This window comes from Eschrichtius robustus, chromosome X, assembly GCF_028021215.1.
Source record: "Eschrichtius robustus isolate mEscRob2 chromosome X, mEscRob2.pri, whole genome shotgun sequence".
Taxonomy (NCBI): domain Eukaryota; kingdom Metazoa; phylum Chordata; class Mammalia; order Artiodactyla; family Eschrichtiidae; genus Eschrichtius; species Eschrichtius robustus.
In genome coordinates this window covers 132737293-132808526 of record NC_090845.1, presented here as the reverse complement: position 1 = coordinate 132808526, position 71234 = coordinate 132737293, and the positions used below count along the sequence as shown (strand labels likewise).

Sequence of the window (71234 nt, the reverse complement as noted above, 5' to 3'; positions counted from 1 at the left end):
TTGACCATGGTCAATTTTTGTAAGTAGAAAATACAGGATTCAAATCTAAATCTGTTTGACTCTAAAGCCTGTCTTCTTAAGATCTTAAGACCTCTGCAAGACTGGCCTAAGCAAACATTGACCTTGCCAGTGACCGCCACATCAAATGCTTGGGGCAATACCTTCTATAGGATGAGGGCATCTGGCTGGTGTTTCTGGGAAGAGGAGGCACTGGAAGAGTGGAAAGATAGTCTGGATCTTATTAGTGTGGGCAGGTGCACTCCAGGGCTCAACATAGCTGCTCTATTCCTGTATCTTGCCAGGTTAGTCCTGCCCTGGATGATGTGGTATTTCATCGAGTATGCCCTTTGCCTCTGTAATTAGATGCCCTTCATCTCCAAGCAAAAATAATAGGTTGGCCTTCTGTTTGCTTAGTTACTCAGCTCTGAAAAGCCATCTCACTTGAGCTAACTTTTAAATCACTTACAGGAAAATAGTCCTGCTGCTAACACCTACATTCTGGACTGACTTGGGTATGACAGTGGACAAGTCTCTCTGGGCCTCATTTTTCTCATTTGTAAAAGATAGTTCTGTTGGGTTTCATTCCATCTATGCTCCATCAGTTGAGGAGGATAGATTCAACCAATGAACAAAAAATTATTGAGGACCTCCTTTTGTACCAGGTATACTGAGACACAAATCATACAGTGGTGAATAAGACATAAATGATCTTGGCCCTCATGGGGTTTAACATCTTTGGTGGGGAGGTGGCCATGTAGCAAGTGCATTATCACACATTGTGATCAAAGCATGAGGGCTAAAAGACCATGGTGTCTAACTCTGCCTAGGGGATTATATAAGGTTGCCTTCCTCACCTTTCCCTTTCCTTGAATAACTTCTACACATCACTCACTCATTCATTCATTCATTCACTCCCCAAACATTTCCTAGTGCCTGCTGAGTATCAGACACTGGACATACAGTGAAGGTCAAGGGAGACAATGTCTTGGCCCTGTGGAGCTTACACTCAAGTGGAAGAGATGCACAAAAAGCAAGTAAACAATCACACATACAGAGAGAATTCAGAGAGTGATAAGTGCCCTAAGGAAGAAAACTCGGGGCAACGTGTTTATAGCCCTGTAGCTGCATTAGGTTGACCAGTTCAGAGAAGGCCTCTACGAGGAAATAACATTTGAGTTGAAAGCGATTAACTAGGAGTCAGTCACATAATGATCTGAGAGGTAGAGCTTTTCAAGCAAATGAAAAAGTAAATACTAAAGCTCTAAAGAGAGACTGAGCTTGGTCTATTTAAGGAAGAGGAGGAAAGAAATCCCATGGGGTTGGCATATGGGGAATGAGGCAAGAGTAGTACCAGATGAGGTTGGAGTAGTAGGTAGAGCCAGGTAACTTGGAGCCTTGGAGGTTGATAAGAAGGGTGAGTTTTATTCTCTGCAATAGGTAGCCATAGGAGATTTTAGCAGGATAGAGAGCTAATTTGCATTTTAAAATCACTCAATATCAGATATGTAGTTTGCAAATGTTTTCTCCCATCTGTAGTTGCCTTCTCATTTTGTTGATTGTTTCCCTTGTGGTGCAGCAGCTTTTTAGTTTGATGTAGTCCCACTTGTCTATTTTTGCTTTTGCTGCCTTGTTTTTGATGTCATATCCAAGAAATCATTCCCAAGGCCAATATCAAGAAGGTTTTTCCCTATGTTTTCTTCTAAGAGTTTTACACTTTCATGTCTTTAATCCATGGTGAGATGATTTTTGCATATGATGTAAGATTAGGGTCCAATTTCATTATTTGTGTGTGGAAATCCATCTGTCCCAGTAGCATTTCCCCATTGTGTATTTTTGGCATGCTTGTCAAAAACCACTTGACCATATATGTGAGGTTTTATTTCTGGGCTCTCTGTTCTATTCCATTGATCTATATACCTGTTTTTGTGCCAGTACCACACTGTTTTGATTACAGTAGGTTTGTAATATATTTTGAAATCAGGAAGCGTGATGCCTCCAGCTTTGTTCTTCTTGCTCAGAATTCCTTTGGCTATTCGGGGTCTTTTGTGGCTGTATATGAATTTTATGAATTTTTTTCTATTTCTATACAAAATGCCATTGAGGTTTTGGTAAAGACTGCATTGAGTCTGTAAATCACTGTGTGTAGTATGGATATTTTAACAACATTAATTCTTCCAATGAATAAATATGGGACATCTTTCCATTTATTTGTGTCTTTTAAAATTCTTCCATCAATGTTTTGTAGTATGGGGTGTACAAGTCTTTCACCTCTTTGTTTAAGCTTATTCCTAAGTATTTTATTCTTTTTGTTGTTAATGTAAATGGGATTGCTTTGTTGATTTCCTCTTTTGATAGATCATTGCCAGTGTATAGAAACAAAACTGATTTTTGTACTTTGACTTTGTATCATGCAGCTTTCCTGAATTCATTTATTCTCCAAAGAAAACATTAAAATGCCCAACGGGTACATGAAAAGGTGCTCAGCATCACTAATCATCAGGGAAATCAAAACCACAATGAGATATCACCTCACACTTACTAAAAGGTCCATTATCAAAAAAACAAAAGTTAAATAAGTGCTGGTAGGGATGGGATGTAGAGAAACAAGTATTGATGAAGATGTGCACTGTTAGTGAGAATACGAGTTGGTGCAGCCACTGTAGAAAACAGCATGGAGATCACTCACAAAACTAAAACTAGAACTGCCATGTGATCCAGAAATCTCACTTCTGGGTATATATCCAAAGGAATTAAATCAGGGTCTTGAAGAGATACCTGCACTCCCACATAGATTGCAGCATTGTTCACAATAGCCAAGACGTGGAGCAACCTCAATGTCCACTGACAGATGAATGGATAAAGAAAATGTGGTGTATATAAATATATACACAATGGGATATTATTCAATCCCCAAAAAAGGAGAGAAATCTTGTCTTCTGCAACAACATGGATGAACCTGGAGGACATTACACTAAGTGAAATGAGCCAGACACAGAAGGACAAATACTACGTGATATGACTTATATGAGGAAGAAAATAGTCAAACTCATAGAAGCAGAGAGTAGAATGATGGTTTCCAGGGGCTCAGGGAAGTGGAAAACAGGGAGTTATTAGTCAAAAGATACTAAGTTTCAGTTAAACAGGACGAATAAGCCCTAGAGGCCTACTGTACAGCATGGTGCCTGTAGCTTATAATACTGTACTGTATACCTAATAATTTGCTAAGAAAGTAGATCTTATTTTAAGTGTTCTTATCAAAATAGGTAAGTAGGTGGGTGGTAGATAGATAGATAGATAGATAGATAGATAGATAGATAGATAGGGCAAGGGGAAACTTTTGGAGGTGACGGATGTGTTTGTGGTATAGATTGTGGTGGTGGTTTCACACTGTATACTTAACTCCAAAATCATTAAATTGTATATATTGAATACGTACAGTTTTCTGTACGTCAATTATACTTCAATAAAGTGGTTACAAAATCACTCTAGCTGCTGAGCAAAGAACAGATTGGGAGGCAAGCCAAGAGTGTATTAGTCTGCTCAGGCTGCTGTAACAATATACAATAGACTGAGTGGCTTAAACAGAAGATTTATTCCTCACAGTTCTGGAGATTGAAAGTCTGATATCAGGGTGCCAGCATGGTTGGGTTATTGGTGAAGGCCCTCTTCCTGGTTTTGCATATGGCAATCTTCTTTCTGTGCCCACATATGGTGGAGACCAGAGAGAGAGGAAGCAAGCTCTGTCATGTCTCTTCTTATAAAAGCACTAATCCCATCATGAGGCTCCACCCTCATGACCTAATCACCTCCCAAAGGCCCCACCTCCTAATGCCATCACATTTGGGATAAAGGCTTCAACAAAAGAATTTTGGGAGGATACAAACATGCAGTCCATAACACAGGCAGACCAGTTACAGAGGGGGAGGTGACAGTGGCTTTAACAAGGATGCTCTGTGATAGGCTGGGAACACTCAGAAGTCTTCTGCCAGGCCTGCTGCTACACGTCTGTGCATGTAGAGAGTGAGATACCTGCTGTGACAGTCCCTCTCCTTCCCCAAGTGTTAAAGAAGTCCACCTGAAAGCAAGAAGATAAGTGGAATGGGGAGTCAAGAGACAGAGATACCTCCACCCACAGGCACACTAGCCTTGGTTCCTGATTCCCCTGAAGATCCCCAGGATGTCTGCCTATTTCTGCCTTACCAATGCCATTTCAATGTCATGGTGCTAGAAATGCACCAACTGGGCAACTTCTTCCCACGATCTCCTCCAGGCAGAAAGGCCTGAGGCCCCCCTTATCATGCTTTCTGACTACAGTCTGGAAGAGCCTAGCCTGGGAGATTGGCAGCCAGTGCCCACACAGGCAGGACCTTTGTGTGCAAAGCACAGGGCTGAATGCTGCACCTCCCACCTCTTATTGCTTGCCACCTCCAGTCTGTGCAGGGGCTCTGACTTGCCCCACCAGGAAGACAGGAAAGAGGCCCAGGGAGAGTCTGGGCCATGCCCAAGGCCACATTCAGAGGAGGAGGCCAAGCTAGGATCTGAATCCAGCTTTCCAGACTCCTAACCCCATGCTTTTTTCCACCCCACAGTGCTGCCAGGCCTTTCCAAGAGAGAAACCAAGAGTCAGAGAATGGCTTTGAAGCAGGAAACCACAATTCCCTTGCCAAGCCCACATTCCCAGCAGAACAAACCCCTTTCATTCTCCTGCCACCTCAGCAATAGAAACCTCCCCGCCATGTCCTTCTCTTCCTGCCTTCAGGCTCAGATTTCACTTCACCTCACAGCATAGGACAGAAAGACAGCCAGAGTTAGGCAGAGGAAAGGAATTAGACAGAATTAGGTGAACACCAGAGATGGTGTGAGGGGGAACACGGGATGCAAGGATGGTGAGGGGAGGTGAGATTTACGAGGGAGGCCAGAATGAATGCCGATTATCCAGGACCATTGGCAACCTGGTGGATCAGGAGGGGCCAGACCTGATTAAACATTGGAAGATATAGCTCTGCTTTCAGCGGATGCTTCAGATCTATCAGCTTCCAGCCCCCTGCAGACCCAGGGTGCTCCTGCCCAGCACCTTCAGGCCTCTGAACTGACTGTGAAAGCCCAACTGGTATTGGTCACCACCTTTGTAGTGATCCTCTGCTTACCTTGTTGTGGGGCCTTGGGTAAGATCCTTCCTATTCCTGGGCCCAAATCCTCCCATCTGTAAAATGAAAAGCTGGCCTAAATTACTCCTGACTGAGAACCTTCCAACAATGTTGCCCCATGAACTTTGAGATGGGAGGGTGCTGGACTGGATACATGGTTGATGTGTAGCAAAAGCAGAAGCTGGGAAGGAGTGGGCTTGAGACAGGGACCTGGCCTGCAGGAAATAAGGCATGGAAACAGCCTCCACTATGAAAAAGACCATGGTGAAGGGCTCTGTGCTCACACAGCAGACCCAGAGCCAAGTGGGCCTATGATTAGGAGGTGGGGAGTATAGCCCACGAAGCAAGGCTGGCAGACAGGGACATTAGATTTTCCCAGACGTGCAATAGTCTCTGACAGAGAAAATGCTCTGCCAAGGCTTGAGCTGGAACCTGGATTGAGAGGCTAGAAAGGCTGAGGAGCACAGGGTTGGGGGAGAGAAAAGAGGAATGAGGCAGCCACCATAAAAGATGAATTTTCAGAAAAGAGCCAACATGTTTAAAGAGGGTATTTAATAAATGTTCCTTTATGATATATAATAGCTCCCTGGCCTCTCCTTGAAGTCTTCAGTGAAATGCCATATTAACTGTCAATGTATTTTTGCTTTTGGATTTATCCCTTTCGATGTCTGAGCAATATGCTGAGACAGCCCTCCAGAAAGGCCTGGTGCCAGATCAGGTGTCACCTAAGGAAGCCCCAGCACCTTTGAGTTGCATATAGAAAAGTTTTGCTAGTATGGCCTGTCTGATGGCCCACCAGCTACTCACCCACCCCTATCTCCATATCCTCCATCCTGGGGCAACCAAGCCACAGAAGCCCCTCTGCTCAGGAAGGGTGAGTAACCTCAAGGAAGAATCGAAGAAGGAGCAAGGCCTCAAGGTTGATTTCATGGTGCAGTCACTTGAAAGGCACACCCTGAGTCTCAGAGATCTGGGGAATCACATATAGGGTCTAAGTTGGACTCGCAAGCTCATTGGTACCATTGAAATGGACTGAAATGTGTCTCCCCCAAAAGTCATATGTTGAATCCATAACCCCACAATGTGATGGTATTTGTAGATGAGGTCTTTGGAAAAAAATTAGGTTTAGATGAGGTCCTGAGGGTGGGGCCCTCATGATGGCATTAGTGCCCTTGCAAGGAGACACACCAGAGAGTGCTCATGCCCTTCCCTCCTCCTCCTCCTCCTCTCATTCTTCTTCCTCTCTCCTTCTCTCTCTCTCTCTCTCTTTCTCTCTCTCCCCCATGTGAGGACATAGCGAAAAGCTGGTCAGTTGGTCATCTACAAGCCAGGAAGAGAGTCTTCACCAGAAGGCGACCATACTGGCACCTTAATATCAGACTTCTACCTTCCAGAACTGTGAGAAATAAATATCTGTTGTTTAAGTCACACAGTCTATGGGATTTTGTTATGGCAGTCCCAACTAAGACACCATTCCTGACAGAAAACCAGAGCTTTTCTCTTCACATACATGTTCATCAGCATCCTATGGGCTAGGTATGAAAGGAAGTGTTAACCCCATTCTACAGGGCAGGAAACTGAGGCCCAGAAAGCAACCTCACTTGGCCAAGGTCACAAGATGACTAAGTTTGGGGGCTGAGATTCAAACTGAGTACTTTTGAGTCCAAGTCCAATTATCTTAGTCCCAATTTCTCAAAGTGTGGCCCAAGGACAATATGTTTCAGACTGCCCTGCTGAGCTTCTTGAGCAAGCATAACCAGGGGGCCCCAATCCCAGGCTTACTAAGTCACAGTATCTGAGCATAAGCCCATGAATCTACAGTTTAACCAGCTGCCCTGTGATGTTTAGACTTCCTAGCATTAGAGAAGACTGTATCAGTTTACTCAGGCTGCTGAAACAGAATCCCACAGATGGGGGGCTTAAACAACAGAAATGCATTGTCTCCTAGTTCTGGAGGCTGGAAAAGTCCAAGATCAAGGTGTGGGCACTTGGTTGCTCCTGAGGGTTGAGAGGGCAGGTTCTGTTCCAGGCCTCTCTCCTTGGGCTTGTAGATGGCCCAGTGTCCTCTCATGGTCTTCCCTCTGTATATGTCTGTATTAATGTCCTCTTCTCATAAAGATACAAGTCCTATTGGATTAAGGCTTACCTTAATGAACCCATTTTAATTTTATCACCTCTTTTAAGACTCTATCTTCAAATATAGTCACATTCTGAGACACTGGGGATAAAGACTTTGACATATGAATCTTAGGGATACACAATTCAGCCCATAACAGAAGCACTGACTGAAAATATGATTCCTAAGCCCGTTCCTTAGTGAAAAACAAGTAATTTCTCTTTCTCTCCCTCTTCCTCCCACCTTCTATCCCTCTAAAAACAGTAGCATGTTGTTTTAGAGCACTGACTGCAGGAAGCCCTGCTTCCTGTTTCCATATCTCCCAGCCCACCTGAGGCCTCTGAGGACCCTCAGGAAGCTGAGGATGGTGGGTGTGTGCATGGGTGACGTGTGGCATGTGGCTGCTGAAGAAAGGCTCCGACCGTCAGGTGTGCAGGTTGGCTCTGTCTGCATGTCTCCAGGGGCCACAATTAACCCAGAACCAAATGGAAGACATACTTCCAGTGGCAGGAAACACACACCCACCACTCTGGCTCAGCGCCAACACAGTAAATATTGTCTTTCATGCCCTGCAACTGATAAGCTCATGTAACTCAAATGAAGCCATCAGGGCTCATCATCACTCACAAACTCCAGCATGCCAGCCAAAGATAGCAGAAAATGAAGATGATGTCCAGGAGGGATGCATAACGGTGGCCCCTCTTCTGCCACACCCTGCGTCCTTGGGCCACAGTGACTTGAGGGGTAGTGGCATGTGGAACAGCCCAGCCTTGCCCACAAGCATATCGTGGAAGCTGCAAATCTCAACCCAATGGGACCTGAGCTATCCCGGGCCCTTTGGGTGCTCCTCCTGCACCACACCTGGCATGCCAGGTACACTGAAGCTCTTGTCCCCAGAGACCTTTACTTACACAGCCCTTTTGCTCTCTGTGGAAGGCCCGGACACTTTGCAAGGGCCAGCTCCAATCCTCACTGCCCCAGAAAGTTTTGAGCCCAATCCAATGCCATGTCCTCTGAAGTCTCCAGCCCCTGGCGTAGATTCCTGGTTTCCCCACTCCCTTTGCTCATCCAGCACAGAGTCCAATCACACTGGGAGCACTCAGTTTGCTCTGAGAAACAGCCCAGTGGGCTGGGATGGTTCTAACAGTGCATGAGGTCACACTGTGGCCAGCCTCCCTCCAGCTCCACTTCCTGGTGGCCCAGAGCTACTGTCCTGGCAGTCCCACTTTCTGACGTTCCTGTACAGTGCACCTCCTCCCACCTAGCCACGAGCAGGGAAAGGCAGTTCTGTGTGTGTGTTTTTTTTCGTTTTGGGCTGCGTGCTGCTTGTGGGATCTTAGTTCTCCAACTAGGGATGGGACCCGTGCCCCCTGCAATGAAAGCGCAGAGTCCTAACCACTGGACCACCAGGGGACTCCCAGAAAGACAGTTTTGAGGACCCGCTATGCCCTGGCTTTCAGAAGCAGAACACGGGCTCTTCCGCAATGCTTGCCAGGCTGCTAAAGGGCCTCACTCCTGGCGGTGGGGAGGGTGGTGGTAGGGCTGTAAAGGCCTCCCTGGCAGCAAGAAGAGAGAGGAAGGAAGGAAAGCCAAGTGGATGCAGCTTTGTGACAGTCCTGCCCATAGGAGCAGAGAGCTGGAGGTGGAGTGGGTGCGCTGTGAGAGAAGGAGGCAAAACCAAGAGCTAAAGCAGGGCAAAGGCCCACTGTGCCAGGCCCAGTGCACTGCTCGAGGCCACTCAGCTTGCGTACTTCAGCATTCTACATGGAGGCTGTTCAAAGAACCCCTGCCTGATCCAGACATGGGCCCTCTTCACCCCTGATGACGTAGGTGGAAGACTGTGGAGATGAGGTCTCAGTCCCAGCGCTCAGGCCTCTTCTGAAGGGGGCGACGTATGCCTGTGAGGATCCACCCTGGTCATGCCAAGCTCAGCAGGCAGGAGCTGAGCTGATTCCAGCAGCCATGAAAGCAGCTGCTGCGATATCATTCCATGAAGACAGCTGTGTTGCATGGGCAGGCTTGAAGTCATCCCCCAGGCATCTGGGTGGGATTGCTGAGCCCCCTCCATCCCACTTTTGCCTCATTTGTGTGTGTACATCTGTCTCCTTCACTTAACTGAGAGTCCCTCCAGGCCAGCAATGGCATCTGATTCCTGTTTCTATCACACTCATCCCATAGCCCACACCCTAGAACCTGGCACTGAATAGATGATAGCTCAGTGTTTGCAAGGGTGCCCAGTAACCCAAAAAATCCATAAAGATGAAGCGTGAAGTCACCACTGCAGATATGGGTCAGGAGATCAGTAATTCTGGGACAGGCAACCTCTGCCCTGGGACACAGCTGGGGCTGGGATTGATGTGAGGGCTGTGTGTTTCTTAATCTAAAGGAGAGCTGGCTTGCTTCCTCCATCCATGAGGGATGTGTAAGGCCTGTTAAAGAAGCACTGGGCTCTCCAAAATTTTCCCACACCCACACTGGCTTTGCAAGGCATTTCTCCCCCAACCTTCCTCCTCTTCCTCCTCCTCCTCCTCCTATTCCTATTCCTATTCCTCTTCCATTTTTGCATATGTATTGACTTTCTCCATTTTACCAGCAGTATATGCTCATTAAAGAACATTTGAAACATCTCAAATAAGAGAAAGAAGCAGAAAATGTCATCTACATTCCACCCACCCGAAGATAGCCACGATTAATATTTTGAAATGTTTTCTTCCAATATTTCCCCTAATCTTTCTGAGCAGTGAGGGTTTATATGTGTTTGCTTTATTTCTACTGCTTAGGGACAACTGACAACCCGGTGCGGAAGAGGGAGCGGAATGAGGCAATGTAAATGACAGGAGAGTGTCATTTGAGTCCCTGCTGTGCTTCTGATGTGCTCTGTGGTGTTTGGCGTGCCCTGACCCTCCCTGGGCTGCAGTTTTCCTGTCTGTGTAATGGGGTATTGGATTAGAGAAGTTCACAGCTTTCTTCCAACTTAAAGATTCTTGGAATCCATTAAGGAGTAGGGAAGGCTGCAGGAAGAGGTTGTTATTTGAATTGAGGTTTGAAAATGGAAACTCTGTTAATACATTCGGAAGAGGGCAGTCTAGGGAGAAGAAAAGGCAGTTGCAAAGACAAAAAGGTTGGAAGACACAAGCTGCCCTTGGGGTTGGCCCCTGTAGGTGGAGTGTGTGGGAAGTGTCAGTGGGAGATAAACTGGGGCCAGACACCAGATGCCTGGAATTCCTTCAGTTGAAGGCCCTCTGCGTCCAAGATGGGACCCAAGCACAGGGTGTCTGTGAGCCTACAGAGTAGAGCGTGGTTGTTGGGAGACGAGCGGGGGACAAAGCCAGCTGCTGCTCATCCAGGTATGAAATCTCAGGCAGAGCTGGCCTTGCTAGCCAAGCTGAAATGGAAGCCTGGGAAATCAAGGAGGGTCGAAGCCGGAAGCCTAAGGACTCTACCAATTGCAAGCACAGTACAAATCTGAGGGTAAAGGGCTTAAAAAACCTGGACTCTGAAAGAAGGAGCAGAAGCCCCAATAAGAATACAACTCAAAAAAAAAAAAAGGAAAACTTATAAAAAGAGTAAAATGATGACCTAGACACAGAGTTTAGATTATCCTGGATCTCAACCAGCTTTATTCTCACGACTCCCACACTATTGTGGACAAGCTGGCAGATGAGAATGAAAATTTTGAGAGAAACAGTCAAATTTCCTAGGAAAGAAGAGGGTTGGGGGTAAGGAGCTGGGCGTTCATTCACCTATTTATTTCACAAGCATCTCCAAGGGCCTGCTGAGCAGCCAGCCCTGTGAGAGAGGTTTCGAACCAAGCTCTTGACCCTCCCTGTCAAGACTTAAATTTACGAGATAAGCATATCAGTAACAGTCGACCATTGCCTGGCACTTTGTTCCAATTTAAATAAACTTTGAGGGAATAGTGGTGCTGAGGTTACTGCCTCATGGTCTTACAGCTTGGCTTCTCACAAACGTCATTAACTGGATCAAAGAAAATGTAGCCTGTGTTTCCATTTATCCATATGAATTTATTATCACAAAACATAATAAGAGTATTTCAAGGTTGGACTGAAATTTGAAAGTGAGTTAGTCCAGAAGCAGTATTACTGATTTAAATAGATAAGTATACATATTTATTAGACTTGATGTTTCTAAAAAGAGATACAGGTTTCTAAATGCACGCAGCTGAAGAAAGGTAGGTCCCCAGTCACCAATCTCCCGCCATCATCCACAAAGCAAATGATACAGCCGGGCTTGAAGAGAAAGTCCTGCAGCATTGCCTCTGGTAGGCTCGAGGCCTTCCAGACGTTTTTCATCAAGTTCTATTCCCAGGCAACCAGCCAACATTTGGTCTCAGTTCAGCTGGACAGACTTTTGGCGGCTGGTTGGATAACTTGGGGGATAACTATGTTTGGCCTCCCCGAGAGCCCTGTTCACCTAGGAAGTATCTACCATGGTTCCTTGGCCCCTTGTGTTTCCTCTTCTCTCGTGGCAGTGCAAAAGGAAAAAGAAACATTGGAGCTCATCATAAATATCCTGTGGTGGTCTTTTTCTGCAGGCAGTCGCCCCTCTCAGCTAGCTTCTGAAACTAAACAGGTGTCCTATGTAAGGAGAACTCTGGTCTTCCAGAAGCAACCGTAAGCCTATTTCCCACACACCTGCTGTGAAAGGCAGAACCTGATTGGCCCTGTGATCCACCCCCCTGCCCAGTTTGTTTTGCCTCAACTAATCCCAAGAACAATCAGTTACATCCTCTGAACCTTTATCAGTGGCCATTGTCTCTTCCTTCCTCCACAGGAGATTCTGAGTCTTTTAGGAAGACCCTGGAAACCCTGGCATGTGCTGGGGTTGGGGGTGGGGGGGTGGAGGGGGCCCAGAGGAGGCCCTGGCAGCAGTGGTGGTGGCAGCAATGGCAGTAGTAAGAATGGAGGGTGTGGCCCTGCTTACTACGTTCAGAGGGGGAAACTCTCCCTGGCCCAGAGGGTCCTCAGCTGCTTCCGTAGCCTGACACCTACAATCCCTCTCCTGGTATGCCCAGGCAAAACTGGAGCCCCCAGCCCAAAGAGACATGAGCCTGGGCTTTTAGCCCAGGCGTGCAAGGCAGTGGGTTATGTATGCAAACTATGAGGTAAGGGGCTGTTGGCTGCTTCTACCCCAGACCAGTGGAAGGAGGCAGCAGGGAGCCCTGTGAGAGGGGGACTGACAAACAAGCTCCACATTTGTGCATTCCTACAGCGTCTCTGGTAACCAAATCCACCTCCATGCCATGGTACAAGAATTTGCCAGTTAAATACTGAGGAGTGTGGAGATTTGGGCTGTGGCTCATCAGCTCTGTCCCCAGGGGCCCACAGTGACTCTCCTGCTTCATGAGGGACTCCAGGCTGCCTCCAAAATTCTTGCTGCTCTGAAAGAGAGGGGAAAGATTCAGAGTGCTGAAGCCCCTGGGACCTCATTCTTTTCCATACTAATTGGCAAGTTCATCTCCAAGGCTTTGGTGTCATTGCAGTCTGGCCATTCTCACCCTTGGTGACGCACACCTTGAGGGAGGGCTCTCTGGTGTCTCTGCTGCCTGTGATGCCACCAAGTGCCACTATGGTTCCGGTGATAGGCAAGAGGGGGATGCTGAAAACACCATGGTGCCAATGATGTTAAGGTCACGGCTCAGTCCCAGGCAAGGTGTTGAGTGTAGCTCCTGTGGGGCTCTATGCCACATCCCGGGCTGGGCCAGCTCTCCAGCTGACAGATGGCCTCCATCTCCAGCACAGGGGTCATATAGCAGAGGGACAGCCCTCTGTGCAAAGGTTTCTCTGCTCTCAGCACAGTTCTTGCTGATGCATAGCTCAGGGGGCATCTTGCTTCCACAGGCAACCTTCTGGCCCAGAAGCTCCTTGTTGACAAGGTCTGAGTCTTCTTTGGTTCTCAGGAAAGGGTTGTTGAATGAATTAATGATGAGCAAATGTGTGACCAGGAGTGTAAGAAAAAGACTTCTCAGCCTCCGAAGGGTACAGCTCACTCATCTGGCCTCCCACAATGGCCAGGGGACCCACTGCGGGATCCCTGACACCTAGTCCTACAGTCATCAGGGAACACTTCCTCAGACTCACAGCTAGAAAGTACTCATGAAGAAGTCCAATCTGTTATTGGGATCAGGGACCACAGAAGGCACTTGTTTTTTGATGTTGACAAAACAGCCTTCCAGGAACCAACTGGTTCCTCTAACTTGCAGCCTGATGGCTCATCTTAGGATTTCCTTCTGGGGCCCATAAGCAGGCAGGCCTATTCTCTCCTCACCAGGACAGACTTTTAGAGACCTCCAGAGGGTGGCCATGTCCCCTGCAAGAATCTGCTCTTCTCCGTGATGAACCGTCCTTTCACTTATCTCTCCTCTTCACCTATCCTGCTAGTTTTCTTTTTCACACTCCAGGTTGTCTCCAACCCTGTTCAAGTGTGTGGCCCAGAACTAAGCTCGAGACTCTGGGCCCAGTCTGCTCAGCGGAGAGTCACTCCCTCCCCCTTCTTGGACAGCTCATTCTCTAGCCACATCACACTCTGGACCCCTTCTGAGCTTTGTGGTCAACCCTACTAGGGATTTTTCTCTTGAGTTTCTTCTGAGCCAGAGATCTTGAATCAGGGGCACAAAATTTGTTTTTTAAAAATATGACGGGGGCGCTTCCCTGGTGGTGCAGTGGTTGAGAATCCGCCTGCCAATGCAGGGAACGAGGGTTCGAGCCCTGGTCTGGGAAGATCCCACATGCCGCGGAGCACCTGGGCCCCTGAGCCACAACTACTGAGCCTGCGCGTCTGGAGCCTGTGCTCTGCAACAAGAGAGGCCGCGACAGTGAGGGGCCCGCGCACCGCGATGAGGAGTGGCCCCCGCTCGCCGCAACTGGAGAGAGCCCTCGCACAGAAACGAAGACCCAACACAGCCAAAAATAAATAAATAAATAAATAAAAATATGATGGGTCTTCCCTGGTGGCGCAGTGGCTGAGAATCTGCCTGCCAATGCAGGGGACGCGGGTTCGAGCCCTGGTCTGGGAAGATCCCACATGCCGCGGAGCAACTAGGCCTGTGAGCCACAACTACTGAGCCTGCACGTCTGGAGCTTGTGCTCCGCAACAAGAGAGGCCGCGATAGTGAGAGGCCCGCGCACCGTGATGAAGAGTGGCCCCCGCTCGCCGCAACTGGAGAAAGCCCTTGCACAGAAACGAAGACCCAACACAGCCAAAAATAAATAAATTAAATAAATAAATTTTTAAAAAATGATGGCTTTCTATGTGACCCTTTAAAAAGTCTTCTGTTGAGTTTGACCAGGATGCTGCAATTAATAATGGCTACATCCTTCTCTCCAAGCCTTGTATTGTTGGAAAATTTGGTAAATACACCTTCTATCTTCAAATTTGAGACTCATCAAAATCAAGAACAGAGTTCTGAGACATGTCACATTCAACCTCTTTTCAATGTTGAACACCAACTCTCAATGCACACCCTTTTGGTATAGCTGCTCAGGTTGTTATGAGTCCACCCAGTGGTAAAAGCATTCAACTTATATTTCCAAGATGGTCAAGAGAGTCTTGGTTGGGTGTCTTAAAACACTGAGACTCCTAGAATGTCATAAGTGGAAGGTCCCTCAGTGATCACCTGTCCCTTTGCTTTGTTGGACAGGTAACACAGAATCCCAGAGAGTGGAAGAGGTTGCCCAAAGCCAGCAGTGTGGCAGAACAGAATGAAGTTCTTGCCCCATACAAGCCAGACCTTGTCCTCCCTGCCTTGCGACAGGTTCTCTTCACAAGGGGACAATGGATGGTAGCATCGTCTCCATCACCAGAGAATGTGAATCTTCCTTTTTTTAAAAAATTTTATTGGGGTATAGTTGATTTATAATGTTGTGTTAGTTTCTACTGTACAGCAAAGTGATTCAGCTATAAATATACATACATCTATTCTTTTTCAGATTCCTTTCCCATATAGGATATCACAGAATATTGAGTAGAGTTCCCTGTGCTTTACAGCAGGACCTTGTTGTTTATCTATTTTATATATAGTAGTGTGTACCTGTTAATCCCAATCTCCTAATTTATTCCTCCCCCCTCCGTTTCCCCTTTGGTAACCATAAGTTTGTTTTCTACGTCTGTGAGTCTGTTTCTGTTTCATAAATAAGTTCATTTGTGTCATATTTTACATTCCACATATAAGTGATATCATATGACATTTGTCTTTCTCTGTCTGACTTACTTCACCTAGTATGATATTTTCTAGGTCCATCTATGTTGCTGTAAAAGGCATTACTTCATTCTTTTTTATGGCTGAGTAATATTCCATTGTATGTATGTATATGTATATTATACACACACACACACACACACACACACACACACACACACACACACACCACATCTTCTTTATCCATTCATCTGTCAATGGACTTTCAGGTTGCTTCTATGTCTTGGCTATTGTAAACAGCACTGAAATGAACGTTGGAGTGCATGTATCTTGAGGCTTCCTTCTAATTGACTTTGAAAATAAAAGCAGAGACAGGCCATCACACAGTCCCTTCTCCAGTACAGCAGTAAAAAAACAGAAAACATCATTCTTTCTTTCCATTTAGCATTGAATGTCACCCAGCTCTCAGACACCAGTGTCAAGGCAAATCCCAGAGTGCTGCAGCAGTGGCTCTTTTCTCCTGCCCTAGAGACACAGTCTGAGGTGTGGGACTGAGTGGAGGGCTGAGTGGAGTCTCCAAGGATCCCTCCAGATGCCAAGACTGAGGCTAGACTATGAGGTAGATTAGGGACAAAACCCTCAGCAGGGTGCCCAGACAGCCATTAGTTATTTTGGGCTCCTCTCTGTGGGTGAGAAGCCTGTGTACCTACCTTCATGCATACTTTTCAGTTTGGGCTTGAAAGGAAGGAAAGCAATGGATTTAAAAATTTTGCTGGTAAACTTCTTAACCAGCTAACAAGCTTATTTTTCACTTGGCTTCCCTTGGTATTCTTTCTTTTTTCACTTAACTTCCAACTCCAGAGCTCATACATACCTTTCACTGAAAGGAAGAAGTTGTTTATTAGGAGCTGAGCAAGTCAACCCACCAGTTACACACATCTGTGTTTCTGACTAGGCCTCTGAGCCTTTCTCACTGGTGTCATCTCTCTGTGGCTCCTAGGCCTTCGTGGTCATTTGTCTCCGTCTTTCTCACCCTCTCTCTGTCTTGCTTTCAGATTGTGTCTGTTTGTCTCTCTCTCTGTCATCTCTTTCTCATTCTGTCTGTCCTCACTCTGGCCATAGGTCCACCTCCCAGGCCCTGAAATCTGGAGGTTATAGTGACTCTAACCCCTCTCAGAAGCACCAACAGTTTCTCTCCAAACTTATAGCCGTGGCCCTTGACCCCAGTTGTCTAACTTTGAACAATGAGTGTTAATGGAACATCTGGTGCTGAGGATTTAGCACATGCTTTTCTCAAAGGAAAAAAAAAAGGGCTCTTAAGCTTGGGAAAATGTAACATAAGAAAGAAGGTGAATTGTTGGGACTCCATGGGGCTTAGCCTGGCTTGCAAAAATGCACCCCAAGCACTTGGAGGTGGCTTATTATGAATGAGAGATGCCTGGGGCCAGATGTAGGAGGCAGAGTCTTCATTTGAGGGCATTCTTTCCCATAGCTTACCCCTTCCATAGCCCCTCCTTGCCCTCCAGACAAAAATGAAGCTCTTTAGCCTGGAGCACAAGGTCTGACATGTCATGCCTCTGCTATAATCTCCAATTTCACTTCCCAGCTTGCCCCGCATATTCCTTCTTCAGCCATTCCAAGACCCCCACCTTTATCTCGACCCACCCTCAATTTCCATGGTTTCGTGCCTTTGGTCATGTTGTTTACTCACCTAGAATCCCTTTTCCTCTTTCTACACCACCCAAATGACAATCTCGTGTAAACTAAATTGTTAAAAAAAAAAAAAAACCCTGCTCATCTCCCAAGACCAAATCAAATGTTGCCTCAATTATTCAGCCTTTTAATAATTTTTGAGCATCTACTATGTGCTAGATACTCTTCTAGCTACTGGAAGCAGATTTGAACAAAATAGATAAAGTCTCTGCCCTTATGAAGCTTTTAGTTTTAGCAAAGGAGAAAGATATTAATCAGATGAGCATACCAAAAAAGTTATGACATCTGGGCTAAGAGCTATGAAAGTGGCATCTGGGATGCAATGAGAACACATAATGGAGAATTTAATCTAGTGTAGGAGGTCGGGGAAGTCTTCCTTGGAGAGATAGTATATGAATTGAGGCATAAATAGGAGGAATTAACTAGGTTTCAGCCAAGGAGACCAATAGATGCTTTGAGGTAAGATGATAATCTGTGTTTGAGAAAGAGCCAAGGAGTCAGTGTAGCCAGAACATAGCGGAGAATGGGGAGAAATGCAGAAGATGAGGGCAGAGAGGTGACCGGAAGCCAGATTAGGCACAGCCTGGAGGCCAGGGGGAAGAGTTTAGATTTTATTCTTCATGACATGGAAAGAACTGGAAGGTTCCTTCTCCTGTAACTGGAGTTACAGGCTGCGTAGGCTTCCTCTGGGCTGCTGTATTAGGAGTAGACTTTGAGAAAGTGGGCAAGAACAGAGGCAGGGAGACCATTTAGGAGGCTTATGCAGTCATCCAGGCAAGAGATGGTGGTGGCTGGGACCAGGATGGTAACAGTAAGGATGGAAAAAGGAGATATTTAAGAATTAGAGTTGACACAACTAAAAATATATTGGGATACTAGAAAACAGAATCCAACAGCACATTAAAATGACCATACATTATGATCAAGTGGGGCTTATCCCAAGAATTCAAGGATTCTTCAATACATGCAAATCAATCAATGTGATACACAGTATTAACAAACTGAAGGATAAAAACCAGATGATAATCTCAATAGATGCAGAAAAAGCTTTCAACAAACTTCAGCACCAATTTATGATAAAAACTCTCCAGAAAGTAGGCATAGAGGGAACCTACCTCAACATAATAAAGGCCATATATGACAAACCCACAGCCAACATCGTTCTCAATGGTGAAAAACTGAAACCATTTCCTCTAAGATCAGGAACAAGACAAGGTTGCCCACTCTCACCACTATTATTCAGCATAGTTTTGGAAGTTTTAGCTACGGCAATCAGAGAAGAAAAAGAAAGAAAAGGAACACAAATCGGAAAAGAAGAAGTAAAACTGTCACTGTTTGCAGACGACATGATACTATACATAGAGAATCCTAAAGATGCCACCAGAAAACTACTAGAGCTAATCAATGAATTTGGTAAAGTAGCAGGATACAAAATGAATGCACAGAAATCTCTTGCATGCCTACACACTAATGATGAAAAATCTGAAAGAGAAATTAAGGAAACACTCCCGTTTACCATTGCAACAAAAAGAATAAAATACCAAGGAAAAAACCTACCTAAGGAGACAAAAGACCTGTATGCAGAAAACTGTAAGACACTGATGAAAGAAACTAAAGATGATATAAACAGATGGAGAGATATACCATGCTCTTGGATTGGAAGAATCAACATTGTGAAAATGACTATACTCCCCAAAGAAATCTACAGATTCAATGCAATCCCTATCAAACTACCAATGGCATTTTTCACAGAACTAGAGCAAAAAATTTCACAATTTGTATGGAAACACAAAAGACCCTGAATAGCCAAAGCAATCTTGAGAAAGAAAAACAGAGCTGGAGGAATTCAGGCTCCCAGACTTCAGACCATACTACAAAGCTACAGTAATCAAAACAGTATGGTCCTGGCACAGAAACAGAAATATAGATCAATGGAACAGGATAGAAAGCCCAGAGATAAACCCACTCACATATGGTCACCTTTATCTTTGATAAAGGAGGCAAGAATATACAATGGAGAAAAGACAGCCTCTTCAGTAAGTGGTGCTGGGAAAACTGGACAGCTACATGTAAAAGAATGAAATTAGAACACTCCCTAACACCATACACAAAAAGAAACTCAAAATGGCTTAAAGACCTAAATGTAAGGCTAGACACCATCAAACTCTTAGAGGAAAACATAGGCAGAACACTCCATGACATATATCACAGCAAGATCCTTTTTGACCCACCTCCTAGAGAAATGGAAATAAAAACAAAAATAAACAAATGGGACCTAATGAAACTTAAAAGCTTTTGCACAGCAAAGGAAACCATAAACAAGACCAAAAGACAACCCTCAGAATGGGAGAAAATATTTGCAAATGAAGCAACTGACAAAGGATTAATCTCCAAAGTTTACAAGCAGCTCACTCAGCTCAATAACAAAAAACATACAACCCAATCCAAAAATGGGCAGAAGACCTAAATAGACATTTCTCCAAAGAAGGTACACAGATTGCCAACAAACACATGAAAGAATGCTCAACATCATTAATCATTAGAGAAATGCAAATCAAAACTACAATGAACATCATCTCACACTGGTCACAATGGCCATCATCAAAAAATCTACAAACAATAAATGCTGGAGAGGGTGTGGAGAAAAGGGAACCCTCTTGCACTGTTGGTGGGAATGTAAATTGATATAGTCACTATGGAGAACAGTATGGAGGTTCCTTAAAAAACTAAAAATAGAAGTACCATACGACCCAGCAATCCCACTACTTTGCATATACCCTGAGAAAACCATAATTCAAAAAGAGTCATGTACCACAATGTTCATTGCAGCTCTATTTACAATAGCCAGGACATGGAATCAACCTAAGTGTCCCTCATCGGATGAATGGATAAAGAAGATGTGGCACATATATACAATGGAATATTACTCGCCATAAAAAGGAACGAAACTGAGTTATTTGTAGTGAGGTGGATGGACCTAGAGACTGTCATACAGAGTGAAGTAAGTCAGAAAGAGAAAAACAAATACCATATTCTAACACATATATATGGAATCTAAAAAAAAAAAAAGTGGTTCTGAAGAACCTGGGGGCAGGACAGGAATAAAGATGCAGATGTAGAGAATGGACTTGATCACACGGGGAGGGGGAAGGGTAAGCTGGGATGAAATGAGAGAGTGGCATTGACATATATATACTACCAAATGTAAAATAGATAGCTAGTGGGAAGCAGCTGCATCACACAGGGAGATCAGCTCGGTGCTTTGTGACCACCTGGAGGGGTGGGATAGGGAGGGTGGGAGGAGACACAAGAGGGAGGGGATAGGGGGATATATGTATACATATAGCTGATTCAATTTCACTTTGTTATACAGCAGAAACTAATACAACATTGTAAAGAAATTATACTCCAATAAAGATGTTAAAAAAAGAAACTAACATACATTGTAAATAAACTATACGTCAATAAAAATTAATTTAAAAAATAAAAAATAGTAAAATAATATATTGGGAAGTGGAAGGGGTATGGATGGTAGACACATTTACTGAGTGGAGAATACAAGACAGGGGAAACAACTTGGAGAAGGCCTTGAGTTTTGCTTTAGACCAATTGGAATGGAACATGATATTATTAACTATTAGGTCTTTAGTGCAGTCGAGGACATTCTGTGTTTCAGGCTCCTTTTTCTACATTTTACATATATTACCTCACTCTTCCTCAAACCCTATAAGGTAGATACTGACGATGCTGATGATGAGCTTCATTTTTAAATGAGGTAACTTAGTCCCATAGATTAAATAATTTCACAGCTTGTCAGTGAAGGAGCAAAGATTTAAACTGGGCAGTTGGGCCCATGAGTCTGGACGCCTACGTACCAGGCTCAGCTGCTGCTAATATTGACTTTGTTGCCTTACAAGGCCCAGTAGGTGATTAGAGCTATGGGTCTGGTGATCGGAGGAGAGGTCTTAGCTGGAGCTGGAGGATTAGCAGTCACGGGCACAGAGGTCATCACTGAAGCCACAGGTGGATGAGCTGGCCTAGGGAGAAGTCACCAGTACACCTTGCCCTCAGCTTCCCAGCATCTGCACATCTATTCATCCAAAGATCATTCAGGAGGACCACTCAGGGCAAATCCATGATGAGGCACCACCGTTACACACAGGAGGGCAACTGTGTTCCTGCCCTCAGCACACTCACAGACTGCTGGGGAAGACAGCAGAACTCACAGCCAGCTTGAATAATGCTCAATGGCTAAGAAACCAGGGGGTTGGAGTGGAGTTGAGATGTGGTCCCAGAGGATAGAGATATAGATATAGTGATTCTGTTTCTCTGGTAGAATCCTTTAGATAGATGATTGATTGATTGATAAGTAGATAGAAAGATAGATAGATGATAGATAGATAGATAGATAGATAGATAGATAGATAGATAGATAGATAGATAGATGATAGATAGATAGATGATATAGAGATAGAGGTAGATTTATTGCAAGGAATTGCTTACTCAATTTATTGCAGTCATTTTGCAACTCAATTGCGGGGCTGGCTAGGCAAGTCTGAAATCCATATGACAGGCCATCAGGAAGGGCAGGCTGGAAACTCTCAAGCAGGAGTTGATGCTGCCATCCATAGGTGGAATTTCTTTCTCATGGATACCTCAGTTTTTTTCTTAAGGTCTTTCAACTGATGGGCTGAGGCCCACCTACATTATCAAGGGTAATCTCCTTTACTTCAAGTCAACCAACTGTGGATGTGAACCATATCTACAAAATGCTTTCACAGCTACACCTAGATTAGTGTTTGATTGAATAATTGGGGACTATAGCCTGCCCAAGTTGACAGATAAAACTGTCCGTCAACCACAGTGCCCACATTAGGAACATTAAAGAGCTTTCATTTAACAAATACTGAGCAATCTCCAGGCATTGAGCACACAGTAGTAAGCAAGCCAGATGACAACCCCTGCCCGCTTGGAGCTGACAACCCAGCCTGGTCAGTGCTTTGGTGATTGTGCCCCATCAGGGAGGTTTACTTTCTATCTCCCCACAGGAATGTGAGCCGCATGCATCTCCAGAGTTGGGGCCACGTGTGATTCTTCACCTACCTTGCCAGGGCTCAGCACAGGGACTAGCAGCTAGAAGATGTTAAGTAAGTGTTGAGGCAATGAATTTGTCTTTGTGGCCATGAGAGAAAGTGAACATAGATCAGTCACACCAGGCATCTTAGCCAACATCCCTTTTTGAACGTTCAAGTGGTACAGAGCCTTAGTGATCACTGTGACACATTCCATTCCTTTGGCATCAGATAGCTCATTTCCCTCAACATAGTCTTTCCTTGGCCTGCCCTAGGAGCTTTTGTGCAGCTGTTATTCTGCAGTAAAACCCACCCTAAAGCTCTTCCACCTTCTGGACAACAGCCTCTGGAGTGCAGCCAAAGAAGTTGAGCCTCTGGTTTGGGAACTCCACTTTGGAGACCACAATGGACCCCTTTGGCCCGGGCCAGGTTTTCGCAAAATCAACGTATGCTTTGTTTAGCACTTACAGTGCAGAATGGGAAGGCCTGGGTCCTCTAAAAGAAAGACTAGACAAGCATCTTGCTCCATTGCTCTTTGAGCTCTGGGAAGGAATTATGGCATCTGCTACCTTCACAGAGAGTGGGAAATTGAGCAGCCAAGACAAACATAGAGCCAACTGGGTTCTCAGCTGGTGAACCAAGCCCAAAGGCCCTGGCCCCAAGGGAGCCTCACAAGTTGGAGTAGCGGCAGGACAGCCTTTGCTGACCAGAAGCAGAGGCACAGTGGCCTAGAACCTCCAGGTTGGCAGTGATCTCTAGAAGAATGGGTCCTCTGAAGTCATGCCAGGCAAAGCTGTACTGGTTGATAAATAAGTACAGCAATAAGAGTAGGTGTTTAGGTACTGTTTTGGCAACTTGACATGGCTGCAACACAGAAAGGTGTGATTTTGTCTTTTGTAAAATATAGATTGTGACAAAATAGAGATTGAAAAACTAGTCTTTCCATCCCAGATAGTTTGAGAAGCACTGCTCTAAACTACTGGTTCCCCAGCCTAAGGATGGAATCAGCAGAGTAGGAACTGACATCTGTGTTTTTAACCCAACCCCAAGGTGAGTCTCAAGTCTGCTTGTGAACCAGTGGGCCAGTGGTGTAGAACGATCTCCACCCCAAACACACGTGTTCATCCTCCACCTTCCTGTGGCCATGCAACCACTCCTTGCACACCTCCAGGGACAAGGAGGGCACCCATTCTGAGGCAGTAGCTCTGACCTTGAAAAAGTGCTTACTCAGATGGAGCTGGAGTGCTGATGGGTAGCTGGGTCCTGTGAGACTCCACTGGGGCAATGTCTATGGTCATAGGGTGCCTGGATCAAGTCTTTCCACTGATCTGCTGCTCAGGCTGAGTCCCTATTTAAATTCCCAGCCCCTCTTCAAGGAACCCCTGCTATGTGCACCATCTCTGCCTGCAGAACCTACTGCTGGCTTTCTCACTGCAGTCACGGGAGCCACCATGTCCTTTTCTCCCTCCTTTGACCCATGCTCCCTGCTTGCTTGCTGAAGTGTAGGAGAACTTGATTTGTTAAGAGCCATTAAACTGCAATGTCACTAGCACTGAGTTGCCATGGCCACCCTTGCAATGTCCCCACATCTGGCTCCATAACTACTTCCACTGTCTCCCAAACCATCCTCTGCTTTGACCGTAGCCTCCCAACTCTGCTTGATGACCTCCCTTGAAATGCCTATTGGTCTTCAGCTTTTGCCTCTTCAAAGCAATTCTGGCCATACTGTCTCTTTACCTTGCTCATCTGGGTGGAGACTGGGTGGCAAGTATTTGGGCTTTGGAGCATGAGTTGTCTATGGTCTTTGAACGCTGTATGTTAGCATGGTGTGGTGATAATAGCCAAAGACAGAGGCTCAGAATGCATGGGTTCAAGTCCCACCCTTCTGACTAACTCACTGCGCATGTCTGGAAATCCCTACCTCTCTCTGAGCCTCAGTGTCCTCATCCATAAAATGGGGTTGCCTTCCTCAGGGGCTTCTTTTGGGTCCTGAAATAAAACAAAAGCTAGAAAGAAATTTGTCATGGTTGAAGCATTAGCTCCCATGAAGGAGTACCTCTACTCAGGACCCAAGAGGAAGGAGGTCTTCCCATTCTGCCAATGCAATGAGCTTGTTTATATGGGAATTAAGAAAAGAAGAAGAAATTGAAAGAATAAAGGCCTTGAAAGAGGTAAGTCAATTTGTGTAGAAGAAGAGGAAAGAGAAAGACTTGTCCTACCAGATATTAAGATATAATACAAAGTTATAGCAATTTCTTAAAAAGCAATGTGTACTGGTGTAGGAAAAAACAAAACAGACCCCAAGGAAAATAATGGAGAGTTAAAGCTGGAACCACAAATCAATAAGCAAAAGAAGGGTTTTTAAGTAAATAGTGCTGAAAAGAAAACGGGCTACATTCCCACCTCACACCGCAAATAAAAAGTGACTTCTGATGGATTAAATAACCTAAATATAGGGACTTCCCTGGTGGTGCAGTGGTTAAGAATCCACCTGCCAATGCAGGGGACACAGGTTCGAGCCCTGGTCCGGGAAGACCCCACATGCCACAGAGCAACTAGGCCCATGCGCCACAACTACTGAGCCTGCGCTCTAGAACCCACGTGCCACAACTACTGAGCCCGTGCGCCTAGAGCCCGTGCTCCACAACAAGAGAGGCCACGGCAAGGAGAAGCCCGTGCACCATGACGAAGAGTAGCCCCCGCTCGCCACAACCAGAGAAAGCCCACGAGCAACAACAAAGACCCAACGCAGCCAAAAATAAAATTTAATGAAAACTAAAAAAACCTAAATATAAAAGGTAAAACCAAAAAGGTATTGAAAGAAAATGTAGAATACCCTTAGGCCTTGGAGAGGACAAGGATCAGACGGAAAATAAACCCTTCAAGCCATACGAATTGATAGGTTCGAATAAACAAAATTAAGGATTTCTATTCATAAAATGATATCATTGAAGAAAAAGATAAATGACTGAGAGGTGAATATATTCATGATGTCTAAAACCAAACCAACAAGAGGGGATCATTCAAAAAGAAGACAGGAATCTAAATTAAAAAAAGAAAAAACAGAGACAGCATTTAAACAGGCAATTTACATAGTAGCCAATAAACCTGGGAAAAGATGCCCAAACTCACTAGTAGTCAAGCATATGCAAATTGGAAAAGACTATAAGATTCTCTTGGCCCCTATCAGTTTGGCAAGTATTAGAAAGTTGGAAAATACCAGGTGTCAGAAAGGACTAGGTGAAACCGGAGCCCCCATGCCTTCCTGGTGGGACTATAAACTGACCTACCCTTTTTTTTTTCCTATTGGGGTATAAAAGATTTACAGTGTTGTGTTGGTTTCCATTGTAGAGCAAAGTGAATCAGTTATACATATACATATATCCACTCTTTTTTAGATTCTTTTCCCATATAGGCCATTACAGATTATTGAGTAGAGTTCCCTGTGCTATATAGTAGGTCCTTGTTAGTTATCTATTTTATATATAGTAGTATGTATGTGTCAGTCCCAATCTCCCAATTTATCCCTCCCCCCCTGACTCCCCGCCCCGGTAACCATAAATTTATTTTCTACATCTATAACTCTATTTCGGTTTTGTCGGTAAGTTCATCTGTAGCCTTTTTTTAGATTCCACATATAAGTGATATCATATGATATTTGTCTTTCTCTGTCTGACTTGTTTCACTCACTATGAGACTCTCTAGGTCCGTCCATGTTGCTGTAGATGGCATTACTTTGTTCTTTTTTAACCTACCCTTATAGAGAGCAAACCGACAGGGCTTAGTAGCATTAAGTACACGTGTACTCTGTGATCCACTGAGCCCATATCTGGGGGCCTATCCCAACACAGGTACTGTCGGGACATGTCCAGGGAGGGCCACTGGGGCACAGCATGGAACTGGGGACGGGCCATTTTTCCATCCCCAGGAGAATGGATAGTCTAAATAGAACTCTAAGCAGCAGTTTGAAGTAACCAGATGTATGTGCAACATGGACTGATCTCAAAATCATAGTACTGATTTCTTTCAAGTAAGAAACAGAACAAGATTCATAGCACAATAATATTTATGCAAATTAAGAATACATACACAAAAAAACACTATATTTTACAAGAACACATACATATTCAGAGACTTATCTCAAATGTATTAGAGTGGGTGCCCATGGAAGGCGGGAAAGGAGGTGAGGATCTGGAATAAAGGAGAAAAAAACACAAAAGGAGAACGGGGCCTTGCATACCCCGTAGGTGATTCTAGTAGCCAGCCCTGAAATGAGATGTGGATTTAATTCAACTCTCTGTACCTCAATTCCACAAATAAGTCTTAATAATAAGGTTTTTTTTTTTTTTTTTTAAGGGAAAAGAAGGGAGAGGAGAATTAGAGGTGGATGCTTCATGAATATGAAGTTTACTTTTGGGGTGATCAGAATGTTCTAGAACTAGACAGGGATAGTGGTAGTATAACATCGTGAATGTACTAAATGCTAATGAGTTGTACACTTTAAAATGGTTAAAATTGTGGATTTCATGTTATGTGAATTTTACAACAATACAAACAAAGAGAGGGGAAAAAAAGTAAGAGAAGAAAGAAAGAGGAGCCAGCCATTCAGGGCTCCTTAGAACGCAGTCCACTCCCCTCACCTCTCCTCACCACAACCCTGTCTCCAGTCTACTGGCCCTCGAGGCCAGGTGCCCCACTGCAGCGCAAGGACCTCTCGGGCCTGGGCCTGGGCCTATGCAAAATTGGCATAGACGGCAGTGCCCTGGGCTGGGGGCTTGAGGCCTGGCTTCCAGCCCCAGTTCAGCCCATGCCTCCTTGGGTAGCTAGTCCTGGCCCTGTTTACCTTGCAAGCCATTGAGAAGATCTGGCAGGCTGATGTACAGGAAAGATCCCAGCACCCGACAGAGAGCTGCGCTGTTGTGAAGGATTATTGGGGATATTTATGACCAAGCCAAATTGCCCACAAGGCAATTTTCTCGCCCTTATTCCTTCCTGACATGGCAGTCAATTTCCATTTCAGTGACTTGGGACTTTGAGGATGCAATATCACAATTCTTACCCTCTTCCCCAGGGATTGCCAAAAATTTGGTCATCCCTCCTGATGTCAAATTAAAACAACGACTGAAAGGCATGCAATGCAGGGGGGTGGCCAGGGGCCAAAGCTCAGAGCCCATCCCTCAGACACAGGATAGCTCCTCCAACAAAGGTTGCTGCGTCCCAGAGCCCCAGGCCTATGGCGTGTGTGCGCAGGTTCAGGTCCATGCACCAGGCTGCATGCTTAGGGGCCTCCATCCTCACCCTGCATGGAGATGACCTCGAAGGGGCCAGCTCTGGTAGAGTGGGACACTTCTAGGCTGCAGGACAAGCTGGTGAGAGGCAATAGGACATTTCCTTTCTTTAGACGGGCTGCTGGCAGCTCTATATTTGTTTGCAGGCCCCTGCAGTTCCCTCATTGGTACCTCTGGGTCTCAGGGTGCTTAAGAAGGCAGCCCTCCTCCAAGGTCTTGGTGTTCAAGTCCAGCACCTTTGGTCAGGGAAGGTCAAGGCTGGAGCTGGTAATGCTAACATTCTAACGCATGTTTCCCTTACTAGAAAAGTCCTGTCCTGCTTCTCTGCCTGGAAAACTCCTAATCATCCTTCAATACCTTCCCTAATTCTCCCAGACAAGGTTAGCCACTGCTTCCCTGGGCTTCACAGCAAATACTCATTGAGCCCCTGCTGGGTGCCAAGCACAGTGCCAGGACTTGGGAATACAAAAGGGATCAAGACGGCTGTGGTCTCACACTCACAGAGCTGGCAGTCTAGTCAGGAGAGAGAGAGACTGAACAAAGGAAGAAATAAAGGAGGACAATATAAGCAAGCAGTGCTGGCCAGAAAATTAAGATGGGATGATGTAACAGAGTGGCTGAACAGCCACTTCAGAACAGGTGGCCAAACATGGTGACATTTAAGCTGAGCACTGAATGTCAAGAAGGAGCCAGTAGAGATTGGGGGACAGAGGATGCAGACAACAGGAACAGCAAGTGGTTAACCAAACATTATGAGCCTCAGCTTGTAGTGGGGATGAAAGGAAAACAATGGGCAAAAGGCAATCACCTCCCTTGAGCGCTTTGGAGGTTTGCCCCCTCCGGTTTGCCTTTTCACCCATCACGCTGCTTCTGCTGGGCAAGAGCTCAGCGTACACCAAGCTTAGCATCAATATTTTTTATTATGAAAACATTTCCTCTCTCTTTGATTACTTTGTCATAGTACGTGGACAAACATTTGAAAGTTAGTAGACATATTACAATGAGGATAATAGTCAAAATGTATCTCTGAACGTATTGTTTCTTAATGGTTAAAGCAGATGTATAATGTATGTTTAATAGGCCACAAACAGGCTGTTTTGGTTAGCCTAAAGTTCAAATTAAGTCATGTATAGGCCAGAATGATTTCCCCATATTTCAATATGTGAACATTTCTTCCATCATTTTCCCCTTTTAATTGCAAATCTTTTCATAGAAAGCATTGATAATCAGTATATTTTTCTAGCTCAGTTGGTAGAGCATGAGACTCAATCTCAGGGTCATGGGTTCAAGCCCCACATTGGACGCCAAAAACTGTAACCAAAAATGGGGTCCAGCTGCTCGCCGCTCAAAAGCCATTAAAGAGGCAAGGTTGGTGGAAAGGAAAGTTTGCTTTATTTTGCATGCTGGCAAACGGGGGTGGGAATGAAGGTAAGGGTGGACGCCTGTCCAAAGGCCGACACCCCCTCTGACAATCAGTGGGCAAGAGCTTTTATAGGCAGAGGGAGGGGGCTACATGCAGATACAGCACAGTCAGCTCTGACAGTCATCTTGAAATTGGTCACCGATGGTCTGACCAGCATCATCTTGATTGTTTTAGGTACAGTTAATCTTCAGTTCCAGGGTCGGTTTGTTTCCATTTCTTGATGCTAGTTCTGGGAATTGTGGCAGCTCATGTCATGGCTACGGTCTGGTCATCATGTAGTTCACTTCTTCCACCTGGCGGGGGTTTCAGTATCTATAAGACAGCTCACAGGCTGTGGCTCAGGATATTACCTATAGCCCTTGAGAAGGAACTAAAGTCCTTGACTATGCTTAACGACTATATTATTATGTTGTCTCCTTTGACTATTTCCTTTGTTTCTGCATTTTCTCACTTCTCTGATTAAACTTACTCTTTGGCTAAAGTTTTTCCACAGACAAAAGGCAGGCGGAGGACATGGGGGGCGAGGACCATAGGGTCCTGCTCCACTTCAGGATGAAGAGGAAGAACAGGCAAGAAGAGTAAGGAGGGGAGAGCAGCCTTGGGGGAGGCAAGGAAGGGGGGGGGAAGGGATGCAAAGGGGGAAAGAGGAAGGGAAGGAGAAAGAAGGAGCAGAAGAAAGGCAGAGAAAGGGCCAGAAAGTGCAAAGACAGCAAGAGAGCTATTGAGGGAGAGAGACGAGGGGAGGGAGGAGGGGCAGGAGAAAGAGGGCAAGGGGAGTAGTGACTGGGAAAAAGAGAGGGAACCGGCACAAGAAGGAAGGAGGGAGACAGGAGGGAGGAGAGCTAAGAAAGAAAGATCCAGGGAAAGGAAGCCAAAGGGGGTAAAAGGCAGTGGAGGACCACTTCAGGTGGCACCTGGGACCTGGGTGTGAGGGATGACGGGCCAAGCCTGTGAAGACCCATTTCAAAGAGGACATGACTGTGGCCAGCTGGCCAGGCTCCCAGGAGACAATGCGGCATTTCCCCAAGAGTAAAGCCAGCACACCGGCATGCTGCCAAGATTCTCTCCACTCCATGAGTGACGCTTGGCGCCACCCCTCGGAGTGAGCCCTGCCACCACGCAGAGCTGTACACTAAGCACTGGGTATTGGGTGCTGCCTGCCGTAAGTCACCGGGATAGGGGCCCCGAAGTCTCCCTGCCCCTCCCCCTCTCTCCCTCTCTCCTTCCTTCCTCCCTCCCTCCCTCCCTTTCCCCTTCCTCCCTCCCTCCTTCCTCCCTTCTTTCTTTCTCCACTCAGGACTGGCCACAGCCTTACCTCTCCTGCAAGTCCCTCTGCGCCCCAGTGAGACCCACAGCGGAAGCCAGGCAGAACCCAGGTGTGTGAGCCAACACCTCACAGCTGGCCGCTCCCTACAGCCCTCACTCCTCTCCAAGTTGTGGCTTTGCAGGGCCACTAGTCCAAAGGACTAGGTCTCCCCAAATGTAAGGGGGGGGGGGCATGACACAGAACTAGTTATGGTCACTGGCTATGAAAACTATCCTCTTAAAATGACAGGCAAATACGAACTAGAGGATGGGATTTTCATACCATTCAGAAATGATTCAATACACGGCAACATTTGAAAATATAAGATAAAAAGTTAAAAAAAAAAAAAGAAAGAAAATAGGAAAAAAACAATTTCCAGCCAGATCCAACTCAGAGTCTTCAAATGTCACCAATCAGTGCTTACTCCATCTGGCTGTGATGCTATCTCTGCATTTAGGTAAACAACCCACCAGAAACCTGGGTTTGGGGGCCGCTGTCACTGGGGAATGAACTCAGGAGTAGCTTCCACGTCGCTTGCCCTCTGCAACCAGCGCGCTGACCTGCCCACACCACGGGGATCTCCTGAGAAGAGTGTCGAAGCTGTCCTGTAGCGGGCACAATTAGCTCTCAGCACGTTTGGATACCACGGTCATGGCCTCACCTGCCTTGTCTCTGGGCCAAGGAAAACTGTTTTCTGTTCCACAGGGTCAGAATTGAAAAGGAAGAGCAGGACGGCGCCTGTGAAATGAGCTAGGTTCCCGGGACTCTTTTCAGGCATATTTCCTCTTTTCCAGACTCTGTTTGCCACCCCCTGCCCCCCGGCCCACATCTGCACAGAACTGGTTTATTTCCTGAAACCACTGCTGTGCTATGTATACACTGGACACACGCTTGTTTCCTAAAGGGCTGTCTTTTTATTTCCTAGGTTTAGTAGGAAACACAGACAAAGCCAAGCACGTTTAAAAATAGAGAAATACACTGGTTTCCTCATTCTTACAACAAATATTTATTGGCACCTGCTCTGCACCAAGCACTGAACGGGGACAAGGAGATGGAGCCACAAGAGGTGACTCAATTCAGCAGGGCTGGGGGATCTCTGGAGCCCCCCAAATCAGGGTAGCTTTAGGAAAGGTCAATTTCAACTGGAAAACTGGGGAACTGGTCCCAGCCCTTGCAAAAGAGGGGCCAAGGAGGGGAAAGGACAAGGGCCATGGCTTCGGGGTCCAGCATGAGGAGGCAATGTTCCCAGGCCACTGTGGTGCACCCCAGATAGTTCTATTGTCTGGAGACAGGGCTCCAACTTGGCCTCTCTTTCTAAGCACATTGCATATCCAAGTGCTCCGCGATGAATCGATCGGCAGAGGTGACTCACAGGCAGACAGCCAGCGTGGTCACGGAGCCCTGTCTGCATACCCAATTTGCCTGCTCGGGTTGTCGCTTTGATAATGTTATTTACCAAGCCCGATGCCCCGAATGCCTGTCCCCAGCCCCTACTCGAGCCCTCCAGCCATTGTCTCTGTGCGCCTGTCACACCTTGTCACTGCCTCCCTGAATTCAACAGGTCTGGGCAGCCTGTCTACAGACTTGCCTGCTCACTTTTCCGGCCTCAGGAGCCAGAAAGGTGGCCTAGGGGCCCCAGCCCCACCCCTCTCGGAGCGGGTCCCAGAGGGGAATGTCCCACAGCTACACCCCGCCTGCCTTTCCTCGCGCAAGAAGGGGGAGTGCCAACAATGGCTCTGCAGCGTGGCACCGTGCTGCTGGCAGGTGTGCTCAGGGACCTGGCCAGTGAGAGGAGGGGGCGAGGGGCGAGGCTCCGCTGGGGGTATGGGGATGGGGAGACCTAGGTCAGGCGCCGAAGAGTTTCCTCCTGTCATGCCCTGTGCCTACGGCTGCACTTCTCTCCGCGCCCAAACCTCTTCTCGCCCGGAGGCCTTGGGGTGCCCCCGCTCCCTGGAGTCCAGGTGGAGCAAAAGCGTTCCCGCGATGTGGAGGGGTGGCAAGGGCTTGGAAAGCGCCGCGGCCCGCTCCACTGGCGGCGCGAGAGCGCCCCCGCTCTTCTTTGTGGCCGGAGGCGGAACAGCAGCTGGGCGAGCGGTCTTGAGCCCGAAGCAGCCTGGCCAGCGGGCACCTCGAAGATGCTGGCCCAAGCAGAGGTTGCTGTTCACCCGACCCCGGCCGCCTTCCCACCCCACCTCGCTGGGCCTCCAAGACCTGGGCCCCAAGGGCTGTCCCCTTCAGCACTGGACGGACCAGCTGTACCCTGGTGGGGCTGGGGCAGTTCCCACCTCCCCAGAACTAGAGTGCCCCAAAAAGCCAGAACAGAAGGGTCTCCAGAGACCTTACCCGTCATACAGATAGGAAAACAGAGGCTGCAAATTCAAGGCAGGCCTTTGTTCGTGGGCAACGCTAGGAACTTCTGATTATTATCATGTCACCACTGCTCCCATCCAACACTAGTCCCAAAGCCCCTCTAACCCAGCTTGCCCTCTTAAACAGACACAGAGAGTCGGGCTATGCCCCAGGGACTCAGACCCTCAAGAGTACTACAGCTCCCAGGGACACCCACTCCTCCAGCTGGCTTCGGATTCTTCCACTCCGGGAAGAAGTTGGAAGGACTTGGATGTGGCACAAGCCCAGGTTACGAAACTGAGTTGGCATTTAAATGACCTAACAACAAATTGCCCAATTTAATTTGCTTACTCAATTCAATAAAAGAGAAAAAAGAAAACCCATCTAATTAAATACATTGGTCCGTAGAAACTGGCAACTCTGAAGGTCTGACTGGATGTTAGCGATTGGACAAACTTGAGTGACGCAACGGTGTAAGTGGAAATAAGACAAATCAATTCTCCTCCCAACCCCAGAAGGGCTGCAAGGGGCCCTGAGAAAATCGTTCCTTAAAATAAGTGGGAAACCAAGCCCAAAAGGGGAAGAAACTTGTCCAAGTTCCACCAGGGAGGCAAAGTTAATTCTAGGGTCTGCGGAGCCCAAGAGAGCACTGGTTTCATGGTCCACTCCAGCCACAGACTGGGACCCTTGGCCTTACTCTTCAGCATCCTTCCCCTATTGGCACCTTGAACCTGGACCTGGCATGTCACCTTGCTTGTCCAGATAGCTCACCTGCGTCCTTCGAGACCTTAGGCAACTATCAGTTTCTCCAGGACGAATCTGTCCATGGAGGACAAAACTGCAGCTTGCTCAGACCCCCCTTAGAGCACTGCCCAGTTTGTGTCATGTGAGTACAACTAGGTGGAAGGTTCTGGAAAAGAGCAGAGCCTCACCAAGCCTGGAGGAGCCAAGAAAGGATGATTTGATTGGAAATAAAGACAATGCCTTCTTCCTCAGCTTCCTCACTGTGCTGTACTACAGGTCTCCAAAGGTAGAAATTTCCAAGTCCCCAGCAAGTTCCTGGGCTCCCAGGCCAGTGCCCATATCAGGACCTCCACAGGCATGGCCCTCGTCCCAGCCACAGCACTGAGCCCGTATGGACCTGTGCTTAGCAAACCTTTTAGCTCAAAAGGCATCTTCATCACCTTTCTGATTGGGGCTAGCTGTAGCAGGCTTGATGTCAGGCCCTAAATCAGGACTGGCTTGTCCTTCTAGGGAAATGTCTGCCTTGGAAAGAAGCAAAATCACTTAGTCCTTGGCAGCTCTGTCTCTGCCGGGGGGAGGTGACCTGCAGCTGAACCCACAGCCAGTATGGCAAGCCGTTCCTCCCACTGGGACCAGATGGCACCCCATGCCTGCCTACGAGCACTCCCTGTTCAGCTGTGGAGCTCTGCCTTCAGCAGGGCCCTATGGGGCCAAGTCCCCACCCACACCCCCGGTCCCAAGTAGCCTCGGCTATGGGGAGGGCATTATGAATTCCACACAGACCTCTCCCCAAGGAGCAAGGAGAAGAAAAGACACAAATACAGATGAGCAATGGGGACAGGGACATTACACCTGCTTGTAAGGGATCAAAGAAAGCTTTGGGGGGAGGTGGCATTAGGACTGACTTTGAAGGATGAGAAGGATGTTGCAGGCAGAAATCTGAGGGAGGAAGTGGGTGTAAGCCGAATTCCCTCTGGGGCAGCTCCAGGTGGGTTATGAGTCCTATGTGGCTGCAGCATGCCCAGGGCATATGAGGGTTGGCAGAGAGAGAGAGAGAGAGAGAGAGAGAGGCTGAGGATATGTAATCTAATCCATGAGAGAGAGAGAGAGAGAGAGAGAGAGAGAGAGAGAGGAGGGAGCCAGCCCCGCAGAGAGTTCCAGGCATTCAGCATGTAAAGAGCACTGTGATGGCTAATGGCTGCTAGAGGTACTGGCGACAGGAGGGGGACCAGCAATAATGTCTGCCTCGGGGGGTGTGGACAGTCAAATGGGGCTGGAAACAGACAGTAAACAGGGAAACACTTAAACAAAATGATGAGAGAGTGATGAATGCCCTAAAGAAAATCAAACAGGGTGATCAAACGGATCGTGACAGAGCAAATGGGAGCTGTTTTCAGTGTGGATCTCAGCAAGGGCCCCTTCAGAGCCCTGAAGACAAGGAGCCGGCCACAGCAAGGTCCAAAGGAAGAGGGATCAAGGCAGAGGAAAAGCAAGGGGCAAGGCACAAAAACAGGAAGAAGCTGGGCATGAGTGTGCAAGGAGTTAAAAGGAGACTGGAGGGCCCGGGGTAGAGAGAAGCAGGGGGAGAGAGGAATCGGCAAGGCCACAACACACGGGAACTGGAGACCATGTCCTGAGTTTGGATTTTATTATAAGAATAATAGAAAACCACTGGGAGGTTTTAAGCAGAGGAGTGATGTGATAGGATTTCCATTTTTTAAAAACCTTGATGGCTGGGTGGAGAGGTTTGCAGGGAGGCAAGGTGGAAACAAGGATACCAGTCTGGAGATGACTGCAGCCATCCAGGAGAGAGCTGGTGGCAGCCTGGACCAGGGTGAGGCCAGTGGAGGCGGGAGAAGTGCATGGATTCTGATTTTACTTTGAAAGTTAAGTAGAGAGTGTTTCCTGGATGGTTGGATATGGTGGATGAAGCAAAGAGGGGAGTCCAGGATAACTCCAAGGGTTTGGCCTGAGCAACTGGAAAGGCGTACGTGCCATGGCTGACATGGGGAGGATGGGAGGGAGCCGGTTTGGGAGAAAAGTAATTAAGAGGTGAGTTATGACGGTGTTCATTTTGAAACGCCATGGTGGTGTCAGGTAGGCATTTGGATATTTCACCATCATCCGTGCTCTACCTTCATGGGCCATTGGAATAGTTATTTACATAATTCTTTTCTTTAAATCAACCTTAAATCGGCTCTCATTTTTCTTTAGCTCCATGCTAAGGAATAATATCCATAACATCAAGTGTTTTGTGGGTTAGTAGCATTCTTTCTGAATACAGATTAAAATAATAACCACCAGGTCCCCTTGCAGTTCAACCCTGACATTTCCTCCATACCCAGCCAAGTGTGGGCATCTAGCATACACAGACTTGAACTGAGCCATTTGGCTTTGACACGCAGGAACATCGGAGGGCATTTGAAGGGATCACAGCAGGGCGTTCGGGAGACGTGGTCCCACAGCTCAGCGAGGCTCTGTAAGTAGCCACCGAACTGCCTCCATGGGCCCTTCTCAGCCCTTTGCTCGGGGATGGGGGGTTCACAGAGCAGAGCCCACCACCCTTTCCTTAGGTCCAAGCGCCCTCTGGTGGCCGGGTTCCCTGTCTGTGTGCACTGGGGGCTTCCCAGCTCCTGTTTCTGGAAGAGGGGGACCCTCTGCCTTGGCCTCTCCCTGGAGAAAGGGGCAAGAGGTCAGACTAGCTTTAGGCTCCAGACTGAGGGACAGATAGACGGTGCTGAGTCTGGGCCTCAGGCTGGGCCAAGGTGGGGCCGACAGTCTGCAAGCCAGGCGGGGGCCACAGGGGGTCGGACCGAATGGGGAGGGAAAGTGGTGGGCGGGAGAAAGGGCTTTTGTTTCCTATAGAAGGTCACCAATGCAGAGAAGTGCAACTTGATGGCCATATACAAATAGGGCAATTTACCTTCGGTGGGTACTTTCAGAGGAAAAGAAAAAACATTCCAATTTAACCATTTTTAAATTAAGAGCAGGGAACATCAGACTGTGCTGAATAAATACGACACATAATGGAAAATGTACTTCTTCTATTACAGCCAGTTACGGGAGAGAAGCGGGGTTGGCGACCAGCGACAAGCGGGAGAGAGTCATGCTCTTGCAGAGACAGGAACTGAGGAGGTGGCTGGACAGGCTGACGGAGGGTGCAGAGATAAGCACTGTCTGTCTAGGCTGACTCCCATGTGCCCACTCAGGCGTCCACGCTGCATCCACACAGGGGTTAACATTGGTGCACGTACACATGCATTCACACACTCACACGCCCCAAGTTGCACGGATATCCTTGCTGTTACTCCTTCATCCTCTTCTCAATGAACAAACTGTGTTTAGATCAGAAGAGACCAATTGCCAAACAGACACTGGCAGTCCAGTGTGCAAGGGAGCCTCGCATAGAAGGCTGTGGTGGGGCTGAGAGAAGGAGGAAGTCATGTACCCGTTGGTGCTGGACTGAGGGTGAACCAGGCTCCAGGGAGAAATGCTGCAGATTTCTTGCTGAAACCAAGGCAACATTCTTCAATGCAGTCATTCCCCCTGCCTCTGGGCCCAGTGCCATCCTAGGGCTACAAAACTAACATCTACATGCGGTTCTAGCACATGGTGGAAACTGACGTCCTTAGCGCAGCCTTAGCCATGAGAGTCTGGGCAAGCAGCTGGCTGGGTCTCCAAGGCTTCTACCTCCTAGTGGCTTAGCCTCTCCGGAAGTGAAGGGGCTTAAAGCTTTTTCTTCCAGTCCCATACCAAAAGGGAGGGCATACACAGAACACTGGCCTATCACGAATGCTGCCTCCCTACCTCTGCCACTCTCAGGGACCAGGGCCTAGGCACGGGTAATGTTCCAGATCACTCCAAGTAAGTCTTCCCCGGATTAAGATTTATTACTACCAGCTAGGGAAGAGGCCAAGAAATTACATTAAATTTAAAAAGAAGTCTGGCTAGAAGAATGAATCCCAATAAAAATGAATGGTGACACCAAAATTCAGGCAACAAAAGAAAAAAATAAATTGGACTACAACAAAATTAGAATTTTTCTGTGCATCAAAGGACACGATCAGCAGACTGAAAATGCAACCTATGGAATGGGGAAAATTTGCAAATAATATGGCTGTTTTGGGTTAATTTCTAGAATATATAAAGAACTCCTACAACTCAGCAACTACAAAAAACAAATAATCCAATTAAAATTTGAGCAAAGAACTAAATAGACATTTCTCTAAAGAAGGCAAACAAACGGCCAACAAGCATACAAAGAGATGCTCAACATCAATAATCATCAGGGAAATGAATCTCAAAACTGCAAAGAGACACCACCTCGCGCCCATTAAGATGACTACTGTCAAAAAAAAAAAAGCAGAAAACAACAAGTGTTGGTGAGGATGTGAAGAAATGGAACCCTTGTACACTGTTAGTGGGAATGTAAAATGGTGTAGTCACTGTGGAAAACAGTACGGCATTTCCTCAAAAAATCAAAAATAGAATTGCTATATGCTGCAGCAATTCCACTTCTAGGTATATACTCAAAAAAAGTGACAGCAGGAACTTGAACAGACATTTGTACACTCATGTGCACAGCAGCATTATTCATAGTAGCCAAATGATGGAAACAACCCAAGTGTCCATTGTCAGATGAGTGGATGAACAAAATGTGGTCTATCCATACAATGGAATATTATTCAGCCTTAAAAATGAAGAAAATTGTGACACCTTTCACAACACGATGAACTTGGAGGACATTATGCTAAGTGAAATCAACCAGTCACAAAAGGACCAATACTGTATGATTCCACTTATATAACATATCTAGAACAGTCAAATTCATAGAGACAAAAGGTAGGATGGTGATTGCCAGGGCTGGAGGGAGGGAGACTGAGGAGTTGGTACTTAATGGGGACAGAATTTCAGTTTCACAGTTTGAAGAGTTCTGCAGATTGGTTGCACAACAATGTAAATGTACTTAACACTACCAAACCGTGCATTTTAAAAGTATTTAAGATAGTAAACTTTATGTGTACTGAACCACAATTAGTAGAGAGATAGAGAGAGAGAGAGAACTGGTATGCACAAGGGCATCTGAGTCTGCACCTAGATCTTCCTGCCCACTAATTAGCACTTGTCCTTGGGGTTCCTGGTCATCTGGTGGTACCCACTCAAGTATCTAAGCCTTCAGGAGATCCTCCCCAAATCCGCAGACATAGCCGGTGTTTCTGTAAAGACATGGCTTCTGGCAAATGGAAACAGGAGTTTTGGTGTGTTCACTTATTGCCCCAGTGAATAAACATCCTCCAAATTCCTCCTCTGTGCCAGGCATGTCTCCAAGGCTACAGACAGAGCAGTGAAGGAGACTGTCTTGGCCCTGCCCTCAAAGAGCCCACAGTCTGGAAACCGGATCCATCAAAATGGACCACCCAGTGTGATAAAGAGCCAGGACGGAGACGTGCGAGCAGCCTAGAGAGGGGGTGATTGACTGCCTAGTGTGGGAGCCGGTTCAGTCAAGGGAGCCGTCTCCAACAAGTTGTTACCTGAGCTGAGTCCAGAAGGACCAGTAGGGCTTAGGCAGGCAGCAGAAGATAGCAGAGGGGATTCCAGGCGGAGTGAGTCCTGGGAAAGGGGAAAAGAGAAATATGGGGAAAAGAGAGGGGTTGAGGTAGGAAGGGAGAGACTGTTAGCAGCATGGAGCAATAACCACAAATAGTTCAAAGGGATTTATTAACTCGTAAGTGTCTCTCCTGCAGATGTTAACTTGAAGAGTCATCCACCCACCACCAGCCTCAGGGCCTCTTCAGAAATGCTCTGCATAGAGAGGTGATGGCCAGAGCTCCTGCCCACCACCTTCTCGGGCACTGCCTGCTGGCCCACTGCTAGCTCCTCACTCCCTGCTCTGGAATGGACTCGAGACCAGGAGCACCACCAGCCGCCTGGTCTAGAGAAGACCTCAGGGGTCGCAGTCCTGGTTGGCAGACAGGCAGACGGATCAACAGAGCAGGACTTGGAGTGAGCACCTCCTACCTGCCCCCTCCATACTTCTGTCTGCCTTGGAAGACAGACACTGAGACCAGTGCTAAGTGTCTGCCGCCAGTGCTTGAACTACATACTCATGCAGGGAAATGGAGATATTCAGAACTCATATTAGAAAAGAACCAAGTGAACTGTGTATAAAACAGATAACCAACAACAACCTGCTGTATAGCACAAGGAACTCTACTCAATACTCTGTAATGGCCTATGTGGGAAAAGAATCTAAAAAAGAGTGGATAGAGGTATATGTATATGGATAACTGACACCTGAAACTAGCACAACATTGTAAATCAACTATATTCCAATAAAAATTAAAAAAGAAATTTTTTAAAAAAGAAAAGAACAAAGTGGGAGGTGACTAGGTACAAAGGAGCCCAGAGAGATGCTGCTCTCCTCTTCCTTCCTTAAACTTGGACAGGCTGAAGCTTCTGGAAGCCGAGCCAAACACGGTCTGCACTCTGCACAAGATTGGCTGTTAGTTGGACTTGGAGAAGGGCTTCTGGATGATTGAGTCAAAAACCTGCTGACAGAGAGGCTTCTGGGAGAAATCAAGGGGGCATGGGGGTAATGCATATATATATGTGGGGACCTACACAACTCTTCTAGCCCCTGGGGTCAAGGCCAAGGCTGGAGAGGCAGTTGGGCCCAAGCCATTATGGCTTCTCAGCAGCAGCTGGCTTGGGGCTATTCATCCCATCTGACAGGTAGTCGTCCTCATTACTCTGCTTCATCTTGGTTTCCAAAACCACGATGCGCTGCTTGAGCTTCTGCTGGGCCCCTGTGTACTCAGCCAGCAGGCAGGCAAAGCGAGTGTACAAGGTCTCCATGTTGGTCTCCAGCTGTTCTAGCTTCTCCTGCACATCCACCTCGATGCTGTCTGCCACCTCATTCTCATCCAGCAATCCTTCCTTCATCAGGATCTCCCGGCCTCTCTCCTCCAAGACCCTCTTGGCCTCAGGGTACTCCGTCACAGCTTCCATAAGATCATCCTTGGACAAGCAGAAGAGATCTGAGTAGCCAAGGCTTCGGATATTGGCTGTGCGTCGATTGCCCATTTTGCTGCCTTTAATGTTAAGGATACTGATCTCTCCAAAGCAACTCCCAGCCGAGAGCAGGGCATGCTGAGTGACACCATCATCAGCCACCACTGCCAATTTTCCTTCCTTGATTATGTACATCTCCTTCCCAATATCCCCCTTGCGGCAAATGTAATCCCCAGGACTGAAGACCTGAGGACGGAGCTTTAATACCAGCTCCACCAGCAGGCCAGCCTCACAATCCTGAAAGATGTGCACTTTCTTGAGTGTGGACAGGTGGACGTTGATGGCTATCTCAGCCCTCAGCTTGGCTGGCAGTTTCTTGAGAACTTCCCGCTCATCCACACTCTTCTTATTGGTCCAGAGGTAGTCAAACCACCTAATGACCTTGGTTTCCATCTCCTTGCTGACCTTTCGGAACTGCATATAGTGTTTGACGGCATCGATCTTGGCCTGGAAATCAGCCCGGGTGGCGTTCATGTTGGAGATCATGGAGCCCACGTTTCCCACGATGGTGGCAAAGATGAGGACACCAATCAGGAAATCAAAGATGACAAATAGGTACTCCTCATCTTTTACAGGGGGTGGTGTCTCCCCAATGGTGGTGAGGGTCAGTGTAGACCAGTAAAGGCAATAGATGTATTCCCTAGACAGGTAGCCGTGCTCAGGGTCAGTGATGTTGGGGTAAACCCAGGTGTCGACCCCAAAACCAATGGACTTGGAGATGGCGTAGTAGATGCAGGCATTCCAGTGGATGATGACCAAGATGTAGAGGACCAGGTTGCTGATGCGGAAGATGTTGGGGTAGCTGGTGCGTGTCTCAGTGCGGTCAAAGAACTCAAACATGCGGGCAAAGTGTAGCAGGCGGTTGAAGCGCAGCTCAGGGTTGTGGACGCCCACAGCAAAATAGATCAGGTCTGTAGGGATGACGGAAGCCACATCCAGCTTGAACTGCAGGGTGTGGATGTAGTTGTCCCGCAACTTCTTGTTATCTTTGACCAGCAGCCCCTGCTCCAGGAAACCTGGTGGAGAAACAGCCAACGTATCACCTCTGCCTTCAGGCCTGTCCCTCCTGGTAGACTAACGTTCAGCAAGGAACAAAGTGATCACTCAACTCTCTTTCCCAAGGAGGGGTATAGGAAACTCACAGAGCATGGCTGGCCGTAAGTACCCTAAGAGATCACCCCCAAATCACCACCAACCTGTGTCCCAGACAAACATTTGAGGCCAACACCATGCCAACAGGGCTTCCTGAGAATTTGGATCCAAGCCTTTGGTCTTATGGGCCATGGTCCTGCCTGCACATCCCAGTTATCCACTTACCTGTGCGCAATCGGATGAAGAGGTCTGCGATGTAGACCACATCTGAGAAGTAGTCCAGCACCAGCCACACTACGTAGTAATCTTTCTGTAGGTCACTGAAGCAGGCTCTGCAGGAAGACAGGGCTGGGCTTCACCATAAAGCTAGCCAAGGCCCCCTGAAGTCCCCAAACTGATTGCCCACTGTGAGCAGGGCTTGGGATGGCCACCAGACGCACTGAGGAATCACAGTCAGTCCGCTGCCAAGAAGACACATATTCACAAGCAAGTACTACTCCAACCCTTATCATTATGTAGACATCACTACTGATGATTACTTGTCTCACCCACTGGACTATGAGCTCCAAAAAGACGGAGACCACCTCTTAGTCATTACTGCATGCCCCATATCTTAGCCCAGAGCACATCTTAGCCCAGGATTCAAGTGCTCAACAAGAGTGGGTTGAATGAAAAATGAGCTGTTGGAAGAACGCACACAATACACAGCTGAGTAGCTTCCACGCTCGGCTCTTCAACACACACCTATTGAGAACCCAACGCAGAGTACTGGCCAACCCAGATGAGAGAGGGCAGTAGCTGGGCTTAGACTCGAAGCAGTGGGAATGAAGAGAGGTTGGAGGCGGCAGGAGAGTTTTAGGAGGAATTGACGAGACTTGGTGACTGGATGGGTAGGGGCCTCGGGAGAGGGCAGAAGAAGGGACAGAACCCTGGATGATGACTCAGTGAGCATACAAGTCAAGGGAGGAGCCCTGAGCTCTGACTACTTGGTTACACTTAGAATAAAACCCAGCCCCCTCCCCTGGCACACAAAGCCTGTCTGACGCTTCACCTGCAGTCCTCCAGCCACACTAGGCCATCCTGAAGCAGCGCCTTGGCACCTTGCTGTTCCCTCCTCCCAGAATGTTCCCTCCACCAACCTCAAGCATCTAAATAGCCGCCTTCCTCTCATCACTCAGGTCTCAGCCAAGGTACCACCTCCTCAGAGACGTCCAGCCTGAGTGCCCTTTCTCTAGTAGCTCCCTGCCTCTGGTCCTTGGACTCGTCTCGGGCATTGGTTCGTTCATGTTCACTGTCAGTGCCCCCCACTAGCCTGAGAGCTCCAGGAGCGCAGAGACCACGTGTGTCTTTTTCACCACATTGTCCCCAGCCCTGAGCACTGAGCCTAGCACCCAGTAGGTGCTCAGTCAAATCCTTGCTGAATGAATGACTGAGGTATATGTGGAGAGGTATATAAGCTACATGTGGAGAATGACTTCGGAACTGAGACTGCAAGAAGAATCTCCATAGGTTGAAAATGGGGAAAGGGAATTTTCTCTTGAGGAAACAGCATGTTCTGATCCAAGAGTAGTGAGTGCTGGGGCTGGGGTATGTCCAGAAGGTGGAGCTAGAGAGAAGGGCCAGGTCCAGAGGGCCTTGAAGGCCACGCTGAGCGCTTGAACTTCATCCTGTGGGCAATGAGGGACCATTGAAAGGTTTGTGAGGGAGGCCTGACATCATCAAATCCCAGTTTCTATCAACCATGCTAGTTGCAAGCGTGGAAGATGCATTAGAGAGGGCAAGAGTGTCTGTAAGGAATGGCTGCAGGACTGTTGTACTTGTCCCAGGGAGAGACGGGGGCGGCCTCACCTAGGACAGTATCGGTGTGGATGAGGAAGTAGGAAGAGATTACAGACACCAGGAAAAGGATAGACATGAAGCTTTTGGCAGCATATTAAATCGGGTTGGGGTAGAAGGAGCTGGGGGTCAATAGGGAAGAGGGAGGGGCCACTGGCAAGCAGGGAATCCAGAAAGGGGGCTGGGTTGGGGTGAGCTCTGTGTCCACCCCCTGCTCACCTGGCCACCAGTAGGCACCAGTTGTAGAAGACAGGCATGGCAATGACAAATAGCCAGCGGTAGTACCAGTCACCAGCTGGGTCCAAGACAAATAGTTCCCATTTCTTCCTGAGGAGACAGAGGCCAGGCTTGGGAACTGGATCCCCAGTGTGGCCCCAGCCCAGGTTCCAGTAGCCAGGGGACCCTGAAAAGCAACACCTAAGGGTATATGTGGGGTGAGGGACGCCTTGTCTTAGGGCCTCATTTTTCAGGAAGCCACAAGCTGGCACTGTGCATCTGAGTAGAGCTTGGTGGGCGAAGAGACCCCACATGGGCCCACTGGCTCTTCTGTCCTCTGGAGGTCTCTTGCCCAGAGGGCGCATGAGGGCTAGTGCTTTCACTGAGGCGGGCTCCAGGCCCTGGGGAGGGACGTCCACAGCACGGTAATGAGGGCTCAGGGCCGGTTCCCGCATCCCCCCCCCCCCCCCCGGGAAGAGAGAGGAGCTCCAAGCAAGCGAGCGCCACGTGCTTCCTGTCCCCGCCCCCGCCCCCTCTCCCTGTTTGGTCCCCGGCCTCCAGCTCCCAAATCACTTTCCCAGATGCTGTGTCCTGCCTTGGCAAGAGCTCTTTTCCCCTACTGGCCAGACATCCACAGTCGCCTACTCATTCCTCAAAGAACAGACCCTCCAGCTCCGCCTTCTCTGGCCTCCCCGCTTGTTCTGTCTTGTTCAGTTGTTTCTGGGCCTTCTACCACCAGGCAGCCCCCAGCATGTCCTCTTCAAACACCCACCTCTGTGCTCACGTGGGCGCCGGTACTGGCATCCCCTCAACAGCATTCCCTATTTGCACCCTCCTCTGCATTTACTGACCGCTAGAACCCAGGCTGGGGCTGGCGCACCATTGGCTGAGCCCTCTCCCTGCCCACATTCAGGTGAGCGGCAAGAGGACATCGGCAACAGGCAGCTAAGGTGAGAAAAGCCAGCAGGGGCTCCCATGGCAGGGGGGCCACTGGCTGTTAGAGAGGCCATAGGCCCTGGTCAGCCCCTGACTGTGGTATGAGAAACCCCACCACACCCTCCGATCGCGTGCTCGGGAGCCCTTCCAATCCCACAGGCCGGACAGCTATACTTGGTGCCCTTGCCCTCGCTGTCCTTGTCGCCTTTGCCATCTCCTTGCTGTGTCGTCACGGTCTGGAGCTCAGGCCCACAGAAACGCTCAAGGAATGAGTCAGGTCTGGGCTCCTCCTCGCGGAAATTCTTGTTGGCCCACTCTCTGATGACCCCCACCAGGCAGGCAATCCTAGAGGGGAGAGAAGAGAACCGCGCTGTGGAGAGAGGACCTGCGCCGAGGACAGGGGGATGGGGCTTGGGTGTGACTCCCAACACAGCAGCTTGAGGGGTAAGGGGCTAGTCTGGGAAGACTTCCTGTAGGGGGTGCCATCTCTGTCGATTGTGAAGAACAAACAGGGGGTCTCTGGGGCAAGATGGAGATGATGCTAAGGGAGGACAGGTCAGGAGGAAGGTTGGCTCAAGCTTCCTGATTTCCTCATGGGGCCTACAACTCTGGGCTGGAGACCTGGGAGCCCTCTACCTATACCCCTCCGCTGGGAAGCATCTCTCCTCCCAACACTGCCACAGGCAAGTCTGAAGAGAAACCTGCACCGCCACCCCGAGCCTGCTCACAGGAGCCTCCTCCGGAGAAAAAGTTGAGCTAGGACAGCATTGGCAGCGCTTCCCAGAGGTCTTGCTAGAGAGGCCCCGTGGGACCGAGAGGACCCCATGATCCGACAGGCCCCATGGGGTGGAGGGGTAGCAGCAGGGCAGTGGGGAAACCCACCCGCGGAAGCCACCCCTCCTCTGCAGGGGGGCATCCATCGCTGCCAGCCTCTGTAGTTCTGAGGAGGTGTCATCGTCGGCCGCAGACTGTGGCCTGCAGAGGAAGGAGCAGAAGTGACCAAGGGTTTGTTTGTTTGGTTTTTTTTCTGGGCATGCCTTGTCTCCTATTAGCACTCTCCCCTCCTGGGAGATGCCTAGAAACCCCGTCGTCCTTTTAGAGGCTGTCCTTGAGCCAAAGGTTATTTACTCTGTGACAGTGAGGCACAGTTGGGAGAAAGTCGCAGCCTCAAGGCCACCTCTGCAACGATCCAGCCTCAGCAGACTCACCTGTTGCTGGTCGTGTGGTCATCTTCGCCACTGACCTTGATGGCAGGAGGTGCATGATGGCTGTGGTTATTGGCTGGGGAGCTCTTCACTCCACTGGCTTTTTCTGTCATCCTCCATGTACCACCAGGACCCTCACCTGCCAGGCAGAGGCCCAAGAGGAAGGTCACAGAACACCCTGGTGCCCATATAAGGCAGGAGGGCCTCAGGTGAGCACTGAGAACAGAGCCAGGGCCCACTTGGCAAACCCCAGCTCCCCTGGGTATTGCTGTGGCAGTGCCGGGCAAGGGCACCTGCATCGCCACCGTGGCAGGCTCCAAGCACCCAGGAGATGATGGTGCCCTTCCCACCCCCATAGGTAATTGCAAAGGCAAACAGTGCTAAACTGCATGATGTGTTTCTTTTTCTTTTACCTCAGTGAACTTTTTGACGTGTGAACTAACAAGGCTAAAACAAAACAAAACAAGAAACTGTTTCAGCCATCTTCTGTCGTCTGGCACAGGCTTAAGCTGCTGAGCACCTCCAAACTAGCCACTGCCCCCAAATTCCTGCCCTGTGGGAGGAGATGTATCTCCTTGGCCCAAAGAGGCTGCCACCTGCCCCCACCCCCAGCTCTCTGGTTCTCCTCAGGTGGGAGTCCTATCTCTCACTGACTTTTTCACCAGGGGCAGTAACCCTGGGGGTCCTTCTTTTCAGCTCTGATCGCATTCTCTCTGGCACCTCCAAGCTGAGGAACACACGGTAGCCCGGTGGATGGGGCAAGGAGCGAGGAGGAGAGAAGGGAGAGGTCCCATGGGCTCTACAGGCAGTGGTCCAAATCAGGACTCTCTCCTCTGGGCTATGGGGAGCCTTGTAAGGGCTGAGCAGGAGCATGACAAGGACGGCATTATATTCGAGAAAGATCCTTCTGGCTGCTAGGTGGACACTGGATTAGACGGGGAGCAAGGGTGGAGAAGTCTGGAGAAGACGGTGCGTGGAGTGAGGGAGAACAAGTGGGTGAGGCCACGCAGGAAGAATCCTGAGAACCCCAACATTTAAGAATTGAGCAGAGGAAGAGTTATCCACAAAATGGACTGAGAAGAAGCATCCTGAGAGGGAAAAATCCAGAAGAGAGACAGGAGATGGTGTTCCACCGTGTGTTCTGCATGGGGTCAGGGAGGATAGGATTGCTCTCCCCTGCTGAGGCATATGCCCCACCAGATTTGGGCAGAAATGATGAGCCCACCCCGCGGATTCCCTACTGCTGGAGCTCATCCCCCCAACCCCGCCCCCCCCAAAGCTTGTTCCGGCTTCTGAAGCCATCACCATGGCGATGGCAGTCACGTCACGCTCTGCGGTGAGCGGTAATAACAAGCAGCCGCAGAGCCACTCGCCTGCTGTGGGGCTGTGGCACCAGGATGCTAATGAGGGAACCCGAGGGAGAGGAACCTGGATCCCTGAGTCCCTGCTTGGACCCTAGAGGTGGCTGACCATGGAGACAGAAAGTTCCAGGCAATGCAAACAAAGCTGGGGCCTCTTGCACTGATCAGGTTTCGGTGCTGGCCTCCTGGAAGCCTGAAGATGAAGAGGGGCTGGAACTCAGGCCCAGAGTGGAACACATTAGAGCACTGTTCAGGGGATGAACGGCAGGCGTAGAAGAGGGGCAGTGAAGGTCAAGTTCACTGCAGGGATGGAGGGGACACTGGTGTGGGAGGGTGGACCCGGAGTACAGAGTGAGCTATGCTTGCAGCAATAGGGCAGAGGAGTCCAAGGCCACCCAGGGAGGCTGCAAACGCCAGGCCGAGGACTTGGGACAGCCCCTTGCTGATAGAGAGCCAGCGTTGGCCCTGCCTGCCACCGCTTGGACCCCTCCCCTCCTTACTGATCATCCCCAGTAGCAGTGGCACTGAGCCCACAAGCGGGACAGCCCTGGGGGCACATGACAACGTTTATGCCCTCTCTAAGTTTCTGGCACCAAGACGGATTCCTCTCCCATGATCCCTGCTCCTTCTCCGCCAGGAACAGGCTCTTTCCTCTGCCTGGCTGCCCCGCCTGCTCTGCCACCCACATGTCCCTTCATGAGAAATGCCCCCTCAGACCTCTCACCAGGGATAGCTGCCTTCTTCTTTGAGGTGCCTCAAACCCAACCTACCTAAAACTGAACTTGACATTTTTCACCTACAAATCAGCTTCTCCTCCAGTTTCCCAACTCAGAAAGGGGCCTGTCTTCTACGCAGTCACCCAAGCCAAAAACCTTCAATCATCCCCTCCAAGCAGCCTCCGTTCTCGGTTGATTGTCCCCCCTACAAAGTGTCAAAAATCTTCCCATTCACTGCCCTCTGTCCCCAAGTCCCCGGCCTGGTCTCGAGCTTTCAGAGTCGCTCTCCAGGCCTGCTGCAGCAGACTCTGACCAGCCCAGCACTCACTGGGGTCTGGACTGGAGGGGAGACGTGGACACCACCTGGGTTGCTGGCAGTCAAAGCTCTGAGAGGGGATGAGCGTCACCCTTCGCCCCACCATAGCATGAGAGCAAGGCTGGGGGGAGGGTCCTGAGGAGACTGCGGAGGACAGGCCCCAGGAGACGGAGTCTCAGGGAGCGAAGAGCCTGCAGGGCCACATCAGGAGAGCAGGGCTGCCGGCAGAGCCTGACCCGTCTTCCCCCTGAGATGAGAGCTGGAGCGGCCCTGCATCGAACACTAGGGACCTCGCTGGTGAGCTCATCACGAGCAGCCTCAAGGAGTGCTGGTAGAGAGGGCTGTCTGTGGGGTTTCAGACTCCTTTCACACAAAGGAGATAGTAAAGCAAGTGGAAAGGTTTTTGAGGAGGGATGGTGAAAATATCTGTGCTTGTGACCAACCCCAGTTAGGGCTGGAGCTCATGAAAGATGGATAGAATGGGTGGGTCCAGGTTCCGGAGGAGGTGAGAGGTGACTTATGAAGAATGCAGAGGGGAGGGGTCCCTGATGAACAGGCCAGGAGGGGAAGGAGGTGATAGGCAGACATGTTAGATGGGGGTAGGGGAACAGTGAGAGACAGGTCAAGAAGCTCACTCATGCCAATCCCCAGCATTCTCAGCAAAATGGGAGGGGGTTTCATCTTCAGAGGCATCAGGCAGTGGTAGATGCGGACGTTGCAGGAGGCCAGAAGGTTTGCAATAGCTGCTGCAGGAATGCACTGGAGAAACCAAGCAAGTGTGAGGGCAGGGCTAGGCTGCGTGAGGAAGACAGCAGATGTGTAGTTGGCAAAGAGAAGAGAGATGGGCAGGGGACCCAGATAGGAGGGAAGCTTACAAACCAAGGGTAAGGCACCCTAATTCTGTAAAAAGCCCAACATCAATCGTAGTGCACTTCTGGGCCTCCCTTCTCATCATCCACTAGTTGACCAACCAGCCCAAGAGTTTTATAGAAACACCAGCCTGGTCCAGGGAGTCTCTTGGATGCTGGTTAAAAGCATTCTGATGATGATTCCTTCAGAGATGCTAAGGCCAGGAAGAGAAGGAGCAAGCTGGAAATACAACCAAGGCTCGAAGCCAGAGCTACTACCTTCCAGTCTGCGGCTCATTCAAATCTCACTGCTGCCCAGTCCTCTTTTAGCCATTCATCTATTCCACGCGTATGGTCAAGGCACCTGGTGTGCACCAGGTCTCTGCAAGGTGCTGAGCTGAGAAAGGTGAGTCTGGCAGAGTCTCTGACCTCAGTGTTGCTCCCAAAATAAGAGAGAAAAACCAGGAACACAATTCACCCTCAGAGTCAATTCTCTGCCCACATCTATTCTGTCTCTCAGCAGCATTTGACACAAGTCAGGCACTCTCTCCTTCTTGACATAATGGGTTCCATGCTCCCGGCTCTGCTCCTGCCTCAGTGGCCACTTCTTCTCAGTGTCCTCTGAAGAAACTGCCTCCTCTTTCCTAATTCTAAACTTTGGAGTGTCCTGAACTCAGTGATTGAGTAGATTCCTTATCTTTTCTCTCTTTGTCACTTCTTCATCCAGGCTTCTGGCTTTAAACACATCTGTATACTGATGACTTGCAAATTATAACACCTGCCCAGCCTCTCTCCTGAACTCCAGCTTGTCTCCCTGACGTTACCACTTGGATGTCGAATCTCAGGCTGAATATGTCGAAAACCGAGTACTTGATCTTCCCCTCAAAACCTTATCCGCCAGTACTCGTCAGCAACTCAACAAAGGCAATGCTCTTCTCCCAGTTAGTCAAGTCAAAAACCAACAAGGACCTACTATATAGCACAGGGAACTCTACTCAATATTCTGTGATAACCTACATGGGAAAAGAATCTGGAAAAGAATTAATATATGTATATGTATACCTGAATCACTTTGCTGTATACCCGAAACTAACACAACATTGTACATCAACGATAATCCAATAAAATTTAAAAAAAAAAACACAAAAAACCTTAGGGTCATCCTTAACTCCTCCCTTTCTTTCATGCTGCCACATATTGCAAATCATGTGCTAGTAGCAATTCTGGCCATTGCAGTAGAAAAAGTCCTGGGCAGCAGGCAGAGAACCGTGCCAAGGGGAGGGTCATGCACGTCATGGGTGGCAGGGAGGTGGACAGGCAGGCAGACACAGACAAGGAGAGCCAAGAGGAAGCTGGAATGGGGGGTGGGGATGTAGGGGGCAACTCCTCGTTCATTGAGCAGCTACCACTGCCGCTAGCACTTGACCTAAGTTAACTCATTTAATTCTCACAAACATCTGGCAAGGCTGATGCTATTACTAGCCCCATTTTACAGATTCACACCTAAGCGATCTGGCTCCCAAAGCACATTCAACCACAGGGCCAGCCTGGAAGGTGAACAGAGCCAGGGACTTGGGCATGAGTACCAAGAGGAGAACTAGGTCAGCTCTGCACCAGGCACAGCAGGCTCTCAGGGCTGACTCTGAGGGTGGAGCCGAAGCTGCAGTGACCCCTTGTGCCCCAGGCCTGGAGGGACAGTTGGAAGGGGCTCAGCTGTGGAGAAGGGGACTTGCAGGAGCTGAGGATAGGCAGCCCCAAGCTGCAGGTGGAGTGAGGGCCTGGCACTCACTGGGCAGGCGTGGCTCCTTGATGCCAATTCACCTCTGGCTATCATCAGCCACCTTGAGGTCAGGCTCGAGGCCAGCACCTCCATGAAAAAGATGCTTGACCACTATTTTTTGAATGAATGAAATCTCCAGTGGGACATACGGACAAGGGGCTGGAGCCTCTAGTGTGGACACCATTACATCAGAAACTTTCCAAGGTTGGGCTGCTTTTGCCACCAGAGGCTTTATTTCTTTACAGATAAAGATAGGACTGGGGCAGGGTATCTGACATCAGCCACAGTCAGCCCGCACCCCAGGGGAGGCTCCTCCTAGGACAGACGGCACCCTAGAGACAGCAGCCCATCCCCCCAGCCCCTGCTGTCCTCACTGAGAAGCCACTCCTGGACTCAACATGTCCCAAACTGACCTGACCCTCTGACCCCGGCCCCAGCTCCTATCTATCTCCCCAGTGCCTTATCTTGAGAAAGGCACATCTCTCCCCACCTGCGCTCACTCCAGAAACCTAGGTAGGAGTAATCCTTGACACCCCCTCCCCATTCTCCAATCCTGTTGGTTCTACTGCTGAAATCTCTCTCCGGTACTTTCTTCTCTGTCTATCCTGACTGCTGCTGCCCTAGGCCTGGCCCCAGCCCATCCTCTCCTCTACCTTCCACACCACCAGGGTGAGTTCAGTCAGTCCACACCTGGATCTATCTGTCTCTCCTGCTTCTAAAACCCGTGGACAGATGCCCTCACCCTAGAAATAAACTTTATCAGGACAGGGACTTGTATGTTTCATTTTCTCATTAATCCCCAGAGCCTAGCCCCATGGCAAGCACATACATGTTTTAGATGTGTGAATGAATGAATGAATTCCCTAAACTTGCTCTGCACATTCCCAAATCCACACCTTGTTTCATGTTCACCTTTGCATTCTTCATTTGTATCCTAGACTTATCGTGTCTTCACAATGATTTATTTGCTTACTTTCTGTCCCCCGCAAGATGATTACATCTGTGTGAGCAGGGACCAGGAGTGCCTTGTTCCCTGCTGGGTCCCAGGACTAAGGATAGTGTCAGGTACTCGTTGAATGGATTGAAAGTTCATCTATATAATAAATTTCAAACTCTGTATGTGGGCATTCAAACCCACTAAGTGCTCTGCCCATGCTCCGCCAACAGCAGGGCCCAGACCTTGGCAGGAGATATACAGAGTTGGCTGCCCCTACACTAGCTGCCTCCCCTTGGCCACAGTCTGACATGGATGGAGCTGCTACTTGCTGGTCTGGGCTCAAGCTGAGATGCGTGGCAAGCTCAGCTGGACAGCCAAAATGGGAAGCCTATCCCTGCCCCAGGCCTGCTGGCTGGCTCCGGAATCGTCCCTCAGACAGAAGCTCTAATGGCTTCACTGCAGATGCATTTGTCAAAATGGCAAAAAATAAATAAAATAAAATTCAAAAAAGAAATGGCAAAGGCGCTGGCCCCCAAAGCCTGAGAGGCGTGCGGCAGGCGCTCTCCTTTGAGGCTGTCCTGAGGAGGCCAGGCTGCAGCTCGAAGGGCTGAAAGCAAAGGCTACAATCCCAACAGGGTTTATGGGAGAAGCACCATATATATAACCCAACTCCTACATCCGTTACTCCTCATAGGCAGGGAGCCAAGGGGCTCCAAGTGGCACGGTCCCCATGCTCTGAGGCTCGGATGCCCAGAAGTGTCCTGGACCAGGCAGGCGGTGGGGGCGGATGCAGGTGGTGAGGCCCACAGACTCCTCCCTCTCTCCCACCCCACCCCTCCTGGCCAGGCAGGCTCTTGGCCCCTCCGTTGTCCCCTAGGAGGGTGGCAGGGAGGGTGGCTGGAAAAGGCTTGGAGCAAAGGCTCAGCTGCCTTGAGGCAAGCCTAGCATCACACACAGTGCCTCCGTGCTCCTAAAGTCCCCAAGATTGCATTCGTGTACTTTGACAAGGGACAAAGTCTCCCCACACAGCCACTTTCGCTCAGCTCCCTGGCAGACCAGGCACACGAAGGCCCATGTCAAGCCCAGCTCTAGGGCCTACACACGTTCACGGGCTCTAACCCCGACCCTATGGAGGCCACCGGCCCTTCCTCACCAGTCAGACGGCTTCAGAGGCAAGACGTCTTGGCCACAGTCAGCATCTGTTGGTCCGTCCGAGAAGCTTCCAATCAGAGACGAGCCCTCGGGGACTCATCGGCACCTGCGGCCAGCAGAGACCTCCCGGTGCTCCTGTCCCCAGGCCAGTGGGGTCCCCGAACCCCCAAGCAGCTCACAGCCTCTCAGTCAAAGAGCTGCCCACCCTGCCCGAGGCCGGCAGTGGCCCAGAGGAGCTCATGCCCACAGCTGAGGCAAAGCGGAGAGGCAAGTCCCAGAGCGGCACTTGCCCACTGGAGAAGTTGTACTGCCCGCTGGCTGGACGCCTGACCTTCTCACTGTGGGCCCTGCACACCCCAGGCTGCCAGCAGGTGAGGGTTGGATGCCAGGCTGCCTGGCTGTGGAAGCTGCTGGTCTGCCCAGACCCAAGAGCCAGCCCCTCCCAAGCTCCCCGAGGAGGCCTCCCTTACATAGAGCACATATTGCTCAGGGCTTTGTGTCTGGGGACCCAGAGTCACCTGCTCACCGCCGCCATGCACCTGCCTCCGGGCCGGGCCGTGTCCACAGTCCCAGCCTACCTCCCTGGCCAGAGGGCAAACCACGGGGGAAACCTGGGAGAGACAAGAGGTACCCGAGGTGGGGCAGGGTTGGGGGGAATCCATTCCTTCCCCTCCAGGGTTCCCTGGACTTGGCCTCCAAGAGGGGCCAGGGTTGGGGAAGGGAAAGGGGGCAAGACCCAGCCCTCCCTTCAGGAGGCAATTAGGCCACAATTGCTCCCTGGGGACCCTGGGCAGAGCCCATCCCGCCAGCCCTTTACTTCTGCTGGGTGTCAGGTGCAGAAGGCAATGGAAGGTTGCCCTGCCCCTCAAGCAGCTCCTGATCCAGAGGGGGAATGGCCGCGTACACCAAGCCTGGGCAACCCATGGGAAGTTTCGCAGAGGGGCGCTAAACAACATGCTGCCGAGAAGCCCCTCCCCTGCCCCAGCTATGAATGGGTCCCTCCCCTCCCCCGCAGGTCCAGCTTGTCCGTGAGGAAGTTCAAGGCTTATTGGGAGAAGGGTTGGGCTCATGCTGAAGCGCTTGGGCGAGGCCAGAGCAGCTTGGCAGGGAAATGGCATCAAGGGGACAGGTGCTCCAGGTGGACTGTAGCAGGGGGGGGGGGGGGGAGGCACACGTGGAGCCCCGCGGAGGAGCCAGCCTGGAGCAGCTCCGGCTCCGCCCTCTGGAGGCCTCTGGGGCTGGAGCAGGCAGGCAGGGCTAGGAGCAGCGAGCAGTCACAGCACAGGGGTGGAGGGGCAGCCGGGGCCCAGGCCAGGGCTCCACCTTTGCTCACTCAGCCCGGGAGGCGTTCGTTTCTCCAGGGGCCTCCACACTGTTTGTTTGCACCTCAGCTACAGTGCTCCCAAGGGTGAACCGTTGTTTCACAACATATTTTCAAGCAGACTTTTCCTGCAAACATGTCTGTGCCCGCTCACACACACGCACTCCCACGTCCCAGAGGGTAGACCTTGCCCAGCCCCGCAGTGGTCTTCCCTTCCTCTGAGCGCTCCTGCATGGCCCGGTTGGAGCAGAAGAAAGGAGTAGCTTCAGGAGAGGCACCTGAGGGCGGGCGGTGGACGGGTGGCCTGCAAAGAGGCAGCCCGGCCTTCCTCCAGGTCCTCAGGGGATTCCTGGGGCTCCAGGGCCCGTTTGGCAGGGTCCTCCCTGGGCCTCTTGGCTCTCCTGACTAGAAGCACTTGTGTCCGGGCACTGCCTTCCCCCCATTCTGCAGGGGTCTTCCTCTGGCACCCCAGTACCCTCTCTTCTCTGGGACCAGAGAGGGAATCTTCCAACTGTTTCTTCACCAAATGTTCTTGCTTCTGCTCTCAGCAGAGCCCGAGCTCCAGCAGCCATGTGCGTGGACGGCACAAGGCTGACAGGAGACCCGCACCCTGCTCCCAGAAGTACCACGGGCCCCGGAGGCTCAGGAACTCCCTCATTGTGTGGGTCCCACTGAGGGCCAGAGAGGGGCGGGGCAGGGGCAGAGCAGGCTCAAGGACTCAGTCTCTCTCCCTCTCACCATCCCTCCTCACTTGTGCTCTCTTTCTCTCCCTCTCTCTCTCTCTCTCTCTCACACACACACACACACACACACACACACACACACACACACACAGGGTCATGTTTAGTTTATATCTAGTAACTAACTCTCTCACCTTTATAGATGGAGAAGCCTTGACAGACACTTGGGGGCTTGGGTAAGGTCCGTTTAGCCACTAAAGCCAATGACAATGTAATGATCTAGGTCCTTGCCCCCGAGAAATGTGTGTTTATCCTTTGGTCCCAGGGAAAGAGCAGTAGCTCTTCTGGAGGCCTCCTGCAGCCCAGTACATTTGCCCTGAGGCCAGGCCCCAAGCAGTGACACTCGTGCCCTCTTAGGCCAAGTTCCACTGCCCTACCCAGCAATCTGTCCTGTATGAGGTGAATGTTAAAGGGCTGTGGACACAGGGGAGAAGGGTGCAAAGGCCCTCTGTGTGGCCTCCCATCCAGCCTCCAGAGCCAAGTCAGGGCTGGTCCCCGACCAGTCTGTAGGAGGCAGGCTGAGCCCTAGACCCTAGATGGGTTCAGGAGACCCCATCCTAGACCCAACCCTGTCTCGGTCTTGCTAGATGACCCCGGGGCCATGTTTCCCCTCTCTGGGACTCAATTTCCTCCCGAACAAATGGAAAAGTTTCTGTTCCTGTCCAGGAGATTCCTCTGATTGAGTTCCCGTAACACCCGACCAGGACAAGCTACTGCTGCAGAACCGCTTCACCGTAAGCTGTCGCTGGTGGGAGCTGCACAGGCAGGACCTTGCCAAACCCTGCCCCTCAGGAGGCCCCCGGCCGGGCTGGCGACGGGGAGGGAGGAGGGGCTGGGAAGAGGGAACCAGGGTCATTGTCTAGAGGGGCTGTCCCCACGTGAGTCCCGGGTGCAAGAAGCTCAGCCACCAGTGTTTGCTGCTATCACTGAACTTTTATTGAGAACATTCTCTGCGCAGAACCCTGCGCACAACACTGAAGAAAACGGGGAAGACGCAGCCAAGCCCCTGCATAGGATGGAACAGAAGGGACACTGAGGGCCCGGAGGCAAGGTCTAGCTCTAAGATGGTCACCATGGAGCCCTGGCAGGCAAGCAGGAAGCACCTCCCACTGGTGTTACTGTGGGGACAGGAAGCCACCCTCCTCGCGCTCCAAAGGGGCTGCATCTCAGCCCATTCAGACCTTTGGAATTCCACACTTCCTCCCCCTTCCAGCAGCTAGGGCTTCCCTCCGGCAGAGTTGGGAAATGGCCCTGATGCTGCTGATGGCTGCTGAGAGTTGGAAGGAGGTTGGGCAGGGGTGGCCGAGGGAGAGGAGGGAAGACGGGGAGGAGGGAAGGGCTCCAGCTGCACAGCCAGAGGTTGGCGATGCCGGTGAACAACAGCATGGTGAAGAAAACGGCTTCCCTGTGGTGCCAGGTGGCACCCGGTGATCACATGCAGCTGCAGAGGGACCGGAGCTGGCAGTGAGCAAGTCTCTTCCGGGGAACCCCACGGCACACCGGTGGGGGGAAAAGTAGGACGTTAGCACAGGAAGGGCCTCTGCTGCCCTTTGGGAGGCCAAAGTGTCTCTGGGCAAGAAGGAAGCAGAGCAGCTGAGACCAGGGGCTTGGGGTGGGCCCAGAGGGACCCCGGGGCTGGGCTGCCTGTGCTCTCAGGCCCGGCCGCCTCGCCCCGACCTTGGTGTCCTTCCCGTTGTCCGGAAGAAGCCAGCCCGTCCCAGCTGTGCCGGGGGGAGCCGGGAAAGGTGTGGGGACAGCAGCACCAGAGGGAGGGCCCCAGGATGGGGTGACACGCAGGGGCCAGAGAGGGCCACCAGCGAAGGTGCCCCTCCATGCCCACGCCCATGCCTGCTGGGGTCTCTTCCTGAGGAGGCCTGGACTTTGTCTGAATGAAGGCAACCCCTCGCTCAGACCTCTTGGCCTGCTCTCTCTGCATAGACTTCTCCTCTCCTCTGACGTCCCCTCTTCCTCCTCCTTTTCTCCTCCCCTCCTCCCTTCCCGCATCTCAGGGAGAGAGACAGGGTTGAGGCCGGGCGTCAAAATAGGACACGAGCCAAGACGGCTGCGAGGAAGGGGAGGCGAGCCCGACTTCGCCTCCAGTGCTAGACGGTAAGATGATTGGAGAGGCTGCGCATCCTCAAGGCCACCCCAAGACACCATGATTCTGCCTCCACCCTCCAAGTGGGTCCTGGACACTCACCTGTCTTCTCATGACCTCCATCTCCAGTCCATTTAGCTCTTCCAGGCCGATCTCAGCGACCATATCTGCCTCCGGGTTGCTGGGAAGGAAGAAAAGACAGAGACTCAGAGCTTCCGGTGGTCCCAGGCCGGGCCTGCCAGGATGCACAGGAGGGCCATGAAGGCAGGAGGGTAAGGTGGGGACAGTGTCCAGCTTCTCTGGACAGAGAGCCTGTCGGCCTGCAGTCCTCCCCTTCCCGGGTAGCTGTCCTCTGCCAGCACTGTGACACACAGACATCGGCTGAGCCTGAGCAAGCACTGAAGGGGGGAGGAAAACCTCACTTTCAGAACCAAGTGAATTGAGGCCCAGCGAGGTGACCACAGTTCCCAAGGGCACACAGGAAGCGCCAGAGCTCAGGAGAGAACCCTGGCTACTGGGAAACCAGGGCGAGCCCAGTAATCCCCACAGCCTTCGTTTTGATCCATCCGCTAATGACTCCTGGGACTGGGGGTCTCTGGCCCAGAGCTCTGGGGTCAGAGGGGTCTCATGCCTTGAAGAGCCAGTGTGGGCCAGAGGAGCAGAATATGTCTGACCTGCCTGGGGTCAAATCTCAGCTCTAGGATTCCAGTGCAGGAGGAACTATTTCACCAGCTGCTTGTTTAACACACACTTACCACATGCCAGGGACCATCCTCTAAGCACTTGCCAATACCAAGTCATTAAATCGTCATCATGACCCTTCGAAAGGGGTATCACTATCACTTCATTTTGAAAGATAGGAAAACTGAGACGCAGAGGGCAAATAACTTGCCCAAGTCACGCAGCTGGTAAGTAGCAGAGCAGTCATTGAACCCAGGACGTTTCACTCCAGAGGCTGTGCTCTTAACCATGACACTATCATGCCTCTCCTTTTTGACACTGCTTCCACCTAAGACTCCATTAAAGTGACAGCAAAGACAGGAAAATAGTATAAACCCGTAAGAAACAAGATAACGGGAGAGGCAATGAAGAATGAAAGCACTCAACAAGATTGTGGAATTCAGAAAGTGCCGACAAAGAAACCGAGCAAAGCAGGCCTCTGCTTGGCTCGTGGCTCTTGGAAGCAAATGGGGAGAGCTGAGCAAGGAGCTCCCTTCCCGGCAGCCCTCCGAGGGGACCCAGACCTGGAGTCTGCAGGGCCACTAGGGTGGAGGAGGACTGAGGTGGAAAACAGGGGCACTAACTGAAGGTCTGGACATGGAACAGTCACCCACGGCTCTCATCCCATCTGGTAGGCAGCCGGGCACCTACCCTCAAGCCCAAACCTGAACTAAATGAGCGGGAAAGCAGAGGTGATGGTGCCTCAGAGTAGGACCCTATGAATTGCAGTGCTTAAGGATACCGGGCAGGACAGCCAAAGCAGAACCTGCCATCTGACAGGCCTCACCCAGACTCAGCGTTCTGGGCTGCCTCTTCTATTTGCCTCATTCTTAGAAGGCAATAGACAAGTAAGGCTCACCTGTCACCTGAGAAAGACCTGCAGCCCTCCTCTGTTCCTTAGAAAATGTTAAAGTGCAAGGTGAACATTTTCTGTCTAAAGGATTCTAAAGGATTTTCATAGGAACTTTGCCACCATGCTCCATTTGTTGTGATAGGACAGCATTTCTTTTTCTCAAAAGTGCACACAGATATTTGTATGATTTTGTGTGTGTGTGTGTGAACAGTAGTACTTCAGAGCCACACTATTTTATTTTCTTCTTCCCCCTCCTCTTCTTCACCTCCTTCTTCTTCTCCTCCTCCCCCCCTCCCCCTCCCCCTCCTCCCCCTCCCCCCCCCTCCTCCTCCTCCTCCCCCTCCCCCTCCTTCTTCTCCCTCTTCTTCTTCTTCTTCCTAAGACATCTCAGAAATAGCATTAAAAGGACAGTGCATGTCAACAAGACTCCAGGACTATAATGGGGAATTAGATGGAGAGTTTTCTCCTAGAACAATTTCCACACTATCCCCTTGATTTTCCTATATCTTGGGATCAGAAGGAGAAAAAGCTTCTTGCGAGAGTTGAAGGCAAAATAAGGATCAGTGACTCGGGTGTGCTTGCTCGTTTGTTTGTTTGAGATAATATATTTTAACACATCAATATCATAAGAATTAATTTAACAACACCTGTAAGCTCAATGATAACTTATGATCATCCATCAGATGACAGGTCTAACTGTCCAAAAAGAGTTGTGTTTTCACTCTTTTGCTTTTAATTTTAGAAACCCTCTACTTAGAATGATATACACTGTAAAACATCAGATTTTTATTTACATTTGACGGAGATTAGGAAAATCTATGAACTGCAGCAAGTCCCAGCTTCCCTCTGTTAATTATTTCCAAAACTGTTATTTTTATCTTCATGCACTTTGTAAGGCACACTACATTTTTTCCCCCCAATGAACAGAACAGTATTATGAATTTTTTGTTCTTTCAGGTTGCGGTTCTCTCAGAGGCAATAAGAGTTCCATTAACTTTTTTTACTCAAAAATAAATAATGAGTAAATAAGTAGAATTGAGAAATTTAATTCTAAATGTCCAAACTTAATTTCTAAATTCAATATAAGGACTCTAGTTTTTAAAGGTGGACTCCTCTGGTCCTAAGAGGTAACTTTAATTAATTCAGAGGTTAATTAAATCCCCCTAGCATCTTGATTTGAGTTCAGCCTTAGGACACATGAATCCAGTTCAATATTTCTGGCTTGTTTTCATTCCCAGGAGGTCTGTGACCTGAGAGCTCTCTTTCTCTTTATTCATTGGGGGTGGAACCATATCAGCATTTATTGTAACATCCCCTAGAACAGTCAGGTCTCCCTCCTCTCGGGAGGGGTTGCCTTTCCCCAGTAACCTTTGCAACGGTAAAACGACCATGTTTCTGCAACTTGCCCTCATCCAAGGTGAATGTAGCTAGCAGAATCAGCCACAGAACTACCAGACTCAAGTAGTTTCCTAGAACAGTCAGGTCTCCCTCCTCCCCAAGATGGCTGCCTTTCCACCGTATTTTATGCAACAACGTGGCCACCATTTTCTCTAGAACGTTCCTTCAGATGGTGAGTGTAGCTTAAAAGATTCATTACAGAACAATGGAAGTCAGGTGATTTTCTAGAACATCAGTTCTCCCTCCTTTCCAGCCCGGTTGCCTTTCCCTGGTAACCTTTGCAACAGTATAGCCACCATTTTTTCTAGAACATTCCCTCACTCAAATTGAATGTAGCTTAAAGGACTGGCCACAATATACTCAGATTCAATTGACTGGATTTCCTAATAACCAGGGAGCATATGAATTTCACTTGCCTTACCCTTGTCCCAGCCCTAAGATATAAATATCGATATATTTATATGCATATCTATATTTACATATTTATATATAGTTATATAAAATTATTCTTATATATTTTATGTAGAAATAAATAATTATACATAGAAATAGATATAAAATATAGATATATAGAGAAAATATGCATATATAGATGTACATACATAAACATAGATATATTTATTCATTTATTAATAAAAGAAAGTGTCATTTCACACACCCTGGACTTTTGTACAGTAAAGTATATATGCACTCCCCAAGCAATGCGTGCTTCAGGCATTCTGGACTCTAGGTTGAACTGCCAGCCAAATAAATCATGGCCCTGACCTCTTGCTGGACCTCGCTGTCCTCGTTTGCCTGCCTAGTACACAGGAGCTTCGTCCTTCCCCCAAAGTCAACATCTGGCCCTGCTCGACCTACCATCTTCAGACTAGAGCTGGTACTCCCAAACCCAGCCCAGCCACCAAGTTCCAAGGGCCCCACACAGTACCACTTTCTTGGACCAGGTTGCAGCCATATTCCAAACCGCAGCAGAGCCAGCAGCCTTTAGATCCAACTTCTGTTGCCGCTGAGAAACACCCAGGGACTGGGATCCATGCTCCTTCATTTCTAGGGTGAAGAACAGAGGACCCAGGAACACCCACAGAGGCTATACCAAGGCTTCATGGGCACAGAACACACCAGAAAAAGGATAGGGTCTCCCAACTTCTTAGGAATCACTCAACACCCATTCACTGATGTCTACTGGCTAATCCCAGGTCTCAGTTTCTTCGTCTATTCAAAATGTAGCAAGTATTGACTGAGTGTCAATATCTGGGCTAGCTTATTAAAAAGCCAGCAATGCCCAAGAGACAAGATCGCAACAATCAAGAAACTGACCACCTCTGGGTAGAGAGAATGGGGGAGGGGGCAGAAAATAGTCCACCAGTGTAGATTCAGATCAAGACATACATGCTCCCAAAACGATAAAAACAGGATAACAAGACAGAAGGAAGGGATTACTTCTAGAAAAGTCAGAAACAATATTGAGGCAGAGACCTGAAAGAGAAAAAGAGTCCAGCCATGGAAAATCTGGGGAAAGAGCATTCCAGGCAGAGGGAACACATTGCACAAAGGCTGTGAAGAAGAAACACTCTTGGGGTGTTATAAGGACAGGCATAAAGGCACAGTGGAGTGGGTCAGCATGCCACAGCAGGAAGTCTATTGAAGAGATGATCTTGTTTGGATATTGTAGATCATCATAAGGAGTTTGGATTTTACTCTAAAGGGCAGAAGGCGGCTTTGGAGGGTTAGGAGAGAGAGTTGATTTGATTGATCTTATAAATTGAGCTTTCTGAATGTTTTCCAATAGACACACTGGTGGCTTGGATGCGGGGGGCGGGGGGCGGGATGTTGGTCACAACCTCCTCCCTCACAGACCACAAAATGCTCACATCATCAATCCCTTTCTCCCCAACTCCCCTGTCACTCAAACCACAAATATATGTGTAGGCACACCAAGGCACAGACACACACATGTATCACACATACATGCAAACACACATACACGCATATATGAGTGTCTGCCTAGCCACACCCACACGTTTTCCAACACACATGCACAGGTGCAGACACCCAAGGAAAGGGACATTACAGGGGATCCTAACCTGCTGGGATCACGTGCTCTTAGCTATGCCCTTGGCTTCCAGGAACCAGCTCTTCAGCCGTGGACATTTCTATGTCTTCTCTGATGTTCGGGGGTCCTCCTGCCATCATAACCAGTTGTTCGCTTGTAAGCTGTGGCCAAGAATGCACAGGGAGCAGGGCACAGAGGAGACACTTGGCAAATCAGCTCTTTGAGGGGTAGGAGCTCAACGAAGATACACCTGGACGTGGGGGTGGAGCCAGACTCCCTCTCTGGGCTCAAGCCTTGGACCCAGCACCTTCTGTTCCTGCTGTATCTTGCTGGCTGGGTTCGAGGCTTTCTCCCCCGCTACTCTGTAAGCAACTTAGGAGAAGTGATAAGGCTTGGAACCTTTGCCTGTGAGAACTGCCCTGGCTCTCGGGTCATCTGATTTGACCCCACTGGGGGGCAAGTAGGCTCCACCCGGCATCATTTCTAGATAGAGGCAGACTGGCACAGGACTCCAGAGTCAGTCAGTGGCCAAAGCAGGGTTAGATCCCGTCATGGCTTCTGCAAGGCCAGCTCTGGATTATTAGCCAGGCAGGGGGCATGGCTTTTCGAAGCCCTGGGTCAGCCTGGACAAGAGCCATGAGAACCAAAGGAGGGACGGGCAGGAGAAGAGGGACCTGCCTACAGCCACTGAAGCCCCAAGTGTCCCCAGCCCTGCACCCCCTGGCCTAAGTTCAAATTCTCCCTCAGCTTCCCTACTGATTAAACCCACATCTGTGAGGGTCAGGCTTATGTGTCCACTTGGCTAGCCTAAGGCCCCCAGTTATTCCATCAAGCACTAGTCTAGGTGTTGTTATCAAGGCATTTTGTAGCTGTTGTTAATATCTACAATCGGTGGACTTTAAGTAAAGGACATTATGAATCCTTGATAATGTGGGTGGGCCTCTTCCAATCAGCTGAAGGCATTAAGAGCAAAGACTGAGGTTTCCCAGAGAACAAATTCTGCTCAAGACTGCAGCATCAACCCCTCCCTAACATTCCAACCTGCTGAACTGCCCTGCAAGTTTTGGCCTTGCTAGCCCCACAGTGGCATGAGCCAATTTCTTAAAATAAATTTTTATATACACACGCGCATATATATGCACATTTATATACATACACATACATCCTATTGGTTCCATTTCTCTGGACAACCCCGACTCATACAAGCACCAAAGGTGAACCCTCAGCTCTTGGGAACAGCCCCAGCGCCCCTGGGGAAGAGGAGGCTATTTGCAAAAGAAAGCAAGCACAGCTGGGACCAGGTGGGAGGGAGAGGAGGAAAGGGGGGAGGGGAAGAGGACGGGAGGAAGGAAAGGGGCGAAGGAGAGGAAGGGGAGGGGCGGGGCTCGCTTAGAGAGGGTGGCACGATGTGGGCTGCCCGACCCCCTCCCTGGCCCCACCTGTCCAGCTCTGGGAACAAGCTGTCCAGAGCAGAGCTGACAAAGGCCCTGCCTGCATTCCTGAGGACCCTGGGAGAAGCCCTTTCCAGCTCCAGGAGAGCAGCTGCAATGAAATCCGAGCTTTCTGGAGGGCCACCTCAGGAGCAGAGAAGTGTGCTCTGTGGGACTCAGGAGCCTGGGAAGCAGGAGCCGTGGGTCTCAGGCAGGCCAGGGTTGCCAGACTGAACAGATAAAAATATAGGATGCCAACTGAATTTCAATTTCAAATAAACAGCAAATAATTTTTTAGTATAGGTATGCAGTATTTGGGACTTACCTACACTAAAACTTTATCCATGGTTTATCCTACATTCACATTTAACTGGGTACCCTGTATTTTAGCTGACAACCCTATGCCCTGCCCATCCTCCACATGAGTTCAAGATTTGACCTTGAGCAAGTCTATGGGCCTCAGTCTCCCCATTGGACGATGGAGGAACTTATAGCCCCCTCCCTACAGGGTGGCTGATTGTGAGAGCAGTCAAGTCAGCTGGATAGGTATGGGCATGACCTTGCGCTATTGACCTCAGATCAGATTCCCCTCTGACTACCAAATGGCCTTGGCCAGTTGGGGCTTCCTGGGCCCTGGGTCACTGGGTCCAGGTGTATGCAGAAGAACTGACCCCTGGTGGCAAAGGACCCCACCACCTAAAGTCAAGCAGAGAGGGTGGGGACACTTCCTTCCCAATCCCTAGGGCCCCCAATGCCACCCAGAAACCCTGGTATTTCACCACCTTAGCCTGTCTGCCTCTCTTGAATTGGGCACCAAGGATGGCTGGGCTGTGGGAGACTAAATTTGCTGTGTGACTTTGAACTTGCCCCTTGCCATGTCTCTCTAGCATGCTAAACTTTTCTCTCCAACACCATAATTTCTTTCTGAAATTGCCCCAAACTCTTACTCCAAACACTCCCCACATCCCCCACTGTCTGGTGTGACAACTTCAGGGGCCCGAAGAGCTAGAGCACCGTGGGTGCAGAGTGATCTTCCGAGTCTTGCGGGGGCCAGGAGGATGGTCCATGGCCAAGTGTGAGCGGTGGGCTGAACAGACCTAAACCCCAGTGGAAGGCTCCCAGAGAAGAGAGCCAGGGAGCCCGAAGGTCTTCCCCACATGGAGGTTAGACAGATGACTCTGGGAGTGGGGGGGAGTGGTGCAGAGAACATCTGGCTTAGATGTGTGTGTGTATATGTTTGCAGTGTTTTACATAAATGAGATCATACGTTTGAGGTACGTGCTGTTCTGAAACTTACTTTTTGAAGTGAACAATGTGCCTTGGGGATCTCCCTTGTCAGAACAAATCTACCTCACGTCATTTGAACACAGTACGGTATTTTGCTGCACGGCTGCACCCCTGTTTATTCACATGCTCGTGGACATCTGGGGTGTCTAGAGCCTTTTGCTTTTATAAACAATGTAGCGGGGAACATTCCTGGACATGCCTCTTTGCACATGTGTCTACATGTTTTTGTAGAGCTGGTGCCTAGAGGTGGAATTGTGGGGTTCTAGAGTACGTGTGCTGACAATTTTGACATTGTCCCCTCTGAAGAGGCTGCACCAAGGGGGACCTCACCAAGGGGAAGAAAGTGCTGGTTTCTTCACAGGCTTGTCAATAGAAGGTATTATGAAACTTTCTAAAAGGCATCATTGTGATGGGTGAAAAATGATCTCTATCTCATTGTTGTTTTAATTTATATTGCTTTAATTATGAATAAACCTGAGCATTTTTTCATATGTTTATTGATCTTCTGTATTTCTTTCCTCTGAACTGTCTGCTGGAGGACTTGAATCTTTATTAAAATAAGAGCTGTTTTATTAACAGAAAGGGATGGGGGCGAAAGCTCTCCCTCCCTTCAAGCTAAGCGTCTCCAAAGAAAACATATCATCTTTTTCCCTAAAGGTGATCGTGAGCTTAGAGCCTTCACTGGGGACCAAACAAACCCAGTTACTTGCATGCAAGTTTGTGCTGAAATCTAGAGGGCATCCAGCCCCCTCCTCCCCACAGAGCAAGTGTTCACCTCGGGCTGTTGCCTGCCTGTCTGCCCGTCTGCCCTCGTCTTGTGTCTGTCTGTCTGTCCGCCTGCCTGACCACTTGCCTCCACCAATACCTTCCAACCACTGGCCTCTCCCAGCTGTTCAGCCAGCCACGCACTCTACTCAGACTCCCGACCGGCTTGAGGTCTCATAGCCATGTCTGCTACCTGCTCCCACTTCCCTTGCAAGCACAAGAGGGAGGTAGAGGGAACCCAGGCCCGGGGTCAGTACACCTGGGAGTGTCTCCTACCTCTGACACTGGGGCACCTTAGGCAAATTGCTTCCTCTGCTCTGAGGCTGTTTCCCATCTCACATGGAAGATTGGGCTAAAATCTAGTTTCCACTTGTTTCATGGTTTCAGGGAAGTGTGTTAGGGCTATTCCAGCCTCTCTTTACCCAGTGCAGTGCTGTTTTTATCACTTTCTTATGTTGGGGTTCTATGGAAGAGGCCTTTCAAAGCTAGTGGGCCCGATGGTCTGCTGCCCCCCAGCTCTGTTCACAGCACAGTCTCAGGCAGCTAGTCTCAAGCCCCAGTAAGTGAGCCTGAGTTTGGCTGCAAACCCAGATCTTCCAAGCATCTGGGAGCTTCCTCTCTACTTGCTAATGAAACTTAGGAACCTGTAAACAATTCTGCTTCCTGCTTCTGGAAGCAGCTGGTACTGAGGTCATCCCTGGAGCCCCAGGGCCCTCCCCAAGACAGAGGGGAAAGGGAAGGGGGACTCACAGAGCCTGGCAGCTGTCCTTCCATTCCTTAAAAAGACAGGAAGGACAGAAAGCAAACGCCAGGGACTATAGCTGGCCCAGGGAAAGAGGGCCACATCATGAGCAGAGAGAGGGAAATAAGCGGCAGGGCCACCTGGGGAGCCCTTGGAACCCACCCCTCCTGAGGACAGGGCCGTCAGCAGGAGGCTACAGGAAGCTCCTCGCTTTCCACATGTGGGCTTCTCTCATCCAGAATGACCACCTTGAGTCAAGACTGCTGGGTGCCAGGCGCTGGGGCTAGGGACGAGGTCCCCATCCTCGCGGAGTTCCTGCTCTCCAGGGCAGATAGAAACAGATGGGCCAGAAGTCCATGGGTCTGTGGCGACAGTAGCAGGGGATTGTTTTGTCGCGGTCCTGCCCTTAATCCCGCCACACTCTGCTTCCCTGGGAGTGTGGTGGGTGCTCCCTAGAGCTTTGCCTTCCCAGGGGACTCAGGTTGATAGAAAAGTCTTCCATGCTTTGAGTGGAAATGCTGGTCACGCCTCCTGAACTCTGGTCCGGTCTGGGAGGGAGCAGCTCCAGCAGAAGTGAGTTAAAGACATTGACACAGCCCCAGATCTGGCTGACAAGCCTACCGGCAGAACCGTGCTGCTGAGATGCTCTGGGTCCCTTCAGATCAGCTATTAAAGGTTCCCCCTGTGACGAGCAGCTGCCTGGACAAGGCAGGGGGAGCTGCAACCACCCAGTTTAGGGTGATTGTTGCTGGCTGATGGCCCGAGGGATAACTTTGCATGCCCCACAAGAGCGGAGCATGATGACAGGAAACGTGCCCTCTGTCCCCAGACCCCACCCCACCTCGGTGTAGCAGCCGCTGCCCGCGTTGTTCCTTCTTCCTTCCTGTCTCTCCGTTGGCCCACGAATCCCTTCCACACAAAGCTGGCGGTAGATTCTGGAACCCGGAGGGCATAGGCACTTGCCTATCGGTCAGCTGTGCCTCTGGTGCAGGGAACCCTTGTCGTGGGTGGGGAAGGACCTCTCTCCTGATTCCCCAGGGATGGGATTGGATAAGGTGACCTTGCAGAGTCCTCGGCTTTGCCTGCCAGGTGATTCCTCATAGAGCACTGCATCTGCTTTCAATTGTCTCCATAACCAATGACTGAAATGTGACGTGTATGTAAAATTCAAGAGAGTCAAAAAAAAAAAAAATTCAAGAGAGTCGGGGGCCAAAGGAAAATGTCCAACAATAACGAAGAGGTGGGGAAAGTGTTGTACAGGTGCAGACGCTGAGCTGCTCAAAAGCACACGCAGCCGCAGCCCCTCTGATCTGGAGGAAGGCACAGAGAGGAGGGCCCTGGGTGAGTGAGAAACAGTCCCGGTAAACTAACGACAAGCTCTCCCATCCACGAAGCCAGCCGATCCTCTTCCCAGTACTCCCCATTTTACAGATCGACAATTTGGAGCCCATGGAGGGCCGGGATGTGAGCCAGTTCACTTAGCAGTTCAGTGGCGGGGCCTAGAGGAGGTCTGAGGGAGGAAATGGCTCAAGAGAGTTCCAGCAAACATCCTCTAGCCCCTGACCCACTCTGCCCTGCCCTTCACTCTTGGAAGACGGGGCCAGCAGTCTGGCTGCTCTCCTCCACCCCTCCCACGTGGCTCCTCATTTACTGGCTGTGTGGCCCTAGGCAATGTGGCTTGTGATCCCACCTGAATACAGTGGGGAAGGGGCCACGGAATGTGAGGCACTCAGCTCCTAGCAGAGTTCGAGCTTGAAGCTGCTGCTGCGGGATTTGCACACCGTCCTCAAGACCGTACTGCTTGTTCTTTTCAAAGGATGAACTGTCCACTGCTGGCAGAGCTGGTGGCACTCGAGCTTGGGCCCCGGCTTCAGTTCTATCAGTGACCTATCTCTGCATCCTCCTGGGCCTTCGGCTACTCCCCTCACCAGGGTGACTCTCTTCAGCCCAGAAACATTGCCACATCTTTCTCAGCACTAGGATAGCAGTTCCATGAGGGCAGAGACCTTGTGGGCTTTGCTCACCTCTCTCTGTCGCCCCTGCACTTAGTGCACTGCCTGACTCGTGGTAGGAACTCATCAATTGTTGAATAAAAATGACCTGAATGGTAAACTAACAAACAAACATAAAAAACCCCAACTGTCCTCCCATGGTGTTTGGTCTCACTCATGCTACTGTCCTTTCTCAACTCCTGGAAAGTGTTGCCCCCACCACAGACTCTGTCTCCACTCTTTTACCTCCCAGATATTCCTCTCCTCACTCGAGTCTGGCTTACTACTCAACTGAAAGTGCCCCAGGCCAAGGTCACCAATGACCTCCTGGCATCCCGATCCAATGGACCCACCTCACTCATCTTACTTGATTTCCTGGATGCATTTCGTATCATTGTCCTGTCTCTTCTGCTAGAAACCCTCTCCTCCCCCGCTTTCCAGGACTCTATACTCCAGTGGTTTCCCCCTGCCTGTCTGACGTCTGTCGTGGCCTGCTGGGCCCGTACCCAGACTTCATTTAGCATCTTTGTGGTAACACAAATGACTCTGCTACCTGCTGCTTCAGCCTAGTCCTCCCTCTTAGTTCCCCTCAGACACACTCCACACCACACACTCAACGTCCTCCCCGCAGCCTACTCTTCCTCCAGTGGAAGTGAACCTATCCTACCTTCGTGGAGAATGGTCCCACCATCTAACCCACTGTCTGAGCCCCCAGAGCTGAGAGTCATGTGGGACTCCTCCCAACCCCCTCCCAACCCAGTCAGTGACTATGCGTGGTTCTGTTCCTTCTGTGATGGTTAATTTTTTTGTGTCAACTTGACTGGACTACAGGGTGCCCCGATATTTAGCTAAACATGATTTCTGGATGTGTCTGTGCTGGTGCTCTGGGTGATATCAACATCTGAATTGGTGAACTGAGTAATGCACATGGCCTTCGCCAACGTAAGTGGGCATCATGCAATCCATTAAGGGCTATGAATAGAACCAAAAGGCAGAAGAAGGGGAAATTTGCTTCCTCTGCCCCTGTCTCTGACTACTTCAGCTGGTACATTGATCTCCCCCTGCCTTTGAACTGTAACTCACGCCACTGGCTTTCCTGGGACTCCAGCCAGGCTCCATAATTGCAATTGCCTGAGGCGATTCCTTACAATACATCAATCTCTTTCTATCTCTATCTCTATATCTATATAGAGATAGATATCTATAGAGACATATATTTATATCTCGATATCTATCAATGTATCTCATATGGGTTCTGTGTCTGGAGAACCCTCATACAACCTCTTAAACATGTAATTCGGTGTTTGAGGAAACATCTTCTCCGTGGTTTACTTCTGTCTGTCTCCTCTCTCACCAACCTAGCCAATCCCATCACCATCTCTTGCCTGGATGACTGCCATAGCCCCCTACCTTATCTCTTTGATCCTGTTGAGCCCGTTCTCCATACAGCAGGCAGAGAGATTGTTGCCAATATAATAGGCGTGGTCATGGCCTCTTGCTCCCACTACCAATAAAGACTACAATACTGAGTGTGGCCTAGGGAGCCCTACATGGACTGACTTCCCTCTACCTTTTCCAGTCTCATCTTGCACAAGTCTTTCCCCTTCTGCTACCCTGGCTTCTTCTGTTGCCTTAAAAACATGATGGCCTTGCTGGCCTCCAGGCCTCTTCACATGTTCTCCCTCTGCCTGGTTTAATTGTCTTCTATTCTTTTTGCCTGACTGATTTCTACTCATCCTTCAAGCTTTAGACTGGATATGGCTTCTTCAGGAAGGCTTTCTCTGGCAGCCCCCTGCTCCAAACTAGCAGAAAGTTCCACATGCTCTGTGGCTATGGCTTGTCTCATGCCTCCCCGACCAAGCTAGGCCCAGAGCTCCAAACAGGTAGGGCCCTTCCGGAGCCCCATGGCCTGGGTGGAAGCAGGGACACCCCCAGGTTGGGGGACACAGTGCTCTGCCAGCACCCCTCCCTCTATGCCCGGTCAGCCCCAGGACTCTGGGATGCTGGCATCAACCAGCCCACCCACTGTGCTTCTGTGATTAAGTGTAACCAGCCTGATATGAATGTTACCCAGCCTCTATAGCCTCTATTTTTATAGCACATAAAGCCCGGTGAAACTGAATCCATCACACAGTTTGAGCGCTTCAGAGAAATTGTTGAAAGCCACTGTTACTGGAGCTGCTAGGCTTGTGATTCATGAAAACAACATGTTTTGTCTATTAAAACAATTTGAGAGGGCACAAATACTTTGTCTATTCTTCAGGCTTTGGGTTCTCCCATCGCTCTCCACAGAGGGACCCTGGGAAAACCATTCTGAAGCCCACTTCACCTCTCCCAACCCCACCTGCCCTGTGGGGACCTTCAGCAGCTGTCCCAGGCCCATCCATCTGTGGCAAGTAAGAATCTGCTCGGGCGCACGGTTTGAGAATGGCAAGGTGCCCCTGTCTTTGTCGGCATCTCAGAGAAGTCATGATGTCCACCCACGAGCTTTTCCAGAGTGTATATGATGTGCTCAGGGTTGGGAGAAGGGGCAACAAAGACTCCCCCCTGCCATGAATAGAGTGTTATGGGCTGAACTGTGTCCCCCCCTCCGCAAGTTCATACGTTGAAGTACTGACCTCCAGTACCTCAGAACGCAATTATATTGAGAGGTAGGGATCTTTAAAGAGGTAATTAAGGTTAAATGAGGTCAATAGGGTGGTCCCTGATCCAATATGACTGGTGTCCTTATAAGAAGAGGAGATTAAGATACAGACATGTGCACAGGGAAGACCACATGAAGACACAGGGAGAAGACGGTTGTCTACAAGCCAAGGAGAGAGGCCTCAGGAGAAACCAACCCTGCCGACACCTTGATCTTAGACTTCCAGCCTCTAGAGGTGGGAAACAATACATTTCTGTCATTTAAGCCATCCAGTCTGCAGGCCTTTGTTATGGCACCGCGAGCAAACTAATACAAGGAGCTTGGCTTATGACTGGAGAATAAAATCAGTCAACACACTTTATTTAATTGAACACTGAGTGCGAGCCAGGCACTGTGCTGAGTTCTGGGGA

At 49.5% G+C, this 71234-nt stretch overlaps 2 protein-coding genes across 2 annotated transcripts; both read right to left on the bottom strand.

Annotated features, from left to right (window-relative positions):
* Nucleotides 1-39997: 39997 nt before the first annotated feature.
* Nucleotides 39998-45785, bottom strand: CNGA2 (cyclic nucleotide gated channel subunit alpha 2). The gene is made up of 6 exons (XM_068533426.1): nucleotides 45676-45785; nucleotides 45350-45442; nucleotides 44642-44812; nucleotides 43535-43642; nucleotides 41705-41811; nucleotides 39998-41403 (listed from the first exon to the last, which is right to left on the bottom strand). The coding sequence occupies exons 1-6, from the start codon at nucleotides 45783-45785 to the stop codon at nucleotides 39998-40000; spliced, it is 1995 nt and encodes a 664-aa protein (XP_068389527.1).
* An 8114-nt stretch (nucleotides 45786-53899) lies between these two features.
* Nucleotides 53900-62102, bottom strand: FATE1 (fetal and adult testis expressed 1). The gene is given in 7 exon segments (XM_068532715.1): nucleotides 53900-54039; nucleotides 54274-54381; nucleotides 54713-54774; nucleotides 56195-56274; nucleotides 57044-57122; nucleotides 60836-60959; nucleotides 61997-62102. Coding segments are annotated over 7 exon segments (699 nt in total).
* Nucleotides 62103-71234: the final 9132 nt, after the last annotated feature.

Coding starts and splice junctions, on each gene's coding strand:
- CNGA2 (XM_068533426.1), bottom strand. CDS start 45,785: ATGACAGAAAAAGCCAGTGGAGTGAAGAGCTCCCCAGCCAATAACCAC. Junction 45,443..45,675: donor GACCACACGACCAGCAACAG/GTGAGTCTGCTG, acceptor CTTCCTCTGCAG/GCCACAGTCTGCGGCCGACG. Junction 43,643..44,641: donor AGCGAGGGCAAGGGCACCAA/GTATAGCTGTCC, acceptor CTGTCTCCTCAG/GAAGAAATGGGAACTATTTG.